This window comes from Scardinius erythrophthalmus (assembly GCF_964197995.2).
Source record: "Scardinius erythrophthalmus genome assembly, chromosome: 6".
NCBI classification, from domain to species: Eukaryota; Metazoa; Chordata; class Actinopteri; order Cypriniformes; family Leuciscidae; genus Scardinius; species Scardinius erythrophthalmus.
Window position 1 is genome coordinate 38,531,978 of NC_138226.1, and position 72,089 is coordinate 38,604,066.

At 38.4% G+C, this 72,089-nt stretch overlaps 2 protein-coding genes across 3 annotated transcripts; one reads left to right on the forward strand and one right to left on the reverse strand.

The window, feature by feature from the left end:
- Positions 1-296: 296 nt before the first annotated feature.
- itga6a (integrin, alpha 6a) lies at positions 297-30,351 on the reverse strand. Of its 2 annotated transcripts, XM_081368034.1 has the most exons (26): positions 30,077-30,351; positions 17,778-17,905; positions 17,475-17,554; positions 17,073-17,334; positions 16,342-16,473; positions 15,978-16,191; positions 12,210-12,403; positions 12,010-12,104; positions 11,542-11,669; positions 11,371-11,460; positions 11,207-11,268; positions 10,141-10,310; positions 8,588-8,731; positions 7,368-7,483; positions 6,927-7,086; positions 6,559-6,642; positions 6,404-6,483; positions 6,219-6,296; positions 4,951-5,053; positions 4,661-4,837; positions 3,607-3,708; positions 3,385-3,495; positions 3,197-3,295; positions 2,988-3,113; positions 1,312-1,427; positions 297-1,007 (listed from the first exon to the last, which is right to left on the reverse strand). In XM_081368034.1, the coding sequence occupies exons 1-25, from the start codon at positions 30,256-30,258 to the stop codon at positions 1,326-1,328; spliced, it is 3,219 nt and encodes a 1,072-aa protein (XP_081224160.1). In that variant the 5' UTR covers positions 30,259-30,351; the 3' UTR covers positions 297-1,007; positions 1,312-1,325. The 2 variants fall into 2 exon arrangements, with proteins under 2 accessions (XP_081224160.1, XP_081224159.1); XM_081368033.1 differs by lacking the exon at positions 1,312-1,427 and having other exon boundaries at positions 385-1,007; positions 30,077-30,342.
- A 34,887-nt stretch (positions 30,352-65,238) lies between these two features.
- dlx2a (distal-less homeobox 2a) lies at positions 65,239-68,893 on the forward strand. The gene is made up of 3 exons (XM_081367937.1): positions 65,239-65,734; positions 65,991-66,175; positions 66,990-68,893. Exons 1-3 carry the CDS (start codon positions 65,404-65,406, stop codon positions 67,302-67,304), a joined length of 831 nt encoding a protein of 276 aa, XP_081224063.1. The 5' UTR covers positions 65,239-65,403; the 3' UTR covers positions 67,305-68,893.
- The last annotated feature ends 3,196 nt before the right edge of the window (positions 68,894-72,089 follow it).

Below are 72,089 nucleotides of genomic sequence, written 5' to 3' on the forward strand. Positions count from 1 at the left end.
GTGTGCACTTTAGCATTTAAGCTGACTTTTGGGAAAAGTCGTCAAACAAATTTGAAAAGTAGCTAAATTTGTTGCTAGGTGATTTTTAAAAATCAGCTGATAGTCTGAAAAGTTGCTAGCAATTTTGTTAAATTTAGCAACTTTTCAGACTAAGTTGGCATCACTGCTTTCACGTTTGATGCCATCCAGCAGGGGGCAACAAAGCTAAAGCGTGCTGATTTGCAAGCAAATGGTTGGTTTTGTGAGCATTCTAGAGTTGAGAAATGACATGATAATAGTCATCATCCCATACTGATATGTTGTCATGAATTTTATTTTGTGTGTCTGCTCATATCTATAACTGCTCCAGTGGCATAACTGATACATTCGGTCATCAATATTTTTCAGTAGTAATCGTTTATTTTCCCGCTTGAGATTCATCTGACAGACCTCAAAACATTCAATCTATTTTACAGTTACCGAAAGACATGAAAAATAATCTTTGGGCAGTTCATGCACAGTAGGCATCTTAGTACAAAATTACAAGACAAAATAAATAAACTGCATTGTAAAATATTTACAAAGAAAATCAAGACAATCCATTCTTGGCATCTCATGCATCTTCCAAAAATATACAAACGCTTTTTAAGGGGTGTCATTGCAAACAATAAGCCCAGAGATATCCAGGCGTTAACAGTCAGTCTTTACCCTTTAGTTACCAGAAACACACGGATGTGTAAAGGCATCTTCATGTCAAACGTCTCACGGCTCACAGACCGTGCAGAGTTAGACTTCCTCTGAAACTTTTCACAACTGAAGACGCCTGATGGTGCAGATTGTCCACATCAGATGCAGAGACAGTCTCATGAGTAGCTCTCGTTCTCATCCCATGTGGTCATCCATTGCTTCTTCTCAAAGGGATCTAACATGACCTTTCCGTCTTTCAAGAGACGGGTCTCCTTACGAATCCTCACAGCATGATATTTCGGAACGCTGTCCTCATATTTGGAACGTTTGAAAAATCCACACTGACAGAGAAAGAAGAAAACCTCATTAAGAATTATTAAAAAAATGGGCACATTTAAAAAAAAAAATCACTCTGAGTGTGTATGCTTTGGAGAACACTGAGAGACGGGACATGCTTGACAAAACAGGACACGTAGAAGCACATCCATCGACACAATACAAAACAAAACTGAGCTTCACACGGAAAGAGCGAAGCACGCTGAGCAACATGAGTCTTTCCCTTGCTTTTGTCAGAGCAAAGGATGAGTTAGTGAGTTAGGCCACACGTCATGCAGACACCAATCTGCTGCAGCGATCGTGTTTTACCCTGGTAAGGAGAGCTAGGCCTCAGTGGACAGTTTGTCTGAGGGCTGAGTGTGAATCTCAGCTTTGTGAATTGCGGCATCGTACTCGTCCTTCTTCGCCCGCTTGAAGAAACCGCACTACAGAGGGGGCAAATTCACCGGTCATTGCAAACATGTCATGAGAAGGTTTGTACTACATTTGTACTGACGCAAATGTTCATGGAATTAATATGCAGTGGCCACAAAAAGCATTTGGGCAGTAAAACCTGAATAAAAATGTCCTAAAAGTAAAAAAAACTTGCAGATAATACAAAATTAGTTAAATAAAAGGTCACTTAAATTTGAATAATGTCAAATTAAACCTTTTACTTTAAAATAATTTTTTGTCATGGTTTAAAGAAGTACACCTATTTTGATGCGTTGACCAGTTTCAATAGAAAGGACATTAAAGTATGACAAATAACATACAACTGCCAATAGAAATGGAAAGTATATTTTAGTTTAGATGCTTGGCAGTACACTTAACCATATTTCAAAGACAGTATTATTATATAAAGATGTACTTTAAGTCTTACTTAAGTGGCTCAAAAGCACTCTAAAGTTCAGCTAACTGCATCTAATATAAATTTAAACTATAACGCATTTTGATATAATTGCAATTAACGTGTAATTAAGTGTCTAAAAACATTACATTAATTTTGTACTTAAGTATATTCTTTTAAAGTATATTATTTCTGTAATAAGTAGCCCACTCTTTTAAAAGTATGTGGTAATTCTTTTTCACAAAGGACACCTGATAAATCAACGTCACAATATGATTTATATCCATTGTTTTGTCATTTAAAACTTTATGTATCTCCTACCTACCTATCTATCTTGGAACATGACCATGGCTATATATATGTATATAGGTAGATAGATATATGGAGGCCATGAATTAAGAATTATTTATCTTGTTTTAAGTAAATATTGCACACGATACAATATGTTGTTCCCTCGATTTTATACATAATTTTTCCCCGCATGTCTTGTGTGGTGATACGTATTTTTGTGGTATCTTTCTTGAAAAAAGAAATAAAAAAAATAGATATATATTCTATTTGATTTTAGTTTTATTTAATGAAATGACATTCATTCAAGTGTACAGTGCAGGCCCGTTCGCACCAAGAACTATAACTATAGAGATAACTATATTAGCGTACAGCAGACGATATCATTGTGTTTTTCTAAGCGTGTGCTTGTCTGTCACTTTAAACGCTCGAGCTCATTACAGCAGGATGGATTCTGATTGGCTGTCAATGTTTTTATAATTCATCAGCTGGGTAACATCGTTCTGAAAGTGATTTCAACGATATCGTTTCTCTGTGCCGTTATCGTTATAGTTGTGCTGTGAACTCTGCTATTCTTTAATATTGAGAACGAATTTTAGAACTATATCTTTATCGTTCTCTTTATAGTTATCGTCCTTGGTGTGAACGGGTCTTAAGTCTCCAAATTCTTTTTAGGGCCATTCAAATAGTAAATACCAGAATAAATAACAGTATAGTATTAGAAAACAAAAACAGATTCAGAACAGAGAAGTCCACATACAATATGAGCTTTCTACCAGAAATACTCCTTAAGGAACCTCTTATCCATGTGGCTGATGCTGTTGGGTTTTTGTTAGCTTTATGTTTGGGTGTGTGAGTGTTTTGTTACCTTCCAGAGTAACAGAACTAGGAGAGCCAGCATCAGAATCCCAGCTAAAACCGCCACAAGAATGATCCACCAGGGAACTCCACCGAACGGAGTCACTGTCGTCTCTGGGAACACGGTCAGCCTCACCTGGGCATCAGACGGACAGGTGTTCAACAAATGTCTTTAATGTCACAGACTTAAATGTGTTACACTTTAGGAAACTGTGTTACCTGGGTCTCAGCATTTTTAAGGACAATGTTATTGGCGGAGACATCCAGACTTATGGAGGCTTTCACTATTATATCAAGGTAATTGTAGGACGCATAATCCTGTTGTTGAGAGGAAACAAAACAGATTGCTTTAACAACCTCAGGCATTATTTCAAGGGAACAAAATAAGCCCTCGTCATTGTCCTTACTTCAAGGAAAGTGGAATTCCACAGCCGGGATTTTAAAACGATGACTGCCGTGCTGTCCAAGCCCTGAAGGGGGCATTTCATCTCCACACATCTGGCATCGCCACTGCATGACTATGAGAGATAACAAAGTTATTGTTATTTTATAAAGTTATAAGTTGTTTTGGTCCAATCATTCCTAAAAATGAAAGTTCACTACAAATATAAATAACTAAATCTCATTACCAGAATCTTGTGCTTGCGTTTGTCAGTGAAGAGGGATATTTTACTCCCGTCAGATGGTCTCCTCTCCTCCAGCTCACGCTTTGTCCTGGTTGACGTCGACTCCTAAAAGAGTCACAGATGTGTCTACTTTTTTGTCCATGTTTTCAGCATCAATCTCAGCCAGAAGGGTTAACTCTTAAAAATGTTTTCTTGATCTAGCATTATTTTTTTATCAGGGGTCATTTTGACCCGAAACTCATTTTTTAACATTTGTTTAAAATTGAGTGTTCACCAGAGGGGTCCAAGACCTTAGGACTTTTGTCGCACTTCAACCACGAATACACACAAACAAAAAATTATTTTAAAAAAATTAATAATTGAATGGATTCGAGGAGTTTTGTGGTTGAAATTTAAAAAAGTAACAAATCCTTCCCCCCTGGGTCAATTTGACCCCCTTAGGAATGGATGGAATGGGAGGAATGCTTCTGTACACATAGAAAAAAATGCTCAAAATTCAAACTAAAAATGCTAAAACTTTACCAAAAATAATTTTATAATATCTGTATCTGAATGCATACTGAAGAAAAACTGACTTAGGACCCAGCGGGACAGCTCATTTCCTCCATATAGAGCTGTAAGGCCGTCAAGTCAAGTCATCTTCATTTATATAGCGCTTTTAACAATGTAGATTGTTCCAAAGCGGCTTTACATTAATAGTGGCAAGAGTCGTGAAATATCATGTAACATATTGTTGTTCCACAAGAGGTAGGTCGGCAAAGACAGAGGCCCAATGTAAGATATTTTGAGCTGAATTAAAAAGGTTATGCATGAACTTGTGAGTTATTTTGAATTTAAGTTGAAAGAATGTGGGGAATGTGTTTAAATTGCCATTTATTTATTATGTATTGATCAAATCTAGTAATTTAAAGGTAAAAAAAAAATAAATAAATAAAAATCTCCCAAAAAATTGCATTAAATAATAGAAAGTATGTGGAATCTATGTGTACCAGATGTGGGCCGACGTTATGTTGCTGTCTGGGTCAGATGTAAAGTAAGACAGGAATATATTTGGTACCTCACTCAGTCTGAGAGGGTTTATCTCTCTCTCAGGTGAACAGGCGACTAACTGCAGGCCCTTGGTGTTGATCTTCATCAGATACAGCAGCCATTTTCCCACAGAACTTTCTTTAGGCCACTGGATGTTTAAGGATGCAGTGCCAAAAGACTTCAGAGGCTTTCCCAAATTAATCACCTGAAAAAAAAAAAAAAAAAAAAAAAACTTAGGCTAGAAGTAGTGCTTTGCAAAAATGGCTGAAGTGATATTGATAAAGGTGTATAATTCTTTAAAGTTATTTTGGCATTTACTCTGAATTCATATTCGATCAAGCTGCCGACTTCCTCCTCTGTCTTCATGGCACTCATGCCTCTGATTCGACCTCCAAAATAGACCTGAGACGGCTTGGCAACACTGATACACAACAAACAGCAATCAGACACTGTAAAAACATATCCGCTGACACGTGACAGGATGTAACACAACTAAGACTGAAAAAGAAGGGTGCTTAATTGTGTTGAATGTGCACTTGTGTACTTGCACTTTTTAAGTATATTTAAAAAAAAACTTGCATGAAATAAAAGGACACTTAAGTGTACTTAAGAGAGTACACTTTCATGATTGTTTCTTAACAATTAAGTACACTTTTAAAAAGTGTGCTTTGTAATATTGTCAAATTCAGTGTTTTATTTTAAAGTGCATTTTAACTCATTGTTTTAATGATCTTTTGTTAAGCTTTAAAGTGCACTTATTTTGATGAGTTGACTAACAAAGCATATGTAAGGGGTACTTGATCATAATTTTAACCTTAGTGTGTTATTTTAAATGTACTAAATTGCAACTTCATCATTACAGATATACAAATATATTAAAATATGACAACTTTCAATAGAAAGGACATAAATGCTTGTCAGCCATACACTTTAACCATATTTAATACTGTATTTCACAGAAGTAATTATGAAATTACATAAATATATATTTAAGTCCAAGCACTCTAAAATACAGATAATTACAGTATATGTAATACAAATATAAACTATAATACATAATTATAATTCAGTTTGCAGTTTTCTTTTATATTCTTTTAAAGTACATTATTTCCGTAATAAGTGCGCTTTTTATCAGTATCCTAGTGTTCTTTTTCAAAGGGGAGTCATTCTACTAAGTTTATGATGGCAGAGACACTAGAAGTTATTAGCAGCTGCTTTTAACCTGGGGTTAAGTGCTTTTCTCAAGAGTACAGAACTGACTTATTGATTTCTGTATTTCTACAGCTTCATGGTAAACCCTGCTTGAGACTTTGCCTTTGTATCAGAAGCCTTGACCCTTAAACATAAGAGTCCCAGAGGCTCTGCATGTTCTGCACAAAACCTGATGTTTAATATTACTTTAAAATGCAATGGAAGTCAGAAAATATCTCCTTAATGTCTCTGCTCACTTCTGCTGCTTCTGTTACTGCTGAAAAAAGACCCTAAAAATCTTGTGTATCTCCTTTCGAGATTCAAAAGAGATCTCAAACTGTGCTTAGATTTGCAACGATCCCACATGAGATGAGAAATGAAGTGATGATACGCACCCTTGTACAGAAAGAAGAAGTTCAATCACCACTTTGGCTTTGGCCTTCACTTTGCTCAGGCCCTCCTGTGAACTCGTTCTGTGTGTGGATGTCATAAACATCATATATACATTAATCATACAATTAGTTCATATATCAAACATGCTTAAATCAAGAGTGGTTTTGATATTTTTAATATTTCATACGTTTCCAGCTGAAGGTCGATCTCAACTTCTTTGGTGTCGAGCGATATCTTGCCAGTGCTCAATATGATATAGAATTTTACCTACAAAACAAAATTTTTTATTAAAATGACTATCAATGAAATAGATTAATACGGCACCGTTGAAGTATTACTGACCTCTGAATCCCGTTTAAAAGGGTTTCCCAGCTCACAGTCTGCCAGAGAGCCATTCTGATTGGCAGCACAGATCACATGTTTATCCTATAGGATAGAAAGTATGGATCGGTGGTAACTGATTGAATTAGCATTATTATTGAAATGTAAAGTTTATGCATTTAGTCTGCTGAATCTCTGACAGAACCAACTGAACGACAATAAGAGAGATAAAGAGTTCATAGAAATATAACAGCAATATTTTTGTATCAATGGTGAAATAATGAATAAATCCTTAAAAAATAGTTAAATGAAATTCAGACGAGTGCCACAACGGAAAGGTTCAGGTCACATGACTCAGATGATAGACTTTAGACGTGTGATATACTTACAGTAGTTCTCAGAGATCTGAATCCAGAGTATGAGAGAGATTCATCAAACTGCCCCACCAATTTGGCTTCATGAGCATCATCTCCATTTCTGTTCCTCACTGTGACCTCCAGAGCAATGTCCTTCTGATCACTCAGAGAAATCACCGGCACACCATTCTCACTGAGAGACGGATTTGAGCATTTAACACACTGCACACCAACAAAGAAACCTTTTATACTGATATATGCTCTTTAAATGACAAGCAATCTATCATGCCTTGTAACAGACTTTTAATTTCACAGAGTCAGTAGTCATTTAATGTAATAAATCTATTTATATGTATTGCTATTTGATACATTAAGATTTCTCAATTTCCACTTGTGATCGGCTCATATTTATATATCGATGTAAAGAGAGCTAGTGTGTGTTGGGTTTATGTTGCATGTATTGCTGGTACACACAGAGGTAGAGGAGGGAACACATCTTGTTTGGACTCCCTGTAGCAGAACCTGTACTGCAGATGTAGGTTACTCTGACAGATGTTGTCCGTGCCACAACCCTCCTTCAGGAAGTTCACCTACAGGCCAGGAAACAAGGTTTATTATATCACTTCATTTATCAGCCTTTTACAATTTTTGCCTATGCAAAAATTATTGTTGACAATGATTATATAACATTCCATTTACTATATTGCATTATATCATATAAGTTATAAAAAGTACTGTTTTATAAGGTACTGAGGTGCAAATAATATCTGCCACTAAATGCAAATATAGTGATAGATCCGATTTACACTAAGTGAAAATAGCAGTATTTTATTTGCACTAAGTGTAAATAGTAGTTAGATGCTATTTATACTAATAGCGAATTATGCTATTTATACTAATAGCTATTCATGCAAATAGCGGCATATATATTGTATTGTTGTACATTATAAAACAGTATGCAATAATAACATATTCAGTGTCTATTAAAATAAAAAAATGGATGATTCTTTATTGGTCCCTGTGCCAAACCCTATAAACACTATTCCCTTCCACTTTTTGCAAATGTTATTTATTTTTATTTAAAATAAACACCTCTCTGAACTGATTTATGATGGGAAAAAGGAAGAAGAATGAGTTTGGAAAAAGGTGGATACGAGCTCGGTTCGGTCAGCACGTCCTGATTTTGCAGAGTTAGTTCCTGGGTCAACATATTTTGTTGATCCTAGAACAACATTCCTGTCCTAACCCTATCCTACCCCTAACCTAAACCTATCCCTAACTTATCCATAAAATCAGAGAGAAATGACAGGTGAATAACACTGATGTAGAAGCACCTAACTGTGGTTGTAAGCCTAAACTTGACATAAACTATAAACCTGTCCCTCAAACCTGATTGGTTGATTGGATTGTTCCAGGATCAACAAAGAGGCTGATCCAGGAACATATTGTACTTGTTCTGCGGTTGGTTGCGCCAAAAGCTAAGGCCACTCGCCTTACTCTTCACACCAGTGATCTGTTATCAGACGGGTTTCTTTTGTAATCTTGTCAGGCTCATCTAGACTATGCTGTGCGGAGTGAGTGTAAAAGCCTCTGCCAACAAGGCAAGTAAATAGACACTTGTTACATTTACAGTGAAGGATCTAAAGATGCATTGACTCTTCATTAGATTTCTGTGCAGTAAACTGTGAGTATACCTCAGTGATGGTCTTGTTGGGCACAGTGGAGTCCAGTATTGGCACTAGTTGTGGCAGCGAGCTCTGCCGTTTGCCTCTCTTAGCACTCTGAATGGCCACAGACACCTCGATAGGAATCGCTCTGAGCTTATCCCTGATGCCTTCCTGAAAACCAGAGCACAGCAGATCCCACAAAACATTGAGCTTAGACAGAGGCTGAATGTCATAATAAAAGTCCCTAAATCCCAAATGAGAATTATAGGAATAGTGCATCCAGAAATTAAAAGCTTTTTACAATACTTTTATGGTGTAACTTTTGAAGCTTGAAAAATCCAGTCTCACATTCATTGCACATTCAACACAGAAAAGCACAACCATTACAAAATCCGTTATAATCTCTCATTTTGTGTTCCACAGAAGAAAGAAAGTCATATGGGTTTGGAACAACATGAGGGTGAGTGACAGAATCAAAACATTTAGGCTAAATTGTTACTTTAAAGTTGGCATGAAAATTAAAATTCATCCTATCTATTTTCTAAGTGCATGTTATAACATATTGTGAATGATTAATCCGTGCATATGTTTAATTTTGTTTTGACCTTGTAATGTTCAATCAAATTGTCAGACTTCTCTCAGGTGAGGTCTGCAAAGTTAAAAAGCACAAAGCCACTCCAAAGGGAGTAATTCTGTTCAACTCCCTGAAACGTCTTGATTGTTGTCATGAGTTTTCTTCCGAGAACAAACACATCACAATATTCCCCATTTAAATAATTCCTGCCCAAGGCATACTCAAAAAAAGGGAGCGAGGCCTGGTTGAGCTAAGCCGTGAGTTAAACTGTGCATCAAATCAAGGTCAAATTTGATAGAAATAGTTACTAATCGGGTGTCGGTGAACATGTCAAACTAGCGATCAAAGACTTCAGATTTTTAGCCTAAGATCATCAGAAGAATCTTTTAGGATTCAATAAATTAGTCACAGACAGCTAAATCGTGGCCAAAATCATACAGTGTGCTTAAAACTGAGAAGTTTTTCCTTTGAGTTTTCCGCGTACAGACGACACCATTGTCAAAACGATCCCCATACGAATCTGTGAAAACAACTAAAAACGCTGTATTCTGCTGCCAGGCCATTAGATGGCGATGAAACACTATAGATTGAACACTTAATATGCATGTGCATGACATCATCGGCTTCAGAGATTCGCGTTTTTGTTGTTTACACGGAGACCGTTTTTAAAAACTTGCACTTTGAAACCCGTTTTCAAAAGTTTGCATATTCAGGAAACACGCTGTTGTCGTGTAAATGAATGGCCAAAACGCATTAAAAGTTTTACGTTTTTAGTTGAAAACGGTGTCGTGTAAACAGCCCCTTAGAAAAAGGACATAATATGGCCTCTTTAAACTCGCCCCTGCAAGCATCCAATCAACAACCGATGAACCAAGCGCCCTATACCCACATTTTTTGTTTTTCGAAAAAAATCTGTTATCAATCATCCAAATCATCCAAATCACTTGGATGTACATCACAGTATGGAGGAAAATGTCTATCACTAGGACTTCAAAGCTTTATTTACTTGTAATCTGAGTTTGGCCTTGTAACAAGCTTTTTTGTTTTGTCCTCGTAGCTCCAGAGTGCCGGTCGACTGGAAGTCCTGATCCATCTCGTTCTTCTCCAGAAACACAACTCTAGATGGGAGACCCAGCTTCCTGCGGTGCCACTCTGCCTCCAATGTACAGGAAATGGCTGGAAAACAAACAAAAACTGGTTTAGAATGTGTGAACCTTTAGACCTCAGAACAAAGAAATGCACTTATTTACTCCAGTGAGCATATCTTGTCTTCTGTAACAGCATTATAAACACAGAATACATTTGGATTAAATCCTAAAGTCCCCCTGTGGTGAAAATCCAGCTTTTAATGTTGTCTATATGTCTATGTGATGTTTTTAATGTGCTTCATAAGTCAACACCATTGCTGAGTATTTTCTCCTTAAAACTGCAGTGAACCAAAGACAGTCACAAAAACACGCTTTGAAATCGCTGGTGTTTCTGACGTCACAAACTACCTTGTAACCAATCAGATCAACGTGTGATCGTCAACGAGTGGATCTCTGAGCTGCTGTGAGTGAGTGGAGGCGGGGCTCATTTGCATATTCATAGAGCCACGTATACTAAATGAGGCAAGTGTGTAGAGTTGCATTCAAGCTATTTTAAGGCAAGGAGACTTTTTTTTTCAAGGAAAAAAACATTTAAATATGCCATTTTGGTCATCAAAGATGAGATTTAAAGGATAAAATGATTGACTACAGGGGGACTTTGAGGCACGTTCACACTACGAACAAAAACTATAAAGAAAATGATAACTATATCAGTGTCCATACCAATAGACGATAAAGTTCTGTCTATTACAGTATAAGCGCGCTCTACCGCTTTAAATGCTAGAGCTCTTCAAAGTCCCTTTGATTACTGATTGACTGTCAATGTTTTTATGGTTCATCTGCTGGAAAAAAAACTGTTGTAGACTGATTCCATCTTTATAGTTATAGTTATCATCCTTGGTGTGAACGGACCTTTAGACTAAACGATAAAAAACTGTAATAGATAATGAAAGTTTTTCATTATAAGAGCATAAACAGACTTACTGATCTTAGGGTTGTAGGTGTGAGGGTTTGCTCTATATGTGAAACAAGCTTCCACAGTCAAGCTGTGAAGAAACACAAAATTATCTTCACACAGGACAGAGTTCAAAATGTCAAGCACATCTATGAGCGATGCTTTCTAAGTTCTTGTTTTGTCAGTATCTCACCAAATACTGTTGCCACACGTTTTCTTCGTCAAGTCAATTTCCTTCGGTGTCACCTTGATGTCTTGCTTGATGCTAATAACCGCTTTGGACCTGAACACAAGACGGATGTTGTTATAGCATCTCAAAAATCTTCAGGTAACAACTTTGATATTAGAAGTGACCTATCAGCACCTGTAAATAAAAACTGTGTCAGAGAGCGACCCAACGGCGAGATCAGGGTACGAGTTCTGATCCAGGTCCATATTTCCGGCCAGAGAATAGCCAAACATCTTAATATTGTGCTGTTTGCCCTCCAGTATCTGCAAGATAATGTCGGATGTCTTAGTGTCTTAATGTCTTTATTAATTTGTTTAACAGCAAATAACACACCATGTATAGACTAAAACCATATTTTGTTTTAAAGGTCACAAAATACAGAGTTAGTACAAAGTTACATCAGAAGAATGTCAAAACCAAAGTACAATCAGATGTTAAAATATGTAAGTATAATTTTTTTTTCACCAATGTTTTATCCTGAAAATGGAAAACCTTTTAAACTGAATAACACTGGAAAATGAATCAATTTCTCACTGATGTGTTCCATTAAAATGGCAGACAGAAGAGAAAACGGAGAGAGACTGAAATTGGAGAGTGTCTAACCTGAGCTGGTTTGGTATTGATGCCGTCAGCAGACCCGTGGTAGATGTACACGCTACCAAACCCTGAGTTTGCATATGGAGCTCCTACTGCAATATCTGAGAAGCAAGCAGGAAGAATATTAAACAACCTCGAACCTGAACAAACCAAAAGAATTCAAATATTTTGCGTCCTAAACTAAAAAATCAACTCCTGCATCTGACCTTCAAATAAATCCAGATTGGTGTCTCCAATGTTCTCCACAGCCAGTCCAAACATGGAGTCTTTGGTCCCGTTCAGGCGAGTCGGAGTGACATCCTTCCACCTTCCAGCTTTATTGATGTAAACGTACACAGCTCCACCCACCTCCTCGTCTCTCTGGTAGAACTGGGGTGCACCAACCACAACATCCTGCCAACTGGAGGGACAATACACATGATTTAGCTGCCCACCCTTGTGAAAAAGTACAGAGCCCCTAAATGTCAAGTCAAGTCACCTTCATTTATATAGCGCTTTTAACAATAAAGATTGTTTTTCTAAAGCAGCTTTACAGTGATAATAGGAAATTAAAGTAACAGAGATTGTTTTGGCTTTACAGCAGCTCTAGAATAAAGTTATTGTCCAGCTAAAGTTAGTTTTTGATTGATTCACTTCCGTTGCAAAGATCATTAGTTATTAACTTAGGGGCCGCTAACACGACACCGTTTTAACTGAAAACAGAAAACCTTTAATGTGTTCTGGCCACTCAACTACTTGCTTTGAAATAAGTAATAATAAGTGGACCTTTTCAAAAATAAAAATAAATATATACAGACTTTTGTGTGTGCATGAGAAACATTCGCGAATTGTGAAAGAATCATTGTGAGGAGCATGAAGAATCATTTTCACACATGAATTGGCACCTCTGAGTCTAGACCTTAAATTCATTGAAAGTCTTTGTCTATACAAGATCAAAAAATGATGCTTGTCTTGATGGAAATAAATGTTGTGATGTTATTTCCATCAAGAGGTGCATCAATTTTTGGTCAGATCTTGTATTAACAATGCAAGAGTCCAGCACTCTGTAAAGTCTCCTCCAGCACATCCCAAAGCCTTACAATGAATTTAAGGTCTGGACTCAGAGGAGACGATTCATGTGTGAAAATGATTCTCTTTATGCTCCTCACAACCATTCTTTCACAGTTTGAGCCTGATGAATCCTGACATTGTCACCCTGGAATATGGCCATGATGTGTCTTCCTACATGATTGCTTAAGAAATGAAAAGCTACACACTCCATCAATTAGGGCTAGAAGAACTGTTGCCAAACATATTACATGCTAGAAACTTAAACTCTTAAGCACTTGCCTATTTAAATCCAAACAATTACTTTTTTTAAAAGAATATACTTAAGTGCAAACTGAATGCAATGTTTTAGACACTTAAATACATGTTGTGTACAATTAAATGAAAATGTATTATAGTTTAAATGTATATTAAATTCAATTAGCTGAACTTCAGAGTTCTTTTGAGCCACTTAAGTAGGATTTAAGTACATCTTATAGTAATTTCATTATTACTTCCGTCTTTGAAAAAAGATTAAAGTGTACTGCCAAATGTACTGAGAAGCATTTATGGTAAACTAAGATATCGTTTAAAATACATACTAATTTCTTTTGAAACCTGTAGGTCAAGTATTAAATTATGTTTTAGATGAAACATTTATAATCATGAATTTACAATTCAGCACATTTAAAATATATTAAAACACACACTAGTTAAATAACCAAGTACTTCACATTTGCTTTTGTATGTTAGTCAACACAGCAAAATAAGTGTATACTTCTTTAAAACATGACAAAAGATTGTTCAAATAAATGATTTAAAATGTACTTTAATGTAAAACTTTTAATTTTACATGGCAAGGTGCACTTAATAAGTTTGTTAGGAGACACGTCATGAAAGTGTACTCTCTTTAAGTACACTTAAGTGGCCTTTTATTTGATTAACATTATATTATCTGCAACTATATATATATATATATATATACACTGCTCAAAAAAATAAAGGGAACACTTAAACAACACAATGTAACTCCAAGTCAATCACACTTCTGTGAAATTAAACTGTCCACTTAGGAAGCAACACTGATTGACAATCAATTTCACATGCTGTTGTGCGAATGGAATAGACAACAGGTGGAAATTATAGGCAATTAGCAAGACACCCCCAATAAAGGAGTGGTTCTGCAGGTGGTGACCATAGACCACTTCTCAGTTCCTATGCTTTCTGGCTGATGTTTTGGTCACTTTTGAATGCTGGCGGTGCTTTCACTCTAGTGGTAGCATGAGACGGAGTCTACAACCCACACAAGTGGCTCAGGTAGTGCAGCTCATCCAGGATGGCACATCAATGCGAGCTGTGGCAAGAAGGTTTGCTGTGTCTGTTAGCGTAGTGTCCAGAGCATGGAGGCGCTACCCGGAGACAGGCCAGTACATCAGGAGACGTGGAGGAGGCCGTAGGAGGGCAACAACCCAGCAGCAGGACCGCTACCTCTGCCTTTGTGCAAGGAGGAGCAGGAGGAGCACTGCCAGAGCCCTGCAAAATGACCTCCAGTAGGCCACAAATGTGCATGTGTCTGCTCAAACGGTCAGAAACAGACTCCATGAGGGTGGTATGAGGGCCCGACGTCCACAGGTGGGGGTTGTGCTTACAGCCCAACACCGTGCAGGACGTTTGGCATTTGCCAGAGAACACCAAGATTGGCAAATTCGCCACTGGCGCCCTGTGCTCTTCACAGATGTTGCAGGCAGCAGAACGTTCTCCATGGCGTCTCCAGACTCTGTCACGTCTGTCACATGTGATCAGTGTGAACCTGCTTTCATCTGTGAAGAGTACAGGGCGCCAGTGGCGAATTTGCCAATCTTGGTGTTCTCTGGCAAATGCCAAACGTCCTGCACGGTGTTGGGCTGTAAGCACAACCCCCACCTGTGGACGTCGGGCCCTCATACCACCCTCATGGAGTCTGTTTCTGACCGTTTGAGCAGACACATGCACATTTGTGGCCTACTGGAGGTCATTTTGCAGGGCTCTGGCAGTGCTCCTCCTGCTCCTCCTTGCACAAAGGCGGAGGTAGCGGTCCTGCTGCTGGGTTGTTGCCCTCCTACGGCCTCCTCCACGTCTCCTGATGTACTGGCCTGTCTCCTGGTAGCGCCTCCATGCTCTGGACACTACGCTGACAGACACAGCAAACCTTCTTGCCACAGCTCGCATTGATGTGCCATCCTGGATGAGCTGCACTACCTGAGCCACTTGTGTGGGTTGTAGACTCCGTCTCATGCTACCACTAGAGTGAAAGCACCGCCAGCATTCAAAAGTGACCAAAACATCAGCCAGAAAGCATAGGAACTGAGAAGTGGTCTATGGTCACCACCTGCAGAACCACTCCTTTATTGGGGGTGTCTTGCTAATTGCCTATAATTTCCACCGGTCGTCTATTCCGTTCGCACAACAGCATGTGAAATTGATTGTCAATCAGTGTTGCTTCCTAAGTGGACAGTTTGATTTCACAGAAGTGTGATTGACTTGGAGTTACATTGTGTTGTTTAAGTGTTCCCTTTATTTTTTTGAGCAGTGTATATATATATTTATTTATTTATTTTTATACTTTTAAGATTTGAAGTACACCACAAGTGCACATTCAATACAATTATTGGTAGGATTTTATTTTATAGTCCCATTTCGCATGAACATATGTACTTATTGTAGTAATGACACTAACCGGGTAATAACTAGGTACTAACCCTATACCTACACCTAAACCTTACCCAAACCCATGTAATTACATTACATTACTCAATTCTTTCTTAGGTAAGAACACTGTAAGTACACGCACTGTAAAATAAAGTGCAACTCAATTATTGAGATTGAGCAGACTTCTTTTTCACAAGGGCACTCTCACAATCTACCCATAATAAACAACATTTATTTTCTACAGATCTTGTATCCCTCACCCATCTCCATTTAGGTCCACCACAGCAACATCATATCCAAACGAGGACGCGAGTCCTGGTCCTTCCAGAATGTGTACAGACATGAGCATGGTGGAGGCTTCCTCTTGCTTGCGCAGAAACACCACTGCACCGCTGTGATTGGCTCTCGGCGCTCCGGAAACGATGATGAGTTTCCCTTTTTCTGTGATACTGTGGCCGGAATCCAGAGAGAATCCTGTGCATATGCAAGATTCAGTGTCACAAAAAGCATTAACGTCAAAACACACATTCACATTCACACACAAACACACACATACACACACACACACACACACACACACACACACACACACACACACACACACACACACACACACACACTCACCTAAGTAACTGTTGGCTGGTACTGGCACTAGACTTGGATCAAGGCGGTTTTCATCCCCGACCTCATAAGGACCATCATCAAACAAGCCCATTTCCAGCAGAGTGTTGTTCTTCTGCTCGACGCGCACTACACCTAGAGAGCAGATGTGATGGGGTGAGTGCTAAACAACAAGATTACTGTGACACAGGAAAACAAATGATTTGAGTTCTGGTTATAAGAAACTTTTAATTGTGCAAATCCCTGCGGAAAAAAATGTGGTTCATTGTATTGAATGTGCACTTGTAATACAAATCTTGAAAGTATATATTTTTAAAAACTGTAATGTGGATAATATAATATGTATCAAATAAAAGGCCACTTCAGTTTACTGAAAAAGAGAATAGTGTCATGACTATTTCTTATCTTAGCAATTAACATGCTATTAAGTGTCCAAAAACATTACATTCAGCTTGCACTAAAGTATATTCTTTAAAAGTGTATTATTTCTGTAATAAGAACTCTTAAAAAAAAAAAAAAAGTAAGTTACACTGGAATAAAATTGTGTGAATTAAGAAAATAGTGAATGAGAAATGTTGCAATGCTCCTCCTCACCAGTGGGGGTCCCTATGCATTTAGAACATAATGCGTATAAATGCATATAAAATGTAAGTAAAGACACTGACTATTTTTATTGATAAAAATAAAACACACAAAAACACAATTTTATGAATTGCATCAAATGTCATTCCTACCTTTCCAGTTGTACGCCCCTGGCGCTCCAAAGATGACATAATGGTAGTCTTTAGTGAAGGTGGCAGCCAAGCCTTGCTGACAGGCGCCGAATCGTTCATGACCCCGAGGGCGCCCATCACAGAACTTCCAGTTCCCCCCATCCTCGTCTGATTGGCTGTCGATGCTCAGGTCTTGACTGAGCATGTAGCAGCGTCCAGTGATGTCACGCGCCTCCTGGGGTGTGTTCGGGAACAACAGGCGCTGGTAGCGATGGGCACATGTCTGACACAGAAAGAAAGATAAAGTACGTGTCATTGTGACATTGTGCGACACAAATAATAAATCTAAAATGTCAAAATGATGACATTGCAACTGGAAGTCAATTAATGGTCCATTAGCATTCAACTCTGTTCTTGACGTACCACAATCTTGCCTCCAGGCCCTTGGCTCTGAACCGTTACACCCATCCACTGGTTCTCCTTATTCTCCACAAGAACATCAACTGTGAGAGTCACCGTGAACAGAAACCAAGTCACGATTAGAGTTTCAAGATCTATCAGAAAATCCTGGCACTGCTGACTAGATGAGCATTTAAACCGATAAAACAACAAATTATATTCACGACAGCAGTCAGTAGACATCTACTGCGCCTGGATTCTCATGTGATATAGTTAAATCTCGGGGACACAGAGTTCTTGAAGCTATAAGATGATTTTTCTGCTCACCATCATTGTCAAAGTCCACTCGGGTACAGTCGTCAGGATGGGTGGTGATGTCACAGCTGTACAACCCACCTGTGATGTTTGCTCCCTGATTGGATAAAGCCCTGGCTGTGGGAGCACCAATCAACAATCTGTGCAAAGAAAGAAGGAAAGAATACATACATTATATATATTAAATTATATTGAAAAATATTGACAATACAGATAAAAATACGCTATATAATTAAAACAGACTATTTATGCTATGCATTTTTTTGCACTTGCATATTGCGTCAATAATGTAGCGCCATGCTAATACAGTATATGTCAGCTGGAATTAAGGGTGTTGCAATATACTGGTACTGACAAAAAAAAAAATTAACAGAGATTGTTAAATCTGTGATTGGAACAGAGCGTTAGATTGGTAGAAAGACAAAATACAGGAAAGACCTTGTAATTATGACATGATTATCAGTCTTTCATAAATGAGACTGGTGCTTTCTGATGAAGAGGATCTGACAGATTATTTCATCAGCGGGTGTCTTCCTGTTTCCACGGCCATCAGCCAGCTGCAGAAAATCAATTATTTACACACACACTGCTGTCATCACACCACAACTAAACACACATTCATTAGTGTAGATTTTGGGGGAAACCCTAATCATGTGTCTTTTCATAAATCAACATTGAAAGAATTGAGTACGAGACGCTGGTAAATGAAGCAATGACCTCAATATGGTTTCTGAGTCATGCCGGTGATGTTGCACTTTTAATGAAATTGTGAAGAACAAGTGCTTGTGAAATCTGAAGAGAAAAAACTGAATATACAGGAAAACAGTAACTGTCTCACTCAATGTCTTCATTGTATTACAGCACATACATAAACATTATAATAAATATGATCCATCTGCTGCGTTACCGATCCCTTTTTTCCACAATTCATTCCAGACACACCTTTCCTGAGAGAAGGAAAATTATTTCCCTGCCTATTATCACATCCATAGCAGTTTAAGTTTTTCAAAGAGTAGTCCTTAATAAAAAATGTACCAGACAGACATTAAAACGGCATGGCAGTGAGACACACAGTGGCAGTTTGCTCAAGTTCTTCACACACACACACACACACACACACACACACACACACACACACACAGCGGTTGAGAACAGCTGGCTCAGCAACTGTTATTCTGATGAAACGCTTCCAGAACATTCTTCTTGTTTGACAGGCCTTATGCATCAACAGTTCTGGGCACTTCAGTAAATGAAAAAATTAATAACTTGGTTCTGTCAGACTTACAGTCAACACAGGGAACTTATTGTAAGAAAAAAAAAATGTTGGCATCCATTTTTTTTTCCAGGCAGAGTTCTGAGCATGTGTCTGACTTTAGAGACCGTATTACGGAGCGCCGCACATGACATACGGGGGGAAAATGGCTGCGTCTGAAAGCTGTAAAACGCTTCTTCTACTGGCAGGATCCAGAGCTAGGAAGGCAACAAGGCACATCCAAATCTAATGATCGTGTCACTTCCTGTTTCCTGAGATTCCTTCATCTGAATGATTTTTGAAGGCAGCATAGATGCATCCTTCGCTGCCTTTGATTTCCCACAATCCTGTGCTTCCCATTCTGTGACAGTTGAGCTAAAAAATAAACATGGCGTCTGAAAGTTGCCTTAAAGGATTAGTTCACCTCAAAATTAAAATTTCCTGATAATTTACTCAACCCAATGCCATCCAAGATGTTCATGTCTTTCTTTCTTCAGTGGAAAAGAAAGTTTTTTGAGGAAAACATTTCAGGATTTTTCTCCACACAATGGACTTCAACAGTAACCAAATTGTTGAAGTCCAAATCAATGCAGTTTCAAAGGGCTCTGAAGTGCTTCAAAGGGCTCTGCACGATCACAGCTGAGGAATAGGGTCTTATCTAGCGAAACGATCGGTCATTTTCTAAATAAAATAAAAATGTATATACTTTTTAACCACATTTGTTCGTCTTGTGTTGGTCTGCGACGCGTCAGGCATTACGTAATCACGTTGGAAAGGTCACGCTACAATCAGTTTCTACAATCAGTGTTAGCTTCACATCACAAGTGCAGTGCTGTACCAGGTGAGCTACCAAGCAAGTTTACCATGTCAGAAAAGCTGTACATATTGAGCTGGTTATGTGATGCAAACATCAAAATGGATTAGTTTACAAATCATGCACTATGGTAAAAGTGTTTTGAGGCCATAACATGGTATTGTGCAAGGAACAGTATGAAATAAGTCTTTATTTACCGATAATCTGCCCCTGTAATCATAATTTGAGTGAAAAGGAATAAAAGCTGTTGATGTTTTACTGCTACTAGATTTCATTTCAGCTGCAAACTGCAGGAAATTGTATGTACGTTTTTGGAGTTTTGCAAAAAAATTATAATAATGTGGAGGCATGTTTTCCCACTGAACCTAGATCAATTATTTTATTAGCTTAATAGTATACTCTTGTAGTGCTTATTACAATGGTAAAACATTACAGCAAATGTTTTTTTCCCCCATTTCATTTCCACAAAGATGTGGCAGGTGGACAGAAAGGTCTAGAAAGCTCCAGCTTTCCCCTCAAACATGGTTGGGAAATTCAACACGTATCTGATGAACAACACGGGGATTTACATGCCAGAGCTGGAGTTTTTCTACATGGGAAACAGGCCAGCCATTATGGTGTTGAGAGGTTTCATCAGTGTTTCATCTGTGCACCCAGTGCCCCTTAATCTACTTTCCATGGCGAGTCCATTCAGATCAGCATGAAGGCGGACTGTGGGAACTCAGGAGACCACCAGTGGCTTGCAACTGGGACACTCCACCATAGAGATGAATCAAATGTTTCATTGTAATCACAAGATAATAGGCACTGTCACTCAATTGTCTATGAACGTCCACAACAACACATGAGTCTTTAAGAGAAACTCAATAACATCAAACAACATTTACCACAGTAAAATTGTGGTTTAACCCACTACTATCAAAAAAATGTGTCACGGCTAATGTGGACTTCGGTCTAGTGGTCTTCGCTCATGCGCATCTGTGAAGTCCACAAAGTCCCGTTTGTTATTGTAGCTTTCAAAAGTGTGCTCAATTGCAGCACCTTTGTGATCATAGACTGCACAGCAGACTATCACCCAGAACACCATGTGTCAAAAAGAGGTTAATTTTGGACATGGTCGAAGATTCTGACAGTTGTCTTACAGTCTTTACAGAAGATTCACAGATTATGATCTTACAGGATTAAAAACACTTTTGACATTCCTTCACTTTGACATGGTAATTGGGATTACCATGATTACCTTCACTTCCTTGGGATTTCGTAGAACTGTCCTTTTTGTTGTGATTGCACTATGGTTGAGAGAGTTCATGAGACCAGTGTTGCCAAATCCAAGGTTTTCCCATGGAATCGGGCTACTTTTACACTGTCGCTGCAGGTTGTTTTTTTATTCGGTGGGTTAAAGCGACCCGCCTATACACTAGGGCTGTAAAATAAAATTTAGATTTTTGAATATTCGTTGAATTTTTAAACAAAAACTGCACATTCAATCAACTAACTTTAGCACAACTAACAATAACTTTATTATAGAGCTGTTGTAAAGCCAAAACAATCTGTTACTTTAATTTCCTATTATCACTGTAAAGATTCTTTGAAACTATCTATATTGTAAGCGCTATATAAATGAAGGTGACTTGACTTGACTTGACTTGTTGTGAGTAGAAGTGGATTGTTTCTGAATGGCAGTTTTGTGTTCATGTAGTAGGCTACATGAAGTGTGTTTTCTCAGGTTACTGATGCACTTTTGTAACCTATTTTCCTTGCATGCACATTAAGGAAATTATATCGTATTTAAGAACAATTGTTTCAAAAGTTAATGTACTTACTTTAAAAAGTGAATTTCATTTCATTTCAATAAAATGTGTGATGCTTGAGTTGGTTTATTTTTGCTTATTGTGCTTGCTTGCGCCCTCTTGTGGGCATAGGAGACAATACAGTACTTTTTTCCTCTGACGTTAAATATCGCCTTTAGAATTCGAATATAATTCGAATTTTGCTAATATTTAAGAAAGATATTCGAATTTAGTTTTTCAGCCATTTTGACAGGCCTACTATACACCCTCCCCCAACAAACTCAATTTTTAACGTGATTGTGCTAGTCTAGATTTGGCTGTGATTGAGCGGGTTTTGAAGAGCAATTGGGCTGGTTTTGCTACGCAAACCTGTCAACACTGGCCAGCATGCTATTGTTTTGGCTATTGTCTTTGGGTTTTTGCCTCTTAGTCACAGAAAGCGTAGAGGAGACTGGCCTTGGGTCATTATTGGACAGAGCGACTAATGACTGAGACAAATCATTAAAGATGAATGTGGAGAATGCGCCCAGTCAACCTGACACTCCCCATTTCCAACCAATATAAGGAAGGACAAAAGATCTCATTAGAGATATGATGGGAAAACAGCATTTGACTTAAAAAGCCAAAGAATGTTGCTCTGTCTTATTTTCAGGCATGAAAGGCAATTCATTGTTCTGAGAAAGATTTGAGTTTGATTAGTCTAAGCATGCCACAGTAATCAGGGTCGTCAAGTTTTAGTCTGATTGAGCACAATTCCCTCAAACAAACAATGGACATTAAACATAGCTTTCTCGAAGTCAGAATGTGCATCTATGATTATCTTTACTCAATCAACTAAACAGGTTTATTTTTTATAGAAAAGGTAAATAGTAATTCTAAATCTACATTGTCAATTCATGCAGTTGTTATACACTAAAATGAAATATTATGCACAAAACAAAAGCATTATTTTTCCTTATTTTATTTTCAGATGTTATTTGGCTTAACTTCTATGTGTGTGTGTGTGTGTGTGTGTGTGTGTGTGTAGCTGTGTCCTCGTGGCAGCTGGCTGCAATCTGTCACACCGTAAAATTGCTTCACCTCTGCTAGAAAAATGTTTTTACTACTAAACTATTTAACAATTTACAATAAAAATGACTCCAGTATAATGATGTACAGTTTGACTAAATTCTTATATCACGGTATGAATAAAGTATGAATAAATGATACATCACATTAATGTTATTTATCACTTTTTTTTTTTTTGCAGGAAATTTAACCCCAAATTCTTATATATTACATAACTGTAAAGTAATGTTCATTTTTCAATAATATAGTGATTGAATTACCTAAATTATTACAGGGTACTGCAGTCTACTACCACCACCACTACTAATACCAGTACAGTGATACTACGTTCACAATGTAAATATATTCATCCTGTCAGTCCACACAAGTCCAATGACTGAGCTAATACCGCTTTCAGATTTCTGCTTCATCACTGAACAGGGAAAATGACCAGACTCAGCTGTTTCTGTTCGTCACTTTAGTCATGCAAAAGTTTCCATCTTTCCATTAGAAAATAAAGCACAGCCTTAACCTTTCACTAATTCTCAAAGTGTTACACAGTCCAAAAGCATCCGTGCCAAAGCTGCAGCAGCTGCGGTGTGTTGCAAACTCTGCTCAGCGTGAGTTCATAATCATGAGCAACTGTTTTAGAAGTTTATCTCTGTTCATAATGAATCTGCAGAGCAATCACTCCAGTTGTCTGAGATGATACACACTGACAAAGCTTTATTGTGCCGGACGTCTTGTGTTGGGTATTGCACTGTGGTGTGATGTGTGCATTGGGGTACGATGGGTGTGTTGGGTTAAATTGGATTGCAATGCGTTTGCTTCGGGGTTGTGTATTAGGTTTGGGTTATGCTCAAGTGTAATGCTGGTGTGCTGTATTGTGTTGGGGTTGGGGGTGTGATGTGTTTGTTTTCGGTAGGGATGTGTCACAATACTCAATTAAAGGCAGGTGATTTGTTCCAGAAACATTTTTTGTTAGAATGGTTAAAAGTCTCTTCACATCCTGATAGCAATCACTGTTAGTTAATGGTCTAAATGTATTTACAGTCAAACCTAAATTTATTCAGGCACCTTGAACATTTCTCACATTATCACAGTTTACTCACTGTAGTTTAGAAAATGGTAATAAAATATGACAAGAACTCAGAGTTATCAAATCAGTTGATATTTCACTGGTTTTGGACATCTTTCTGTTAGACTGTCACACTAATAATAATACCAATTAATACCAATAATACCAATAATACCGATAATACCAATTTAGGTCAACCAACTACCAAGCGATGCTTAATTTTGTTCAGTCTGTGGTGTAAAAAGGTCGCATTAGCAATTAAAGAAAAAAACACTTCAGCAAATCATGGTGAGGTCAAAGTGTCTGAATCATTTTTGGTCCCACATTTTTATAAGTTTTACTGGTAGTCCACTATATGGATTTTTGGGTATAATATGTCGCAGTTTACTTTATTTTGCTATCCTCACTTACATAAATGAACTAAAGTGTCCTGCACCCACTAGTAAAAAAATATATAAAAAATGATATCTGGTGTCTGAATAATTTTTGGTTTGACTGTATATGTCGTCTGAGGAAGGCATGGAACCATAAAATGTTAGTCCAATCATTCGGTCTGAATCCAATGATACGATGTCCTCCCTGCCCCAGCGTATGTATTTCCACACCTCCACACACCGGCTCTCGCAGACATCACACGTAATCAGAGTTAGACAGACGTCAGTCACCGAGAGCCACAAACGAAACCGCAGCCGTCTTTTACAGTTCCTCCTGAACCAAACAACCAGCTTATGCTGAGTTCACACCATAACTACTGTAATCTGGAGGAGATGGAAACCCCTGATGTTAAACTCGGAGCGGTTTGTGACTCAAATTTATGTGTTTCAATGGCAACACTATCAACACGGAAATGAATCTACAGCAGTCAGGTGGTACAAAGCTTTTAAGTTGTTTATGCTCATTATTATTGTAATGTTATGTGCTTTGAGACATGAGGTAGATTAACACCGTCTCTCGTGACGCTTTTGTTTGCTCCTGCTGTACGTGTTCATGTGTTTTAAAGGCGTGGCTTTGGAGACACTCTGAAGGGAGGGTGCTATCTTATGCTTTCAAAGCAAGCTCGCTAAATTGCTAGCCTCTCTGAAAATTGCCTACCCTACATTTAACTAGCTTTAGGCGTCCAACAACCATTTACATTACATTTACATTTATTCATTTAGCAGACGCTATTATCCAAAGAGACTTACTAATGAGGAGAGCAAAGCAATTAAACTAACAATAGGACAACAACATGCGAATCCTGAGACCCTTCCCAGTAGGGCTGTCACTTTACGTTCGAAAATCGATTGCACAATCGATCGGACCAACCAACGCAAGTTTCGAAAACGAAAATAGAGAATCGATTTTAACGGTCTTTTCTCGGAGCGCGTCCAGCTCGTCACGATACGCCCGCAGCGAACGCGCGTCACACAGCAACTACAGGCTCTGACAAACACGCATAACAGCAAAGCATAATGTGTCTCCTTTTACAACAAAACTGGGAATTCTGCCGGTATGCAGACAGTCTCATGCATACAGATACAGATTCGGGCTACAATCGCCTACTTAGGCGAAATTTGTTTGACGTTTCTAATAGTAAACACAGCCATATTGAAGACTGCAGTAATGTTTTTCATTGATGTTATGGCAGTCCGAAAACGAAATTTGGATTTATTGTTTTTCGAGAATGTTGCACTCCTGTTTGTTATTGTGCATGAAACTTCACGCCAATAAATCATGAGGAAAATTTGCTGACTTGTGCGCGTCTCAAGCGCCCTCTTTACGTTCGCCCTAATGCCTGTTAGTTGTCCGTGGATTTGCCCATATTTGGCGTTTAAAATAGAAACGTCTTCAGACATGGAAAATCGATTTTACAATCGATTCAATGAACACTTATGTCTCAAAAATCGAACAGGATTTTTTCACAAAAGTGACAGCCCTACTTCCCAGTTTAGTCTAACGCAGTATATGCATTTTTTTTTTTACCAACTAGTTGAATAGTGAAATCAATTCGATTAAAACAGTTATTTGCATATTTTGCTTTAGTGTGCCAGTCAGAAATCAGGTAACATTTCCATACATCAATTTTGCCATTAATTGTAAAGATCTAGTGAGATTTTTGTGAGTCCGGCACCAGATGGTATGATCCATCATCGAGTTAGTCAAGGATTACATGAAGAAACAGACAGAAGAGACTGAGACTGCGGCTAAATGTATAAGAACTGTGGTAAGGTCTCTTTAAGCTGTTTGGAGAAACATACCTTAAAAACCTTTATCTCGTCTGATATAGCACACATTTACCATTAATGAGACAAGTGTAATTGTTCTAATCTAACGCATGTGCAATCCTGACGGTTTCTGTAAAGGCTACGGGAAGAATATTACCATCAAAATTTAAACGTGTTTGCAAGTTGGATAGCCGACTGACTGATTCCTATTCTCGAACAGATATGCAAGTGCTTAGATGCACTTGTCGGCCCCATGCATACAGACAGTGAGACTAACCAACATCCCTTCAAATATAAGCAAAAGATGTGTTTATTGTATGCAAAAAATTCGCTATTTTGGATATAACAGCATATAGTTTCCGTTTCAGCCACAAATAAAAAGCAGGCCTCATACATTACTCAAAAGAGTGTTGTAAACCATATAAACACATTGTCTACTGTGTTAGAAATCACAAAATAGGGCTAAAAATATACCCACACCTGAGGAGACCAACACAAACACACAACTAGGAGCCACCATTCCCACAAAAAGAAAGGAAAAGGGGCCTATAGTGATCCATCTCTCATGTTACATGAGCACAGATGGCCGGTGTACATATTCCCTGATTTCTCCTATTCCAGTGTAAACAAATGCCAACCGATGCTCTAGATACTCACAGATCTCCTTATACAATAGAGGAGTCGATGAGAAACCACAGGAAACTGTGTGAATGACAGGAAGGAAACCTTTTGTGTGGCATTAAAGAGTAGCTACTAAGTCTAATTGTTTCTGCTAGGAGTTCCATAGATACAGGAAGACAAACACAACCACATAGAGAACAGTTATACATCTGTGCAACTGTGCATGTCTTTAACTTTTAACACATTTCTCATTTACCTATGTGCATGAAAACTCTATGTGCATGAATACTGAGTTACAGAGCTGAACTGAGGGAAATGCGGTCATGCAGCACGAATAGGCTTTCAACACCAGAGCCCACTGCGATCTTACCACCAGAGTTGAGCTCCACAACTCAAACTCTGTGTACATGTCAGTATTAAAATGACAAAATTGTTCTAATGCATTCTCATATTAAATATGGGTTCATCATAAGTGAAGCAGTAAGAAAGATCCTCATTAGGCTCTCTGTAATATATTCCCTCGAGTCCTGTCCTTGGTAAACTCCTCTGTGTACCTAACCTTAACCCCACAGAACTGATCCTCTTTTCGGGGTAAACTGAGAAAATACCGGCAAACTGCTGAGGAATTCAGCCGATGCGCTGATCAAAACAGACAAATCTATAATAGCAAAAAGAAGTTTCGAAACGCTCAGCCCAAGTCAAATGTAACCCGCAATTTATTTAAAAAACAAACATATCGGGAAAAGCTTTGTGAGTTGTTTTGGTACAACATTAGGTCTGCTCTGCACAATTTTTTTTTTTTTTTTTAATTAAAAAACATTATTGATTTTTTTGGATCTGATTGTTAAGAAGAGAGAATAAATATGTTTACATGCACTAAGTTTCATAAACCTGAATGAATCCAATTCGATTCTGAACCTTAAACTTTGCAATCCAATTCACATTTTCATTGAGCCTACATAAGCTAACAAATACATCAGAAGAGCTTCTACATATTTATTATCTTCCACTGACCAGTTTGTAAGCCATAAACATCATGCATGTTCGTAAGAAATAAAATGTACGTAAACAGAGGTCATATAATAAGAGGGCTCTGGTGAACAACATACGCATCACACACGCACTGGACGTGAGTGCAAGGTATTTTTAGATCCGATTGAGAAAACAGTCATATTTAAGCGTTTACATGCTTAGTTTTTGTCTTATTGATCAGATTATTTCAGGTCTACACCATCCCTTTCAATCCGATTGAAATTTCAAGCTCAATTGGATTGACTAAGGTGTTTATATGAAGGCTTTTCAATCTGATTGATTCATCAATCTGATTACTAACTGATTATTTGTGTGCGTGTATTGATGAAAAGACACATTACTACCTACACTCAATCGCACACGAGTAGTGATTTGAGGAGAACGTTGTAGGAAGTGTATCAGATACCACTTTCACCCTGTGTGAGCCATTGTGCTGATAGCAGCAGCCTGGCAAACACCCAGAGATTGAGCACCATTCACATACATTATTCAACCAACCCCACAAGAATCAACGAAATCCATATCACACTGGAAATAAATATGAAAAGCCTTACAGACAAACACATCAACAGAGGGAAAACAGGTGCGGGACATTTTCATGGATGCTGTAAACAGGTGTCTTCCACCACACACAAGAAAACTCACACGTGTTCGTTTGACACAACTGTTTAAACACCCTGTCAAACAAACAAACAAACACACACACAAAATCCCTGTGTGTCCTATTTAGCCAGTGACCCCCTCACACTCAGACTCTAAGTAAATCATTCAGCCTTTTCGTTAATCGCAAACTCTTTTCAGTCTTACTGGTCTCTGCAAAGCAACACTTTTCTTTCCATCTTACCTCTAGACTGAATTAACAACTGGACTTTAAGGAGGTTGTTTTTTGACGTTAAACATAAGAAAAAAACAATTTTACAAGATACCAATTTTGTCAGAATTTGTATGATGTGATTAGTACAGAAACATGCGATTTTATGGTAAAAGGGCCACACCTAAACGGACACCTAAACGGAAGCATATGAATGACATTTATATGAATTAGCCACCAATTTGCCAAAACATAAAATAGTTGCCATGAGGGTGTGTTGGCCTGTCCTTACATTTCAAACTAGTCCAAAAAGGAGCCCTGTTAGTGCCCCATCATGACAGATGTTTTACAGCCTTAGACAATAGCATCCCATCTTTAATTGTACCAGGCAGAATACAGATCTGAGAGAAAGCTTTAAAGAACACGGGTAACACTTTACTTTACAGTGTCCTTGTTACACGTTACATCTTAGTAATAACGATGCATATGATGCATAATTACATGCAACTAACACTAAACCAACCCCTAATCCTAACCCTGTAGAAAGTATATGTAGTTAATTATTAGTAATCAGTACTTAAATGTATAATTACACTGTAACACGGACACCTTAAAATAAAGGGTTACACTGTACTGATAAGTACTGATTAATATTAATTAACTACATGTACTTAGAGTTAAAGTTAGGGATAGGGTTTGATTTAGGGTGTTACTTGTAATTATGCATAATTTACTGTTATTACTAGTAAGTACATGTAGTAAAGTGTAACTATATGTCACCTTAAAATAAAGTGTTACCAAATAAAGTGTAACCGAACACAGGAAAAAGCTGAAGTGACCAACCTGACTTGAAAACTATAAGCAAAGTTAAACTTGTATGCATAATACATGCATTTATGATAAAAGTCTTCCAGCACATACTACGTATATTTGTATCTGTTCAGTACAGATTTCCTTCAAGGCTGTGGTTTAGACAAAACAGCATCAACTACAATGTTCAAGATAAGGCTCATACAGTGATTTAGAGATCAGACACCAGATGATCTGAAGAACCTTATGGTTATTACTGTTGTAATAAAACATCAAGAACTTTTCAATCTCAGAATAACTACATAATCAACTCAAGAATCTTTAAAATAATCCTTAGCCTAATTGGGTTCTTTGCTGAGTCTAAAGTGCTAAAAAAGAACCAGTGAAGAACCTTTACTTTTAAGAGTGGACTTTGTGGTCTTGCTCTTTGAATTCTTTCAGTGTGAAAGCCATTGTCCTTTGGTGACTTGTCGCATCACGTTGGGCATTGTTAACTTGTGTGTAAGAAAAGCACCAGTCTCTTCAAGCACAAGCCTCCCCCCCAACACACACACACACACACACACACACACACACACACATCTCTGCGTGCTGGACGCTTACTGGAGAATAACCCTTCGGACATACACTTGCTAAAAAGGGGTGTTTATTTCTTTATGAACTATTTGACAATTTAATGCATCTGTTCATGATTTTACAGAGGAGATATAAGTAACAACTGTTAATAAATGAACGCGGCACAGGTGCAGGATGAACGGAACGGAATATATGAAGGGGTCCGGAGCGCATTAATAAGCGGAGACTCACGATCTCGAATAATCGCACCGATCCTAAAGAATTAATTCTACTCACATTGTTTTATCCGAGGGCTGGAGCTGCCGGTGCAAGGCGAGGGAGAATCCGAAGAGGCTTCCCGGGTGACCATTCTTCCTGAGGACGTTTTGCGTGTCCAGGTTAAATGCACTTGTAGAAGTCCATATGAGCAATGAAAAGATGCACAGGTTCAGAGAGAGCCCCTCCTCAAAGAGCTCCATTACCTGCAATTAATGTGCTCCTATGAATATAGCCCTTGTTTGCTGTAGTTCCCGCTGCACTGAGAGGACAGAGTCTGTAATCCGCACTGCACTGCGCTCAATGAGAGAGAGAGAGAGAGAGAGAGAGAGAGAGAGAGACCCATGGCCCCTCCTCTCACTACTGTCCCCTCAGAGCCCTACGTCACTATTGAGCGATGGACGCGTCTCAGCCGGACTCTCCACATCTTCTACACGCTTGATGTTTTTATTTTTATTTATTTATTTTATAAGGGAAAGTTAATATTCAGAAGCGAAATTTGTGCACTTAGCTCCAACATTCTTGTTTCAATTCAGCCTACATCTATAAATATCACGAAATTAATTTACGAAATTAAAAATATAATAATAGCCTACATATTAATGCAATGTGTTCCCTAACCCTCATGCATGAAGCATGAACATCTGTCTTGATGTGTCTGATCACAGATCATTACAGTGCATAAAAAGTCTACACACCCCTGTTAAAACAGCTGGTTTTTGTAATGTAAAAAAACGAAACATAAATCATATCAGAACTTCTGCATGCTTGATGTAAAAATTGCAAATGCCACTGAGTCAGAAATGGCTTGTGTCTTGTCACCCTGCCCCATAGCCCGTAGATGGACAATATCAAAGATGCAAAAATTCTGATATGATTTAATTATTTATTTGTTTTTACATCACAAAAAAACTACTGTTTTAATAGAGACGTGTAGACTTTTTATATCTAATGTCATTCAAGTTTGAACTTGAATGAGGAGCACCACGTCTAAGGGTGCCATTTTTGACAGGGCCAGTTTATTAGGCTATATTAGTAGGCTGCACTGTAAAATCATCTCGTAGTATCATTTTTCATGACTTAAATCTGTAAAATCTGCACTTTTTCAAAGGTTACGTCATAATTCTTATAAAAATAAGAGAAGAATCTACTCCTGATGCGACAAAAACGCCTTGATTAAATTCAACGAATCCGCTTACTGCGGTTTATGGCTACAACAAGTCTAGTCGATTAGGCTAATGAGAGCATTCTCGATTTGTGCATCTTATCATCCGCTTAAATAATGCAGAGCTGTGTTAGTCTCCCACATCTGCCTGGTTTTTAGATTTAAGGAAAGATCGGACCACACTGATCCTGAAATAAGATGCTCTTGAGTCCGCCTGAGAGAAGCATCGATCCCGCTGTGTCCATATGACGCTCGGTCGATGAAGTGTGAAGCAAATAATGTGATCCTGATCAACCAGCGCACGGCTGAACATCAACAAACTGTGGCATTAGTTACACTGGACAGTTCAAACATAGGCTATTTTGTGTTAAAATAATGTAAAAGGCAACGTTAATTTACTATATCCTATAGCCTATTGCATTAAATTATAAAATAGCTAAATAAATAAGAAATATCTACAGGCTACAGGCTATATGGAAAATATGTATTTTAAACAAGAAATAGTTGATTATTCCAGGCGCCCAAGACTTTTTATCCAAAATCTTATTTAGTGGTGGAGACCATTCAGTACATAATTGCAAAAAAAATCCATAACACTTCCAAAATCGCTTTATATTTGTAAACATATTGGCAGAGAGTAGCCTACATAATAACTTAATTATAGTTTGAAGGTATTTGCTCTTCCACCACTAAAACCCCATTAGTGTGTGATGATGCACTTAACCTGTGTAGATTAGAACATTTTGATTTGGAAAAACTCTTCCTAGTAATGAAACAACATGAGATCACGCACACACACACACACACACACACACACACACACACCGCACATTGTGTTTTTATTATGGGTACTTTCCATAGATATAATGATTTTATGCTGTACAAACTGTATATTCCATCCCCTAACCCCAAGCCTACAGAAAACTTTCTGCATTTTTACATTTTCAAAAAGCATTAGGCCTAGTATGACTGATAAACTGATTCCTCTAATGGGGAACAAAAAATGTCCCAACAAGGACAAGGATTTCGGATATTGCCATCTTTGTGGGGACATTTTGTCCTCATGTGTCCTCATTTGGGTTTTATCAGGACATACACACACACACACACACACACACACACACACATACACACACACACACACGCGCGCGCGTGCACACACACACACGCACACACACACACACACACACACACACACACACACACACACACACACACACACACACACACACACACACACACATACAGTCATCAGTTCTCATCCAGGCTGATGCATAAAGTGCATCATCATCATCATTTCACCACAGAGAGTATTACTGTAATGGTCTCTTTCAGGAAATTAATAAACGTCATCCATCACAGGAAAACAATGGCTATACCTCTACTGATCAATACCATAGAATCCTCCTGCGGTTAGGACATGGTTTGCTGGATGATGGAAGACTCCAAGTGTTCCCTGTGTGATCCTCTTTAACTAGTATAATGACAACGATATCAATCCACTATCTTACTTGGGATGCAGCCTGGAATAATATTCATATATTATGGTTAATTTGGCCAGAGGAGTTTCTCTCAAGGGGTTTTTCTCCATTCTGTCATGAAGTTTGGGTTCCTTGCCTTTGGCTTGCTTAGTTGGGGACACTTAATATTCAGCAATAATATTGATCTGACTGATCTGACACTATTTGACAAGAACTGAATTGAGTGGGAGGACGACATCACTGTTTTTTTCCAGAGATGCTTTATAGATTCATTGAACTAATTTCATAATTAATGAGCTTTACACAGTTATTGTTATGAACTGAATTAACACTGAGCTGACTTCAGCTGAATAATGACTGTTTACAACTGTCTTTTTAGAGCAGAACTGAAGTCTGTTTGCATTACTGAATCATTATTTTCCTGTTTATCACTGTAAAGCTGCGTCCAAACAATCTATTGCATAAAGCACTATTAAAGGTGACTTGACAATCTCCAGGATGCAAGAATACTGAACTGTAAAATCCGTACATAATAAAAGATAAATATTTCTTAACCATTAGAAATGTTTAAAAAATGATCAGGCCAAAAAAAAAAAAAAAAAAAAAAACAACAACAGTACAGTACAGCACAGTACAGAGAAAGTGTGAATTATGATCTGTCCTGCAGGGATGACGTAATAACCAGGAAGTCTAATTCGCCGCTGGATGCTTCCAGATTTTCCTATGGGGTTTTATAATGGGGTTTTTCGTTTTACGTGTAAAATAAAGCCTGTATACATAGCCTAATGACTATACTGTGATGTTTTGTTCTACAACATAAATTACACACACCCATAGCGAAAACTCAAATTTTTAAAGTTATGTAAATTTTTGAAAATGTACGTTTTTAATAAGTAACTATAGCCCTTTGGTGCTCTTTGGTCATTTTGACCCAAAAATATGTTTTTTTTTTTTTGTTTTTTTTTTTTTACTTGTTTTTGAATGGTACGAAACTTGTAAATGTTTTGGCACTTGCTATGTGAACACAAAATAAAATCATGGACATGATTCGAAAAGTTTAAAAGGTCCTGAAAAGAATTGTCACACACTTGTGCTCCTCGCAGTCAAAAATGAGCGTATTCTAAATGAATGGGAAGCAAATTTCATCTAGTGGAAAATATTGGTAGGCGGAGACCGGGGACAGTTGCAACACTTTTTGCATTTCTCTCAGTTACTCAGAGACTATTTGGAGTAGACCAACCAAATTTGTATATATTAAACTTGCATCTGTCTGCTAATTACCCATACCATTTAAAGATGATTATATATGACATATCGTTCACAGTATTTATTTGAATGGAAGAAGTCAGATGTTGCAACTGACCCTGACCCAGGGGACGGTTGCAACACAACCCAGGGACGGTTGCAACACGTTAAAAATACCTTAAATTTCTCTAATTAATTTGAGCTTTTTGTCTAAATGAGCATAGAATTCTGAAAATATTAACTGTTTTAGGCCTACTATAATATTATAGTATTATGTATTTCAATAATATTATTGTAGCCTATAATTTATTTATTTAGTCATATTTATCAAATAACAGTTATTGAGTTTTGTTTGTGTATGTGTAAAACATAGGCCTACATAGATTCAGTGTGCAGGAATTACAGATGATATTCAATCTCTCCATATTTCAGTGTCAGACATGAAGAATTGAACAATTTGCAATGCAACAAACCTTTATTAAACATGCAATTTATAACTTGTTGCAACCGTCCCCAACCCTATCAGCCATGACAGAACATCATATTCCTGCTAGACACACTGACTTTGACACATGCTAACCATGTCACTTAGAAGTCAACAAAACAATAATTCAAACTAAGTTTTGATTCATTCATACAAAATGTCTGGACAGTATGACAAAAATACATCTCATGAAAAAAATTACTTTCATACCTCCAAAACAAGTTTTGTTCAATAAATGCAGAAGCAGATGTTGAATATGTCTACTGTCTTCTTAGTGGGGGGAGGGTCTAACTGTGCATGTTCAGTATGAGTGTCATCACTCTAGCTTGTTTCTGATTGGAGAAAAATGACATGTTGCAACCATCCCCTGTTGCAACTGTCCCCGGTCTCCCCCTACTGCGGCCAAACAAAAACTTACTGAAACCTCATTTATTGAGATATCAAGCTCAAATGTGGAACTCAACTTGTGTAGATTTATGACTTTGATTTTCTTGCAGTTTTAGAGTAAAACATGTTTTTGAAAATATATATTTCACATAAAAATTGAAAATAGTTTTTTTGTGCATTTTTCATAACAATACACAAAAAAATTCTGTTAAGTTCACTTTTTAAAACCTTTTTCACTTCAGCAATAATCTACCAAGTGTGGTCTTTAGAGATCTAAATAGATCAAACTTAAGTCTGTGCTTTAAAGCATTCAAGATTTACGACAGTTTAATTCAGAAATTTGGAAAAGTGAATAAATTGAATATTACTACAGCGTAAATATAATCTAGCACCATAAAATCCCCTAAAAATACAAAATATTACATAAAAAACAATATCGAACTAAAATATAGTACATTCATTTCATTGAAATAAAAATAAAAAATATAGATAGACAGCTTGTGCGGATGTGCACCCAGAAGTTGTAGAACAAAACGTCCAAGTAGAAAGTTAAAGTTATGTCTACCACAGGCTGTATTTTACAAAACCCCATTATAAAACCCCATAGGGAAATCTGGAAGGAACCAGTGGGAAATTAGACTTCCGGGTCCTGACGTCATCCCTGCATCACTCTTTGAAGGGTGGAAGGATTTTGCATCCTTCCTGTTCTCAGATCACGACATTCGTGTGCCTTTAAAGTGGAAAAACAATTTGTTGCCAGCCCGTATTTCTCTGAAACACACTGCATTAAGGAATGCCAAATTATCCAATGCAACATGAATTTCACAGAAAGTCATGAAAAGTCTTCGGACTAACTACTATGTAAATACTTTTCAATCCTTTGATACAATGCATATATTGTATAAATACATGTCTTTACATTGTACTTATATTTAAAAAATACATTACATCTGTAACTACATCTAATTACACTGCTGACCTTCCCTTACCCATTAACCCATCCTTAAACTTACCCATAATCCAAACCTGTCCTAATCTTACACATGTCCCACCTCAATAGCAGCACAAGTAATCTGCAATACAACATCAACACAATAAGTGCATTGCACATTACTATTTTTTTTTTTTTTTTTGGCTTAAGTAGGCCTGCATAGTAGTGACAGACACCTAATATGAAGTGTGACCGAGTCTTCCGAGCCTTGAATGGCGGGACACGTGTGCGTTGGGTGACTCCTGTCTGAAAGCACAGGAAGCAGGAGGAATGTGAATGACACTGTTGTGAGATCACTGCTGATTCACTGTGTGGGCACTCACAATCGCTCAACATGACAAAAGACTGGAGACCACCAATGTGACCTATGCCGGGAATTTGAGGTCATCATTGTGTTGTGCATGATGAACAGTCATTGAAAGCAAACATACTGCATTCACACAGTCAATGTAATTTCTTTATACAAGAACAAATACCAATTGTTTACTATATATAAATTGATAATATCAAATCATGCTCAATGCCAAAGAACTGTTGCATGTGAACTCAAAGTTTCCATAATCATTACTGGGTGACGCTATAGAATACTGTTCCTTCATTAATGAACAACCACACAGGAACAAATGAGTAACGCACTATTAACAGTCTAACTACTATTAGCTAACAAGAAACTCTGATTAACAAATTAGTAATTAAAAGCGAGTTCACTATTAGCTAATCAGTAACTACTACTTTTCATACCTCACTGAAGACTAAGAACTACTATACAGGTTCATAATTAATATTAATAATGCATAATGTATGTAAAAAAAAAAAAAAAAAAAATTAAAAACACATACCAGTTGGTTTGTTGCCCAACACTGTTTGACGCATTTGGGTTCACAGTTATAAATCAATGGTTGTGTTTATTTATTTCTTTTATGGGAGTGTGAAGTTTAATGTCAGGCACAAAAAATATAGCAAAAGAGGCATATACAGGTATTTCTGTCTCTACAGAAACTGATGAATGGTAACATGATGACAAGTCAGTCACTGCTGTCTTTAAAACCCCCACAATTACACCTGTCATCGACCAGGTGTCAGCTGTTGACAGTTAAACACTCACTTTGGGGGTTTCTGAACCAAAAGTGAATCAGCACCAGTGTCTGTGAGCTGCACGTATAGAAATGACACATTGTCACTTTGAGGAACGGTTAAAGCAATCAAACAGCCCACCAAAAAAGTTTCTTGAATAAGTGTTTCTGTAACACCAGTTTATCCATCAGGGACAAGAACGAACATTTGAAATGCCTTTAGATGTTATGGATTGCGCGACTGAAGAGCATTTAAATAACTATACTGCACTCTCTCGTTCTTTCCCTCGTTCACTTAGACTAGTCTTTTACGCTAATAAGGAATGAGTCAGCAGAGTCTGTGTGGAAATTAAGGTTTAATCTCCATTAGCATCCATCAAAATGAATGCAGTCACCAAACAGACTGATTTCATCAATGTGTCCTTGAGTCTTGAGTCATTTCCATGTGTATCAGATCAGGACGAGGAAACAGAGAATCCTCTGACAGAATAACAAAAGCTGTCACCAGATACCTCCGCTCTGGTCTGACTTCAAGAAAGACTTCTTTAACACAGCCAACTCACTGCAATGGTGTTTCACCTGCTGGTTTTAAAAATAGCTACATTTAAAACTAGGTGCTGATGGGTCATTTGCAAATTTTATATAGCCTATCACATAATTTACATATGTGGTTTCAACAACCAGATGCATTTACATTTGTCCAGTTTCGTCTTGAATGCGTCCCAGACTGCCTCCGGAAGTGATTTGAGTAATCGGATATAAATAGCTATCCGATCAGGGAAAATGTATGATTGACCAGGTGTAAACAGGCCCTGTGTGTTCACATTTACATGTTTCACTTAGACAAATAAACATTTATAAACATCAGTAAAAACCCTTTAGTTGTGCTCAGAGCAGTGTGTAAAAGAATAGTTTGTGGGAAATATAACAGACTTTAAACTAACTGGGCCTGAAGGGTGAAATGCAACCTCAGACTTAAAGTGTTAGTTTACCCCAAAATGAAAATTCTGTCATCATTTACTCAGCCGTATTCCTCATTTACTCAGCCGTATTCCTCATTTACTCACCCGTATTCCTCATTTACTCAGCCGTATTCCTCATTTACTCACCCTTATTCCTCATTTACTCAGCCGTATTCCTCATTTACTCACCCTTATTCCTCATTTACTCACCCTTATTCCTCATTTACTCAGCCGTATTCCTCATTTACTCACCCTTATTCCTCATTTACTCACCCTTATTCCTCATTTACTCACCCTTATTCCTCATTTACTCACCCTTATTCCTCATTTATTCAGCCGTATTCCTCATTTACTCACCCTTATTCCTCATTTACTCACCCTTATTCCTCATTTACTCAGCCGTATTCCTCGTTTACTCAGCCGTATTCCTCATTTACTCAGCCGTATTCCTCATTTACTCACCCGTATTCCTCATTTACTCAGCCGTATTCCTCATTTACTCACCCTTATTCCTCATTTACTCACCCTTATTCCTCATTTACTCACCCGTATTCCTCATTTACTCACCCTTATTCCTCATTTACTCACCCTTATTCCTCATTTATTCAGCCGTATTCCTCATTTACTCACCCTTATTCCTCATTTACTCACCCTTATTCCTCATTTACTCAGCCGTATTCCTCATTTACTCACCCTTATTCCTCATTTACTCACCCTTATTCCTCATTTACTCACCCTTATTCCTCATTTACTCACCCTTATTCCTCATTTACTCAGCCGTATTCCTCATTTACTCACCCTTATTCCTCATTTACTCAGCCGTATTCCTCATTTACTCACCCGTATTCCTCATTTACTCACCCTTATTCCTCATTTACTCACCCTTATTCCTCATTTACTCACCCTTATTCCTCATTTACTCACCCTTATTCCTCATTTACTCAGCCGTATTCCTCATTTACTCACCCTTATTCCTCATTTACTCAGCCGTATTCCTCATTTACTCACCCTTATTCCTCATTTACTCAGCCGTATTCCTCATTTACTCACCCTTATTCCTCATTTACTCAGCCTTATTCCTCATTTACTCACCCGTATTCCTCATTTACTCAGCCGTATTCCTCATTTACTCACCCTTATTCCTCATTTACTCACCCTTATTCCTCATTTACTCACCCTTATTCCTCATTTACTCACCCTTATTCCTCATTTACTCACCCTTATTCCTCATTTAATCACCCTTATTCCTCATTTACTCAGCCGTATTCCTCATTTAATCACCCTTATTCCTCATTTACTCACCCTTATTCCTCATTTACTCAGCCGTATTCCTCATTTACTCACCCTTATTCCTCATTTACTCAGCCGTATTCCTCATTTACTCACCCTTATTCCTCATTTACTCAGCCGTATTCCTCATTTACTCACCCTTATTCCTCATTTACTCAGCCGTATTCCTCATTTACTCACCCTTATTCCTCATAACTCAGCCTTATTCCTCATTTACTCAGCCGTATTCCTCATTTACTCAGCCGTATTCCTCATTTACTCACCCTTATTCCTCATTACTCAGCCGTATTCCTCATTTACTCACCCTTATTCCTCATTTACTCACCCTTATTCCTCATTTACTCACCCTTATTCCTCATTTACTCAGCCGTATTCCTCATTTACTCACCCTTATTCCTCATTACTCAGCCGTATTCCTCATTTACTCACCCTTATTCCTCATTTACTCAGCCGTATTCCTCATTTACTCACCCTTATTCCTCATTTACTCAGCCGTATTCCGCATTTACTCACCCTTATTCCTCATTTACTCACCCTTATTCCTCATTTACTCACCCTTATTCCTCATTTACTCACCCTTATTCCTCATTTACTCACCCTTATTCCTCATTTACTCACCCTTATTCCTCATTTACTCACCCTTATTCCTCATTTACTCACCCTTATTCCTCATTTACTCAGCCGTATTCCTCATTTACTCACCCTTATTCCTCATTTACTCAGCCGTATTCCTCATTTACTCACCCTTATTCCTCATTTACTCAGCCGTATTCCTCATTTACTCACCCTTATTCCTCATAACTCAGCCTTATTCCTCATTTACTCAGCCGTATTCCTCATTTACTCAGCCGTATTCCTCATTTACTCACCCTTATTCCTCATTACTCAGCCGTATTCCTCATTTACTCACCCTTATTCCTCATTTACTCAGCCGTATTCCTCATTTACTCACCCTTATTCCTCATTTACTCAGCCGTATTCCTCATTTACTCACCCTTATTCCTCATTTACTCACCCTTATTCCTCATTTACTCACCCTTATTCCTCATTTACTCACCCTTATTCCTCATTTACTCACCCTTATTCCTCATTTACTCACCCTTATTCCTCATTTAATCACCCTTATTCCTCATTTACTCAGCCGTATTCCTCATTTAATCACCCTTATTCCTCATTTACTCACCCTTATTCCTCATTTACTCACCCTTATTCCTCATTTACTCAGCCGTATTCCTCATTTACTCACCCTTATTCCTCATTTACTCAGCCGTATTCCTCATTTACTCACCCTTATTCCTCATTTACTCAGCCGTATTCCTCATTTACTCACCCTTATTCCTCATTTACTCAGCCGTATTCCTCATTTACTCACCCTTATTCCTCATAACTCAGCCTTATTCCTCATTTACTCAGCCGTATTCCTCATTTACTCAGCCGTATTCCTCATTTACTCACCCTTATTCCTCATTACTCAGCCGTATTCCTCATTTACTCACCCTTATTCCTCATTTACTCACCCGTATTCCTCATTTACTCACCCTTATTCCTCATTTACTCAGCCGTATTCCTCATTTACTTACCCTTATTCCTCATTTACTCAGCCGTATTCCTCATTTACTCACCCTTATTCCTCATTACTCAGCCGTATTCCTCATTTACTCACCCTTATTCCTCATTTACTCACCCGTATTCCTCATTTACTCACCCTTATTCCTCATTTACTCAGCCGTATTCCTCATTTAATCACCCTTATTCCTCATTTACTCAGCCGTATTCCTCGTTTACTCAGCCGTATTCCTCATTTACTCACCCTTATTCCTCATTACTCAGCCGTATTCCTCATTTAATCACCCGTATTCCTCATTTACTCACCCGTATTCCTCATTTACTCAGCCGTATTCCTCATTTACTCAGCCGTATTCCTCATTTACTCACCCTTATTCCTCATTTACTCACCCTTATTCCTCATTTACTCACCCTTATTCCTCATTTACTCAGCCGTATTCCTCATTTAATCACCCTTATTCCTCATTTACTCACCCTTATTCCTCATTTACTCAGCCGTATTCCTCATTTACTCAGCCGTATTCCTCATTTACTCACCCTTATTCCTCATTTACTCACCCTTATTCCTCATTTACTCACCCTTATTCCTCATTTACTCACCCTTATTCCTCATTTACTCAGCCGTATTCCTCATTTACTCACCCTTATTCCTCATTTACTCACCCTTATTCCTCATTTACTCAGCCGTATTCCTCATTTACTCAGCCGTATTCCTCATTTTCTCACCCTTATTCCTCATTTACTCACCCTTATTCCTCATTTACTCACCCTTATTCCTCATTTACTCACCCTTATTCCTCATTTACTCACCCTTATTCCTCATTTACTCAGCCGTATTCCTCATTTACTCACCCTTATTCCTCATTTACTCACCCTTATTCCTCATTTACTCACCCTTATTCCTCATTTATTCACCCTTATTCCTCATTTACTCACCCTTATTCCTCATTTATTCAGCCGTATTCCTCATTTACTCACCCTTATTCCTCATTTACTCACCCTTATTCCTCATTTACTCAGCCGTATTCCTCATTTACTCAGCCGTATTCCTCATTTAATCACCCTTATTCCTCACTTACTCACCCTTATTCCTCATTTATTCACCCTTATTCCTCATTTACTCACCCTTATTCCTCATTTATTCAGCCGTATTCCTCATTTACTCACCCTTATTCCTCATTTACTCACCCTTATTCCTCATTTACTCACCCTTATTCCTCATTTACTCAGCCGTATTCCTCATTTACTCAGCCGTATTCCTCATTTACTCAGCCGTATTCCTCATTTAATCACCCTTATTCCTCATTTACTCAGCCGTATTCCTCATTTACTCACCCGTATTCCTCATTTACTCACCCTTATTCCTCATTTACTCACCCTTATTCCTCATTCATTCAGCCGTATTCCTCATTTACTCACCCTTATTCCTCATTTACTCACCCTTATTCCTCATTTACTCAGCCGTATTCCTCATTTACTCACCCTTATTCCTCATTTACTCAGCCTAATATGTTGTGAAGAAGTTTTCAACTATTTTTGTCCATTCAATAAAAGTCAGTGGGGTCCAAAACTACACTGGAGCCCATGTGTGGACATATTTTTCATTTTTCACAATATTGTTTAGTGTGCTGCAGAATACAGAAAGTCGATTTGAATGACATAAGTGTGAGTAAATGATGACAATTCGATTTTCGATCCCGCTACAGCGAGCTTTTGACTCAACACAAGTGAGCTGAATTCATTTACAAGACAGAGAGAAATGAAAGCTAAATGTGTCATATACTGCTGCCAACAATGTGTGAAGTTTTTAAAATAATTTATTTTTGCTATGTTTGTGGTTCAATGAACAAACCTATGGTTAGTTGAAAAGGCTTGTTTGCAGCCTGGCAATTGAATGCATCTTGGAAACAAAACACTTTAGGCTTTTCTCACAATCGGGTACCGACATAAACCAGACACAGCAAAATACAGCCATGATAACACAGAAATAAATAAAACAGCAGGTCACAGTGCCAATAAAAGCTTGAAAACAGCAAAGGCAGAATCAACATTAGAAACTGGAATTAGCTAAAAATAGTGTAAAATGTCAGCAACATTAATGCAACACTACTGACTAACACTTTAACACACTAGCACTGTGCAGACACGTCCATAAACCATGTGGCCTGTGATATAAGCCCAGCGAAACGACTGAGTCTGCCCGTTTTCCTTGCGTCAGTGGCTTGGTAAAGTGCTGAGTTTAATCTCAGAGAGAGCTCATGATCGGCCAGTGTTGTGACAGAGTGCAGGCTCTTTTGTGAAGCATGCATCGCTGTAAATCTACCAACTCCCGCAGCACAAAAGCTCAGCCTTGGATTACAAGTGATGGGGGTGGGGGTTCAGAACAATGAGGATGTCAGAACATCGGGACATCACTGCATTCTTTCTCAGGCCGCTCCTGCCTGTGACGCAGGGAATTGTGGGGCATCCCCTTTTGTTGCTGTTGCAGGGTGGTAAAATGCGGTCTCTCTTGAGGTCAAACTGTCCTTGAGTCAAAAGGAAAGCAGCAAATATCTGTGTGCAGGCACTGAAATGTGTTCTTCATAAGACATGCAATGAACACTGGAAGAACGATTATCACATGTGATCATGGGCTTCTTATCTGCCTCTGTTCCCAAGATTCCACGCATACTCAAAGCCTGATGAAGGATCATGTGTTAAAGGAATGTTCTGAGATTAATATAGGCGAAGCTCTATTGAATGCCTGACATATTGTTGATTACCACAGAAAATAATTTTGACCTGTCTCTTAATAAAAATGTGGGTCTAAAAACAGAAATGTGTTCATTAAAGTATACAAATTCCTCCATAAAATTGGATAATATATAACTTGATATGCATGATTAATTGTTAAATCATCATTTTTGCATTGAAACTACTGTTCTAGACATATGAAATTCCAAGTTATTTTCTTGTATCCTTGTGCTACTGTGGAAGTTACCTCAATGTTTGTTGAGCCAAAATGAGGCATGAGAAAGAGATTTCATTTTCTCTTGTAGTCAGTGCTAGGTCACAAGTAATGTCTGGATGCTGCATCCAAGAATGAAGAAGAATTTTGAGGTTTGCGTTGGATAATGCTCCTGTAAAACAGGTGGGAACCCTCAGGAATCTTGCCCTGCAGTGAGAGATTAAATAAAAAAAAAGGGGGTCCAAACATAAAGGCTTGTCCCGGGGCCTGCAGTACTTTTCAATGTCTTTGCTATTGATGTTTGGAAGTAAGGGAATTCTCTCTGACATACTTTTAAGTATGCATAACTGGTGCATTAATATTGTTGTCACTGGTGAACAGGGCTTGCCATTAACTTTTTTGCTCACCAGTCACTGTGGCTATAGTGGTTTTCCAAAGATACTAGCACTCAGCATTTTCACTGGCCACAATTTAGACATCGATACCATGAGGAAACAGCCATAGATGTTGTTAATGTGTTTACATCAATACTCGCAAAGACCGGCATTTTGACATTATTTTGTGTGCATTTGACTGTTTAAGCGCAATAAGCAGCGGAAAAGAGGGGCATTGGTTAAGTTGTGTCAAAAGGGAGGCCCACTGTCTTAGACTTTGAAAACCCCTGGACTAAAGGTTAGGTATATGTGTGAATGGTTTCGTGACCCTCAAGTTCCACTTTTAGTGTAGAAAAAATTAAAGAAAAAACAAACAAAAAAACTGCAAGCTTGCTCGATCCTTTCTCTCCTCAGAGTCAACATTAGCAGTTGTGTCTATGTGAGCTGTAAACAGAGGCAAAACGGCATCCTTTGCAAACACAAGATTTCTCTCCCAGATTTCCTCAACAGTAAGTGGGATCAACAAACATTAACTAGCTGTGTACTTTCTAATTTGTCCCGCTCCACACATGGGCACCATGTTTGAGTGACCTGGAGGGATTTAACTGCGGCCTTTGACGCTCAGGGCAGGTTACCATGGAGATGAATAGCTCAGCGAGATCTGGTGCTCTCTGCAGGACAGATGAATGTGCGCTCTGAAAGTAATGAAATTACATTTAAATATGCATCTGTCACGATACAGAGGGAAGCAGACAAGGAAGTGATTTGTAAACAGTTTATTGAGCAGTGGCAGAGATCTGAACAGGTATGGTGAGATTGTGGCAGAGAGACAGAATGGATGAAAGACTTAGCTGGATGATAATACGGGTCTGAGTCTTGAAGATGAACGGAGAGAGAGCAGCAGGCTGTAGGCGGATGACTGAAGACGGAGTTCGGGTAAGGAATCCTTGAAGCAGGTTAGTACAGGTAGGTATCAGGATAGAGTCTGTATGCGTTCGTAGGGACAAGACCAGACAAGAGAGTGAAGGAGAAGAGAGTCTATATCGGGGTTCCTCAAACTCGGTCCTGGAGGGCCGCTGTCCTGCACAGTTTAGCTCCAACACTGATCAAACACACCTGAGCAAGCTAATCAATGTCTTCAGGATCACTAGAAACTCACAGCCAGTTGTGTTTGATCAGGGTTGGAGCTAAACTGTGCAGGACAGTGGCCCTCCAGGACCGAGTTTGAGGAACCCTGGTCTATATAGTGTGCGCTGATGATGATGATGTGCAGGAATCAGAGTTCTGGGGAGAGTGAACAAGTGGGTGGAGCGAGCTGATCTGACTCCGTTACAACATCAGTGCATTATTTTATGTTCATTATTTTCTGATGCATCTACATGATGTAAAAAACAAGAAGAAGAACAGTTAAGTCCCTCTGAGCATATCCACTAGACAATGTGGAAGCTTGTTCCTGACACGGAATAAAAAATATAAAAAAGGTTATAGCAACTTTTTTTTTCACATTTCTGACTTTTTCCCCTTGCAGTTTCATGTTTATATCTTACAATGCTGACTCTTTTTATATCAGACTTTATAACTCGAAGTTGCGAGAAAACATTGAGAGTGCATTGTATCTAACCATTTTTATTATTTGTTATTATTCTAACACTTTACAAAACGGGTTTTATGTATTATACACCTGTCGGGTCAGAGGTCACTCTTCCGCCGACTCTTGATCATGGGATGATTTTCATCTTTGAGTGAACTAACTCTTTAATAATTAGTTAAAAGTCATGTGCCTCAACAAGTAAAGTCATAACATAATGATATTCTTTCAGATCATTAACTAATTGGTGTATTGGTGTATAAGAAAAAAAATGCTTATGATTATAATTATTCTTTTGTGGTTGTTTTTATGATTAATTTCAAACATATTATTATTTTATTAATCCATTTATGCTTTTTGTCTATTGCATCTTTTAACATCATAGACTCATAGTCTATAATCATATTTAGATCAGACATTTAGTTCACCTCCACACTGAAAATGTGCATGTCTATTATGGCTATACTTCTCCAAAAAGCTGAGACATGCTATTTTATTATCTTTTGCAAGTCTTCTATCCTGTGTAATATGTGTGTAGATGACAATACTTATTTGGCTCTTTCTGCTTCTTAGGTGATAAAACTACAATGCTTTAGCTTAATTTGCATAATTACTGTAATACCAAAAGAGCAAGGCCGAATCTTATAAAATATATTTCTAACCTTGAACCTATGTATAAATGTTTGCAGAGTTCTTACATCTCTCTTGCATTTCGCAATATTCTACTCAAGAGATTTGGTTAAGACTTCTTTATTGTTTCTTTGTTACTTACTCTTAAAAGCTGATTATTACCTACAAATGTATCTAAATATTCGTTGTTTTATTATTTTTATTATTCATTTTATTCTTTACTTGTAGCTATATACAATTATTTTGATTAATCACTTCTCCTTCTGACTGGATCTCAGTGCATCACTTAATTAAAGCAACTGGTAGTTAAAATGTATGGAGTTGACCCATTGTGGTAATCAACACATTAAATTACACTATTAGTTAATACTATATATTAAGGAATTAATACATGATATAGGCCTATATAATAGCAATTCATATATTACTTAGGGGCTGTTTACATGACACCGTTTTCAACTAAATATGTAAAACTTTTTATACGTTTTGGCCCTCCGTTTTGGGTGCCTGAAAACGCAAAGTTTTGAAAATGGGTTTCAAGTTTTTGAAAACGGTCTCCATTAAAGGAGGGGTGAAATGCTCATTTTCACTCAATCTCCTGTTAATCTTGAGTACCTATAGAGTAGTATTGCATCCTTCATATCTCCAAAAAGTCTTTAGTTTTATTATATTTATAAAAGAAAAATAGGCTGTACCGAGTCTTTCCAGAAAAAAACCGAGCGGCTGGAGGCGGGCCGTGTGGGCGGAGCTAAAGCTGTGCTAACGCGCCGAGCTAACAACACACAGAGACATTAAAGCAGTTTTACTCACCGCCCGGTTCCAACGCACGACCGCGAACCTTTATCATTGTGACTGCTCGATCCTTAAGCATTAGACGATCTGCAAATCCGTCGATCTGGGCTATGTTTATAAAACAAAAAATGAAATGCAGGGAACAAACAGTCTTGCACAACCTCCGTTGATGCTCTGAAAAAACAAACTCCATCCACTGCTCCCTTAACACCGGGTTCTTTGGGAATCTGTGCAGGGTTGTCTTGCCCTGGCAAACAAAAACCCACTTCTTTGGTGACATTGACTTCCTTAAAGCCGAGCATAGCGCTTTGATGGGCGTACTGCTTTCGCTCTCTCGCTCTGGTCTATGGTTGCGCGCGCCCGCGTCCTTTCGGAGAAGTGCCCTTAGGACCCGTATAAGGAAATTCCGCTGCATCTGACGTCACACATGCCCATACTCGAAAAAAACTTTCCGAAACTTGTGACAAACCGGAAGGAGCATTTTTGGAACAGAAATACTCCTTCAAACGTACAATTTAATTTTTGAAACTTTGTCCATGTTTAGCATGGGAATCCAACTCTTTAATAGTGTAAAAAACTCAGTATGCATGAAATAGCATTTCACCCCCCTTTAAGGTCTTTGCACAATGAGTCCGAAATTTTCGTATTCGTCATTCGGTGGCTCTGAATTGTCAAAACACCATTCAAAAATCAATCACGATCCAAATTTTTTATGACGGACGAAAGTTTTGGAGGCAGTGTGTAAAGCATGATTGACAACACATGAGGTCGTATTTATTTTTAAAAGTGCGAAAATTTCGGACGCGAATTTCCGATTCAAGGTCCTTGACTAACACTAGGGCCCTGTCCCAAATGGCACACTCCGGACTTGTGGACTTCCTCAGAGTCCACACTTTGGTGACGTAATGTAGTGCAGACCTATAGGGCCCTTGGCAGATACATCATGCTTATTTAAAAGATGTATACAGTTGTAGCTAGCTACATAATAATACATAATGTTCCATTGGAACTAAGATTACAATTTTAACACATAATGAAAATGTGCATGAGTTTCAGATGAATTTACAGGTTTCAATATTCATACTATGTTTACATATGACTCAGTAAAGCCCCGACATTCGGTTCTATTTATTTAATGAATTATAATGTGATCGTATTATTCAACACACTATTATTATGTTTGAGACATCAACCACTGCTCGATGACCATAATGTTTGTATAAACTGTAGGTAACAACTAGTAAAATATACATCTAGGTAATAAAAACCGTAATATTTTCTTCTCAGCCATGTCAACAATTATCCGTGAGTGAAATCTCCTCCCATCCGTTGTCTGATTGGCCTTTCGCAAGGATTCCTGGGTAGTTAAAGTGCGTGGAGCCTGCATCTATGCGGGCTTCGCGGAAGACCGCTTCAAGGGTACAAAGGGGGCGCTGCTGAGCACACTTCAGAGCGTTAAAATGCTGAATGGGACATCTACGGACTCGTAGACTCGGCGAGCACGCGCAATTCAAGTCCACGAGACCAAAAGTCCACATGAAGTGCGCGATTTGGGACAGGGCCTATAGTGATATACTGAACATGTAATACGCATGTGCATGACGTCACCGTCAGAGATTCGCGTTTTTGTTGTTTGAGGGCCTTGTACACTGAAGGTCCTTGCACATTGAGTCCGAAATTCGCATCCGAAATTTTCGCACGTTAATAATTAAATACGACCTCACGTTATGTCAATCACGCTTGCACACTGCCTCCAAAACTTTTGTCCGTCAAAAAAAAATTCGGATCAGGGTCGATTTTCAGCGTTTTTCGCATCCGTAGCAAATATTTTGAATGGTGTTTTGGCAATTTAAAGCCACCGAATCACGAATATTCACGAATACGAAAAAACGCATTCGAAAATTTCTGACTCAGTGTGCAAGGACCTTGAGTCTGAAATTTTTGCATGCGTTTTTTCGTATTCGTGATTCGGTGGCTGTGAATTGCCAAAACACCATTCAAAATGTTTGCCACGGATGCGAAAAACGCAGAAAATCGAACCTGATCCGAATTTTTTTTGGACGGACGAAAGTTTTGGAGGCAGTGTGCAAGCGTGATTGACAAAACATGAGGTCGTATTTATTTTTTAACGTGCGGAAATTTCGGATGCGAATTTCGGACTCAGTGTTCAAGGGCCTTAAACAACAAAAACGCGAATCTCTGACGATGACGTCATGCACATGCGTATTACATGTTCAGTCTATAGTGTTTCATCGCCATCTAATGGCCTGGCAGCAGAATACAACGTTTTTAGTCGTTTTCGCGGATCAGTGTGAATGCGGATCGTTTTGACAATGATGTCGTCAGTACGCAGAAAACTCAAAGGAGAAATTTCTCTGTTATAAACATAACAATTTTTGCTAAATCGTACATATTTTTACGAGTTTCCCAATTCGTATGAATTCATACGACTGACCTACCCCTGACCCCACCCCTAAACCTACCCATCACTGGGGTTTAGACAAATCGTACGAATTCGTACGAGTGAGTGTCATCATTTGTTTTTGTCCTGCAAATCCATTTTTTCTTTTTTTACACACAGACACTTACAACTTTTACAGTCAGCTCATGAAGATGTTGGTCATGTATGATTGTGATTTCACCCTTCTCATTGGTTAAATTGACAACCTATTCTTCCCTATCTTGTAAATCAGTCTTAAATGTGCTTGTGAAACGTTATTCACAGAAAATGATGCATGGAAAATCATGTCATAAGTAGAGACTGCATGCTGTGTGATATGCTAAGCTTTCTAGGCCCCATCAATAGTGTGGTGTTTGAATTGAGTGTTGGTCTGCAGGAGGGACCGGGGGCCCACAGACAGGTCACAGAAGTCATATCCTACACTTTCACCCCCTGCATCCTTCACACAAGAGACATCGTTCAGCATCTGCTCATTTCAACTGTGCATCTTCACATAGACAGGTGTATAGAAATAGCCTGTAAGTCAGTCCAAGAAATAAAAGTAACAAGAGGAACAAATACTCAGCTATAATATACTCAGATTGTTCTTCAACATAAATCTTAAATGTAAGCCTTATTGTAATAATTTTTTAACAGATACTGAGATTCTGTTAACACATTTGACCATCAGCAAGATCATCATTGGCAAAATGTGTAATTGTGCTTTAAATGTCGTTGTGCATCTGCTAATGCATGTTCATTTAAAGAGGCAGTAAGCGATTTTTGAAAAACGCCGTTGAACAGTGTATCGGACCCAAACACCAAAACACACTTGTAGCCAATCAGCAATAAGGGGCGTGTCCACTCATGATGGGGAGGAGAGAGAGCTCAGTGCAAAAGACAGACATTAACGACTTCAGAAAGAGAGAGATGGTAGAGAAAATACAAAAGAGGAAAAAGACAGGGGAATATGACTTTATAAGGAAGGGTTACGATCAGGCGAGAGTGAGACCCATATTAATATCGGAAAAGCTTTCCAGAGCTGGAGAGCCCTTGAGCAGCGGGAAGGCCTGAAAATGGACGTCGAGGATGCTTTATTTCTACTCGACCTGTGTGTGATGTTGGTTTTGCTGTGTTTATGCTTGAATCATGCTGTCTTTTGCTTGAATATACTTGTGTGTCATCTTTGCTTGTTTGTTTATTTGGATTATTATTATAAGCCTGGAATGTCTAAACCTCATCTGCCACCTGTTTCAAGCATCGGCTCCCAAAGTGTGTCCGAAAAGTGAGATAACATACTTTTAATATGTTTTTTCTTTTGGTTCCCTTTTAGAGATCACTGTAACCCCGTAATCTTGTCACGTTTTTAATATATTAGTTACTTTAATATATTAGTTATTATCGTGTTATGTAGGGAGCTGTTCATGAAAACAGTATTGTCTTTGGGATGGAAGGGGTGACTTTGCCATTGAAGAAGTAGAGGAGCTAAAATAACAATTAGACATTTCACATGAATTATCATAGTAACACAAATTGCTTTCACTTATTGATGACATCATACCCTCAGGTGGCAGGCACAGCAGATGTCGTTGTTTCCTGTGTTGCATAGTGTGTACGTGCATCAAGATAGGGGTGTGATCCTTTTGGGTAGGGGCGTGTTTATCAAACATCAACAGTTTCTATCAGAAATCACTTACTGCGCCTTTAACTATGCAAAACAGGAGGAGGAACAGGGCAGTGCTGGACTTGATTTATCTGTCACAGGAAAATATTGAATGCTCTGCTTTGTGGATCCATTAATATAACCCAGAGCTGGATTTCACTTGGCAGAATCTTGCACCTCCCCCACTTGCTAAATCAATCCAAGGATATTTAGGCTTGGCGTTCCAATAATGGGCAAAAAGGAGAAATCCTCTATAGTTCTAGAAAATAGAGCATGCTGGGAAGTCTGTAAGGTTATCCCACAGATAGAAGACAAATCACAATGGCTTGTAGAGTCTCTTTGTGGTTTTGTGCCCTCACTGTTCTGCTTTATTTGCTGCCTGTGATTGATGATGCTTATAAGAGTGGTATTCACCTTTGACCTCTCAGTACAGTACAGCCTCAACACCGATTTTCCCCCAGTGACTTATGAATACGTAACTTTAAATGCTTCTTAATGTTCATTAAGCATTTATTACTACATGCCACACAGAACCACATAAGTCCTCTTTAATCATTTGCGTGGTTATACATATCAATGTGCTTTAGAGTCCAGTGTAGCTCAAATTTGGCTAGTTTTAAACCCACAGAAACCTGTATGAGCTAAAATTCAGAGCTGTCATTTCATCAGAAGAGAAGGAGCAGTGGAAAACAGCTAAACCAAATGAAGACCAGCATATAACTGCTGGTGAACTTTTAAAATGTTTTGCTTGTAAGCGGCTTAACAGGAAATAACCGTTATGGTTTCTTACGTAACCCTGGTTCCCTGAGATAACGGTAACGAGCATTGGTGGATAAAACTCAGTTTTCTCTGAATCCTGAAGTCTGATTGGTTCACATATGTGCAACTGCACAGACAAATGGCATTTCAGCCCGCCGAAAGGGGCAAGGTTGGCTGCCTATATAAGCCATGCAGAAATGCCCATTAGTCAGAATCTTTCGACTGAGCAGCGGCTAGCATTACTTGCTGTGTAGCATAGCACGGCAAGCTACGCAATATTCATTCCCGGTTATCTCAGGGAACCAGGGATATGTGAGTAACCATACATTTTCCCTTTCGATACGGTTCACTCGTATTGTGTCAGTTTGCTGACGCTGATGGGGGAACTCAATCGAACTGAAGCCGCTCTGCGAGCCGACAGCTTGTGGGTGCTCGTTTGAGGGCGCTCGTTTGAGGGCCCCATGATCAGCTGAATAATGAGAGTCTCAGACTGTGGTCAGAACCTGACTACATAGTACACAAGCATTTAGACTGACAACACCCGTGCTTATAGAGCAGGAATGTCTAGGTTGTAAAATCTGATAAAAGTGGATGGCGAAGACCAGTAGGCCACTGCACAGATATCTGTGATAGAGTTTCCGCTGACCATGCCCAAGAGGAGGCATTACCTCTAGTGGAGTGGGCCCTAACCCCTATGGGGCACATCAAGTCTACGGACTTGTAAGCCAGTGCTATCACGTCCACAATCCATCTGAAAATCCTTTGCTTTTGGACCGACAGCCCTTGAGTGTGGCCTCCGAAGCTGACAAACAGCTCAATATACACTCTAAGGGCCCTGACAGGACAGAATGAATGAGGTGCCTGCTTGTTCTCCGTAAGCAGAAGAACTGACAGTGCTATAATCTGTGTTCTTTCGGCACCTAGCCTATTCTCGGCCTGAGGGCCACTTTACAGTCGTTAGGAACGAACTCAAGGCAGTAAGGTTCCATAGACAGAGCCTGCAGATCTCCGACTCGCTTTACTGACTCTGAAGCCAGCTAGAAGGCAGTCTTATGTGAGAGAGGCCGAAGGTCAGTTGTCTCGAGCAGCTCAAAGGGAGGGTCCCTAAGGAGAGGTCCCATGGAGAGGTCCCATGATGGGACCGAACACGGGCAGGGAGGATTCAACCTCCTAGCTCCCCTGAGAAACTTAATGACCAGGTCGTGTTTCCCAATTGATTGGCTGGCCATCGCGGCAAATCACGTCCACGTATTCTTTGAGCGTAGAGGGTGTGCACCCAGCGTCCAGCATCTCCTGCAGAAACGTGAGAACTCACACAGTTTCGCATTTGGCGGGGTCTATTTTCTGAGCTAAGCACCAGCTTGAGAAAAAAGACAATTTCTGAGCGTAAAGGCGCCTTCGGGAAGGGGCCCTCGCTTTCGAGATCGTTCTCATCACTTGTAGGGGTATGGTCCACGGAGCTGCTGACAGTAGTAGCTGGACCAATTCTGGGAACCAAGGCTGGTGGTACCATGAAAATAACTGCACATGCTTCTTCCCGGATTCGACTGATGACTTCTGAAAACAGGACTAAAGGAGGGAAGGCATGAGGGAACAGATGAGGCCATTTCTGGGCCAGCACGTCCATTTCCTTCCAGAAGAATACCTGTCAGTGGGAATTCTCTTTTGCCATGAAGAGATCCACGTCCGCCTGACCGAAGATGCCCCATATCGTGTTAACTGCCTGGGGGTGGAGTCTCCATTCCCCCGGTGGCGTCACAGCACATCTGCTCCTTCGTACGAGGAGCCTGTCATGTGAACTTAGTGGAGGTTCATCTTTGCCCATAGGAGGAGACGGTTCGCCAGTCTGTCCACAGAGTGAGACCTGAGACTTTCTTGGTGGTTTATAAAGGCCACCACTGTCCTGTTGTCCGAATGGACCAGGACATGTTAACCCTTGAGTTCCGGCTGGTACTCTTTGAAGGCCAAAATCCCAGCCATCATTTATTGGCGGTTGATGTGCCAACTGGCCATAGGGGTCGCCCATGAGCCGAAGGCCATTCTCCCGTCTTGGAAGCATCTGTCACAACCACACTTCTACTGAAAACTGAGCCCAGAGTTACCCCGTCCTGGTAAAAGTAGGGTGATTTCCAAGGGAAGGCTTTGGCGCAGCCGTGGGACACCTTGAGAGTGTGTCGGCCTGTGTGCCATGCATGGGCTGGGACAAGGCCTTTCAACCAGAGCTGGAGGTGTTGCATGTGGAGCAGGCCCAGCAGAACGACCAAGGAAGCTGCCGCCATGAGACCCAGCAGCTTCTGAAACCTCTTGAGGAGGTGAAAAGACCCCACTTTGATTAAGGCCACCATGCTCCTGATTTTTAAGGTGTACTCCTGTAAGAGCCAAGTCTGCATTTGGACTGAGTCGAAGACCGCCCTCAGGAATGAGATTTGTTGGCTGGGGAGCAGGGAGCTCTTGCCAAAGTTTGTTATTGTTTGTATTATTATTGTTAGTGGCAATGGTGTATAAGTGTATTGTTATTTATTATAATTTTAATAATTATTATTATTTACATCAATCAGAGAGGGGCACAATACATTTTGAGACAAAAGGGGCAAGGGCTTAAGCCCCTCGTCGGATGGCACCAGGGGAGATTGCTGGATCAGCTTGTTTGCAGAGTGTCAGCTTGTTTGCAGAGCATCGTTGTTCCGCTGCGAGGCTCGTTCAATGTCGAGAAGATTCAAGGACAGCGAGAAGAGGCTTCAGTCTTCTTCGGAGCAGCGAGAGATGTTCTTTGTGCTGAAGGAGAAAGATTCTGACGAATTTGCATTTCTGCATGGGTTATATAGGCAGCCAACCGCCCTTCCGGCGAGCTGAAATGCCATTTGTCTGTGCAATGAACCAATCAGGATTCTGAGAAAAAGGTTTTCGGAGTTTTTTTCCATCAGCATCAGCAAACTGACAGTATGCGAGTGAACCGTATCAAAAGGGAACAATAGTTTTCAACCAATTAATACATTAGATTTATTTTCCTGTTATTGACAATCTTAAGCTTTGCTCTGTTCTATTAGAATTGTTTTCAAATCTTTGCATGGGACAGCCCGTAGTTATTCGTCTGAAGGTTTATTCTGAAATTGTTTTTGCAGATGTTTTAAATTTGTGGTTATTAATTTTCGTAATACTTTTATTATTATGTTGTTTTATTATGTGCTTTATAAATAAATTGGAATTAGAATGTAACCACCCAAACAGACACTATGAGAGGGGTCAGTATGATTTAAAAATTTGTTTGAATTGTTTGAATTTGCCAGGTGCCTAAAATTCCATTGTCCACATCATCAGGAATAGCACTTCTGTGACAGTTTGTTGCTCATTTTGTTTGGGCAAGTTTTATAAAAAAAGAAAAGCAAATAATTAAGTAATATGTTTGCCCTCATAGTAGTAGTAGTTTTGATGTCAATGGTGTTTTCAGTGTAAAAAAAATATATATATATATAGATTTTTACGTTGAAGCGCTTCACTAGACTGAAAAGATATTTTATTTATTTTTAAATTTAAATTTTAACTTGGTTTGCATGTGTAATTTCATTGTTTAATGTTTGTGTTAATCATTAGTATTTGTATTTATGTATTTAGAGTTTAGTCTAGTCACTGGTGTTACAAATTTTGCTTTATTTTGTGACATTAAATAATAAAATAAAGTAAAAGAAAGAGAAATATAAACTGAAGTCAAACCTTTCACAATGCTGTAAAAACAAAGCCAACATTATTGATTTGAGAATGACCCAGTTGGTATGAGACAAGATTTTATGGCAATGGAACTGGAATCTGTTTTTATTACAGAGTCCAAAAAACACTGAGGGAGAAAAGAAAAGAGGGTATAATGTTTTCAAAACGGTATTAGCAATTCCTGCAAATGTTTTAGGTGCCAGCACTCCTTTTAGTCCAAAAGAGAGTAATGTAATGATTGCAATGCTATGTGTGTCTCAAGAGAGGTGTGATAGAGAACAAGGTCACTATTCCTTGTTGTGGCGACAGTGCAGTCCAATCTAATCCTTATCAGTCTCTTCTGTCTTTTCAAACTAATTCACTAAAAGACACATCAGAGTCTGAGAAATTGCCTAAGCAAACGAATGAGAGCCATTGTAAAATGTGCTAAATAATAAATGAGCTTTTTATGATTGATAAAACATTCATGATGAAGTCGGTCCCTTTACAGGATTTCCAAACAGATGAAACTGAAGTTGTGACCACCTTGGAGTCCAGATGAAGTGACCGCCACCATCATTTGCCATCATTAGTCATACTTTTCATTTGTGGCTCCTGTTTGTTTCTCTGAGTCCTCTCTCATTAAACTAAGATTAAATATTGGGCCCCACTTTATAATAACTGTATTTAACTACTATGTACTAACATTTAAATTAATAATTTGATACAATTTACATTGTACTGATATAAAAATGCATGAACTGCATGAACTAAGACCACAATGCAACACAGAGAGGTTGATTTTATGATGACATCATGATTTAAACGATTATACTCTGTTAACTCAACCATAAATATGCACACAGCTCCAGAGCATTGACATGAGCCGGTGTGCCACCTGCTCCCAGTCGCATCTCGTTATTTGCATCTGATCGAACAATGTGTCAGCTGGCTTGCACTGCCTCGTGCAGCAGATCTCAGAACTCTTGTACGACAACATCACATACACACGGACTGATTTTAAAAACATTATGAGTGAGTAAATCTCATGAAGTGGTGTCTAGAAAGATAGCATAAAATATAGCTGCAAGCAGCAATTAATGGGGTTCAAGCACATGGGTAAAAAAAGTTTTTTAGCAAGCCTGTAACCACCTAGATCATAGATGGAAAGGAACATTTACAGCCAAAACAGACAATTTGCTAAGGAAATTTATGTTTTAAAGCTTTTTATCAGTTATCGAGGTTGAGATAAAAACTAGTTCGCAAAAGTGGGTCATTGAAATAATCTCTGATACTTAACGAATGATTCGATTGACAACGGTGGTCCTAGAGACAGTTGCTCAGAATGAGGAGTTCTGCCAAATGGTGTGAAAGTCGTTTGCATGTGTGAAAAATCGCGTAATAGACAATCCTACAGTATATGAACGTGAAACGTGAAGGCGCTCACTGGTGGCTGCTTTCTTTTGCATTTCTCACAGGCCTCTATAGGGCTGTGAGTGAATTGTAAAAAGTGATCGGTTAACTTAAAACTTAACTCAAAAAAACTGAGGAAACCTGTTGCCTTAAAATTATTAAGTAGCCTAAATAAACTTCATGCTTAATCGAAAAAATTAAGCAATGTGGAATTGTCAAGTTCACATAACTTAATTTTTTCTATTAAGCATTAAGTTTATTTATTTACAACGGGTTTAAGTCAAGTCAAGTCACCTTCATTTATATAGTGCTGCTTCATTTATATTTAGGGGCCGCTAACACAACACCGTTCTAACAGAAAACCCTTAAGTTCTCTCTGCGCAAACTTTAAAAATGCAAACCTGTGAAAACACTGATGGCGTGCGCATGCGTATTACGTGTTTAGTCTATAGGTATGCGCGTTAGAATATATATATGCACAGGCGTGTAGTCCTTCTTTACAAACCAACTCTCAACAAACTACTTGTCTGGCCTTAAAATTTATAATACAGAATTTGTTATCGCTTCCGCGTATCCATGCGAGCTGGAATTATCCCGACATCGTTTTATCTGTACCGAGGTAAAGGGAAGGGAAGGGAAGGGAAGGAGGCCTTCACAGGGGAGAGACTAGTTGACACTTCAGGATTGCGTTATCATCGTGTCCAGGCGCAGGTCCTTCATCAGAACAAAACATTTTTAAGTAAGTGAACTGAACACTCTTTATAGTGAGGCCCACCGAGTTTTGTTCCGATCGGCCTCTGTTAACCTTGTCTGACAGCCGCTCAAACTTCACTGGCTGTCGGCGAACGTGTTTTTCGAGATACACAAATGTCCTTGTTGACAATCGCGGTACCTTGGACAAAGACACCGTATGCTTTTTTTCAAGTCAATCGGACTGTTGCGTAGCTATAGCCATTTTTTTTTATATAGCTCCACAAAGTGGCCAGTCACCACATCCTTTTTCATCAGACCGAGCCAATACATATATAGGCTATTATATAGCCGTTTTAGTAAAGGTGGCCAGTCCACTTCGAACGTTTTGGCATCCCATCGTGGATGTAAATCATACATTTCTTTTGATAGTTATTGACAAACAGACTCCCGAGAATCTTTCTGCACTGCTTTGGTTCCTATCGGGCGAAAAACCTAGGACTAGTTTGCAAAAAGTAGGTTTTTCGAAAAAAGCCAAAATACCAAGCCAAGGTGACGATCGAATTCGAGACGTGCATTTTGTTCGTCTTAGGATTCCAATGATTTAAGCCACATTATGAGCCATTATGTACTTTTGATCGCTGTAGCGCCACCATCAGGCCGATTGGTGCAAGTCTTGGTGACGTTATAGATGGGGTGGGTACTACCATCCCTCAAAGTTTCAAGTCTTGGCAAATTACGGTTTGGTCTGCCCGATCACTTTCAGGGGAGAATGCTGATCTTTGGAAATTAGAACAATTCCAATAGTGTTTCAGCGCTATGTGCTTGAACCCCTAAAAATGCTGTTATACATAAATCTTAAGGTGGTATCAATGTCAAAGACATGTGATTGACTCTGAAGGTACACATCAAGTATTAAAGGTATTTTTGTCTTTGTCTGTCGACAATAGCATATACAGTACATATGGCAGGCACTTTTATCTATACTTTACAGCACATTCTTATGACGGATGAGTATGCATGCTACCAATGAACTGTATTACTAGCCTCACGCTCTACCACTTAGTTGCAGGAAATCATAAGTGTCTGCCAAATATATTTTTTTTCATGTAAATTATGTATGTAACTTCATGGCTCTTCAACTGCATGTGAAAACCCTTCCTGGGTGTATATGAAAGACCCATCTCATAAGCCTCTGTTTGAACATTTGCTCATCACACACAACACATAACACATGTCCTCTGAGTCTCTTGGTTAATGGTTTGTTCTCATTCTGCAACTTGTTAAACTTCCTAAACATTTGTTAAGAAACCACAAACACTTAAATTCTCACCTGGAAATCATCAACCACAAGTGATCTTGTGAAAACACTATGAAACCAAGTTACTGTTGCACATTTGCTTTACATATATATCAATGACGACAATTCAGCTGCTGTGAGTTTGATAGCAGCTGAGTATTTGATGACTATTTAATGCTGGGAAATATGTTGACAACTGTAAACCAGTCTTCAAATGTGCTTCATTTGCACATCTCTGTTAAAACTCTATCTTCATAATTGTAATGTTTGTAGAAACAACTGTAAAAATGCTGTAAATTGATTAAATGTAAGTTACATTACCATATAGGATAAATGGTTTAATATCACATTATTTTACTGTAAGATACAGTCAATGTTGTTGTTTTTTGCAAGTAAAACCTATGAATTACCATAGAATTTGTGCTGAAAAACAATAAAATTACATTCCACTACGTCCCTGCAAAACTCATCTGATCATATTTTATGTAGATAGATTTGCTTCTTTTTATTTATCAGTAATGTACATTATGGTGTTTTGTGTTATGTTGTCTATTTATTGTCACGCGTCGCATTTTGCCTTTGCTTTGATTTCGTTTTCATACTGGACTTTCAGTTACCAGTTTCCTGTGTTCCTTTGTTCCTGTCATTAGTTGCCATGGACACTCATTTAACGATCACACCTGTTGGTCATTGAGTTAATCATCATTGTGTATTTAAGTTCCTCATTTCATTCAATTCATGGGTTGGTATTGTCATATGTGACACACTGTTGTGTTGCCTTCATTCCTGTGGATGACCTGGGTTTGTTTTATTTATTAAATACTTCTACTTTGAAACTTGATCATCGTAGTCAGACCTAGAACATTACAAATTGTGTTATCCCGATGGTGTTTTGTCTTTGTGTGTTTGACCCTGTGCACTGTTTACACCGATTATTGGCCATGTTTTATGGACAAACCACTTATCAACTCTGTTGCTTTCTATTTTACCACCTGTATTGTCATGGTGGTTATCTACACCGTAAAAAATAAAAACGTAAAATGTGCTAGTAATATTCTGCCAGGACGTTATCCAGTAATTTTGCAAAAAATTCTGTTAACCATAAAACACAACACAATGCAATGCGTAATTCAAAATACAGGTAAAAGACCAGTTAAAAACAACCGGAAAATCCCCTCATATTTATACAGTAGGCTACATATTGCCGTATTTTTACCGACTTTTTTTTTTTTTTTTTTTTTTTGGCAATGGAAAAAAATATTTCAATACTTTAGTGTTTCCTTGCAAAACTCTTGCATTCCCTTGTGAAACTTTGCATTCCCTCTCAAAACTGTTCCAATCAAGAAGCTTTGGGGTCGCTTACAAAACTCTTGTGATGGAAATAATGTGAGGTGCTTTTGTGAGCGAATGTGAAGTTTCTCTGGGGAACATAATACATTTGCGAGAGAACACAAAAGCACTGAAATATAATTTCTCCTCCCATCTCATATTTTTGTCCATCACCATGTCCATTGTCCACTTGTAGTTATCAGTATGCTAATGCATCTACTTTAAAAATGGAATCCCCTATACCAATGATGAGATTTCTGGATTTTCTTCATTACAAGCAAGCAAACAAATGACTGTGATATCCATCCATATTGGGAAAGTCAAAAGACAGCACAATGACTCTGCCATGCTGGAATCACCTTGTGAGAAGGCGCATCAAACCACTGGCTCATTTCCAACTTTTATTATTGCTGATACATGCTGACCTCAGTTTTCAGAAAGGAACACTCTCAGATATGAGTCAACAGTGACACCACAGACAATTTTAGGCTGACAGATAACTAATAATGTCCTTGCTAAGACAGCGAGATATATCAGCAGACTGGATTAGACTGGAAAAACATGCTTGTTCTTTAGCAGAATGTGACCTCAATTCATCTGTATAAGCAAATATGCAACACTTAAAGGAGTATTCTGGGTTTCATAGATACTTTCAATCGACAGCATTTTGGCACAGTGATTACAAAAAAAAAACATTTTGACTCATCCCTGGTTTTCTTTAAAAAAAGACAAAAATTGAGGTTACGGTGAGACATTTACAATGAAAGCAAATGGGGCCATTTTTTAAGGGTTTAATGTGAATCCTTTTTTACAAGATTACAGGGTTTACGTTGTAATAGCAACAAAGTTTGCAAAGACCGATACCTATACAGAGAAAATTATAGGTTATTCATTTTTTTTTTCACAGTAAAAATCATATGAACAAAGTTCTATAAATAAGGTGACTTGACCTAATTTTTATTAATTTAAGAAGACTGATTATATTCGTATTCTTGCATAATATATGGACTAGTCATATCTAATATTTGCATTATAGGCTACTTAACCTACAGCACGGTCACCCTCAAGGGAACTTCAAACCTTCACTTTTAATACTAACCTATTAATACACAAAACAATAAACTCAACGAATAGGCTACGCCTATCAAACTAATTGCAGTATAAAATGTACTAATACTATGCATATTTGGCCATGTAGAGCTATAGCATGTTTTTATACAGATAGAAAGTAAGGCAAGGCACTGTTGGTTTTCATTGCGCGGAGAGCAGCGCCACCTGTTGGCTCTGCGCAGTAACTGCTGCATATTGAATATGCTATTCAATATGCCCTATTGAAAGGGCTTTTCATATTTTTAAAAAATATATAAAAATTAAAATAAAATAAAAATAATTTATAAATAAAATAACGTCGAGTAGGCCTATTAGCTACAACTGCAACGTATTAAACCTGCATAGTTAAACTATTTTTTATTTGATTAGAGTATTTTGTGCAGACACAAACGATTATATGTAGCTACAATGCTTCGTTTAATGTTTAATTTATATTTTCAGAGATTCATATGTGGGTCGAAGCGCACGCTTCCAGGGTCAGCGGAGGCACGGCGATTACCCAGTCTAGGTCTTGAGTGATCCAGCAAATAACGAGGATATTTAGAGGGCCAATAAAGGTTCGCCGTGTTGCCAGCAGAGAGCACAATAACACAGAGAGGTGAAGCTGCGCGTCAGGGACATTCACAGATCAAGCGCTCCCTCACTGCCCTGTTCTTTCCTTCTTAAAGAGATTACGGTGCCTGTGGTGCTGGAGAGAGGCAGAGAGGAAGAAGAGAATGAAGATGGTGTGGGAGACGACTTGACAAGCCAATACTTCCAAATATATTTTCCCATGCTATTGTTTATATAGCCTATAGGCCTATAATATATTTGATCAGAAGCACATTAACATTAGGCATTCTATTGCATCACATTTCTTTTATACAGTTTCTGCAACAATCAACAACCACAATTTAATATCTTCGTGGTTTTGCTGCTTTTTTATTGTATTCACAAACCAAATTAGTTAATTAATTAATAATAATTTAATAATTTAGTTCATTAATAGTTCATTTAGGCCTGGTTTCACAGACAAGTCTTAGATTAAGCCAGGATTATGCCTTTGTTCAATATGGGCATTTATAGTTAAAACAGCTCAAACATGCATTTTAGTCTGGGACTAGGCTTGTGAAACCGGGTTAATAATTTAACAGATAAGCCGCTGAAGGTTTTTTTTTTTTTTTTTTTTTTTTTGCGCTTGTCTTAACTGACTGTCTCTTTACGACGCATTTCGGTAAACTCACGTAGGCTATTACTACTGACGGACACATTTGACACATTTGAATTTGACTTTGCTTCTAGGCCTAGGCTATAGGCCCTATGAGCTAGACACGTTATTTAGCCAAATACTCTCAATCAATGTTGAACCCATTTGTCTAAAATGATAAAAGGTAATGTTTAGAATACGGTTTAATCAGTGGCGTGGCGTATAGGGGAGGGGGCCATGGGGGTATGGCTTGAAAACTGATTGGCCCCCCCAATGTGCCCCCGCCTTTCTACTTATATGCATTTGAATAGGCTAATTAACGGTTCCGCGATGCTTCTCAACAACCGGACTAAGAATAGCGAGCTTCTGTTTAAATAATAATAATAATAATAATAATAATAATAATAATACATATGGGTAAATTGAGCTAATTTATTGCTTCTTTTTTTTTTTTATTAGCGAGTTGTTGCAGCGTTAGACTTTGGTCTTCCAGTCTTCCAGTGTTAGGAAAGACCAGGTTCAATGTCATTACAATGCTCTGTGGCTGAATTAATAAGACAATCAGTTTTCCTGTGTTGTGATTTTTCGGCCGATACGCAAGTGATATTGCAAGCCAGATGCCGAAGCAAATCGTATGATGTTTATTTCACGTTCCACACGTTAAAAGCTGCCAGACAGCAACACAGTGTCGGCCCAGATCCGGCCCACATCTGGGCCGTGTGGAATCCGTGTGTAGGCCTACCAGATGTGGGCCGGATCTGGGCCGCCGTGACTGCCCGCGAATTTAATGATTTCTAATAAATGAAGAAAATTACTTAACTTTGACTTGAGAACGAATACTCTAAATTAAATAAGTATAAGATAATTTATAAGAATTGTAATTAAACTTTAAAAAATCCATAAAAAATGATTGCGAAATTAGCTAATAGCCTATATACAAACTGCGGCGCCGGCGCCTCTGATCGAGCACAACACAATACAGGACAGAGTAGAGGACAATCTACGAATATTGTTTGTTTTTATTTAAACACTTCGAAATGGACCATATTCATAAAAAGAATTTTGGTGTATGCACAATTTGCAACCCGGACATGGTAGCCTATATTACTGTCTCTTATGGATAATTTCCAGTTATGGAAAACATTCTCAAATAAAAAACAAAAATATAAATAGCAACGTAAACAAAATATTACTAAAATGTATATTAACCTATATATAAATAAATAATACTAAAATAACACTGGACTAATTAAGCTATTTTAAACTGTTTTTTTTATAAGATTCATATAATTTACATGTAGTTAAACTAAAGGTACCCTTTTGAAAAAGTAGCTATCTAACAGTAAGTATGGATATATAATGCACACGGCTAATTAGCCTTGGCATATTTAGATTTTGTATATTCATCAATGCAAATTTACTGCAAACGCTGCTATGCAAATAGGATGTGGATATAAATTATTATTACTGTATTTAATTAATAAACTTATATTCATTAATTCATTAATGTATTTATTATTTAAATTATATACTTCTGCATTTGTATAAATAAGGCAGTTCTATTTATTTATGTTTGCCCATGTATAAGGTTGTGAGGATTTGTGTGAAGTTTATATAACCTAATGTTGAGTTTCATTATTTTTGTGAATTGTACTCTATTCACAGATGGGATTATTTTATTTATTACAGTTTTTCACTTCTGAAAAGTGAAAAGTTAATTAAATTGAATTTGACTGTTCTTATTTACAGCAGTGAATAAATGCCATTAAAAGAAAATAAGGTATCACTGTTTATTGCTGAACTTTATAGCTTACTGACCTTTAAATGATTTTGGATATCTACAGTTGTACATATAAACACAACGTAAGAGTGGCCCCTCTGTATTAATTCTGGCCCCTCTTGTGCCCCCCAGTTGAAAAACTCCTAGAATCGCCCCTGGGTTTAATAGGATGACATCAGTGCCCTAACCGCATGCAGACACATGTGCTGTTTTGTGTTCACCGACAGGTGTCGCAGCAGGTCAGGGTGCCATGCATGCCATGCCGAAAAGAGCGGCTCCTTGGTGTTGTTTAAGAGCTAAAGAAATCTGTAGTGAAAGGTCTAACTGCTAGGTTGAAATCACCTCCGTTTTAAGAAGAACCATTATAAAATGAGCACTTCCATGGTAGCCTAACTGCTTTTCAGGCATATGCTATTGCTGGTTTTGCGCGTTAAAGCTATCTACAAAAGTTCCTGAAGCGCAGCACATCGTGCCACCGTGTTAGTTGAACCTTTTATTAATAAATAAACAAACATTATAGGTTATACTGATTTACAGAAGAAGCCCATGTATTCCGAATAAGGACCTGCGTGCGTAAAATATAGGTTTCATTTTCATTTGATCACGCGCGCCAATGATTGGTAAAGCGTTACATAGGCAATAAAAAATGTTGTCAATGTTTTTTAAGAAGGTCATAGCAAAATGTGTTTTCATGTAGTACAAAGTGTTGCAGTTGACCATCACCACACAGGATGCACACATTTCATGCACATGTGAGCTGTGTGTATCCCGCATTGATTGGCTGCTCCGCGCGCACTGGTTCATCCTCCCCCATGACGCGCGATAAATGTCCGTCCTCCCGCATCTCTGCTGACACACAATCACAGTCCTGCTTTGCCTATCGGCGTCTGCGTTTGTTTTCTTCCAGAGGGGAATGTAACTTAACTCAGAAAACCTTTTAAGTTTTGTGCGCCTTTAAAAGAGTTTTTTTTATGGGTTTGTTCTTTCGTTGGACGTGCGTTTAAGTATTTTTTTGCGTTATGAAAAACATAACCGGAGTTTTTGACAGCCTCAGTACAGATATGCATTCAAACCAGATTACCTCCAGCAATTACCACAGTCTGCACAAATCCCAGGAATCCCCGACTCTCCCGGTCTCCACCGCTACCGACAGCAGCTACTATAATAACAACCAGCAGGCCGGACAGTGCGCGGGCTCTCCGTACGACCAGATCAGCTCGTACCAGTACCAGAACACCAGCATGAACAGCGTCCAGTACAACACCAAATCATATGAACTGGGCTTCGGCAACGCGTTTGGCCCCTACGGCGCGTACGGCCCCTGCTCCTCTCCAACTCCTGCAGATGCTGGTAAATATCTCTCTCTTGTGAGCGTTGAAACGTTAAAATGGAAATCTTACTATTTGTTTACAGAGTATCAGTGAAGGAAAAAAACGTTTATTGATAAATAAATCATGATTTTGTAGAGCTGCTTTTAATTGCGCGTGCATGTAATTAATGCTAATAATATTTGAAACATAAAACGTTTTTGTTATTGCATTGCATGAATGTTTTATTTAGAATTCAGATCCTTAAGACGTGTTGTATTGTTCGTTTTCCCTCCTAGAAAAAGAAGAAAGTGAACCTGAAATTCGAATGGTTAATGGAAAGCCAAAGAAAATCCGAAAACCGCGAACTATTTACTCGAGTTTCCAGCTGGCGGCCCTGCAGAGGAGGTTTCAGAAGACTCAGTATCTGGCTCTGCCGGAGAGAGCCGAGCTCGCAGCATCACTGGGACTCACGCAAACACAGGTACACACACAGGCTTTCCACATCGAAATAAAACACCAGCCAGCAAAAACGCTTTAATTAGGATTGTGTTTAATATAATAAATGCTCATTAATCTCTGACAAAATTGGGATTCAATAATAATAACAACACTAAAAACAACTTTTAATTCCTAATAACACTCCTTAATTCAACATCATTTAACATTAAAGCGAACATTGTGTGTGTGAGTGATTATTTCAAGGGTTAAGGTTGAAATGTGAAATTATCATCCAATACACATGGCAGCCTAATAATGAAAACAATTGGTAATACTTTACAATAAGGTTCATTAGTTAACATACGTTAATTAACTAACATGAACTAACCATGAACAATACATTTGTTATTTGTTAATCTTTGTTAATGTAAATACAAATACAGCTAGGCTATTCATTGTTTGTTCATGTTAGTTCACAGTGCAATAACTAATGTTAGCAAGATTTTAATAAAGTATTAGTATGTGGAAATTAACATTAACAAAGATTAATAAATGCTGTATAAGTGCAGTTCATTATTAGTTTATGTTAACTAATAATGAACCTTATTGTAAAGTGTTACCAAACAATTTTATATATAGGTATATATGCAGCATATGTGTTGTCAAATCGATTTATCGCGATTAATCGCATCTAACATAAAAGTTTATGTCTATGATAAAAGTTTGTGTTTATATAATATATGTGTGCATGTCTCTGTATATATAGAACATGATTCAGCAGAACTTTAAATAAAGGTGACTTGACTTGATATGGTTTAATGCTAGTCTAGATACTGAATAGTTTGCTTGTTTTCCAGGTAAAAATCTGGTTCCAAAACCGTCGTTCGAAGTTCAAGAAGTTGTGGAAAAGTGGAGAAATCCCAGCCGACCAGCACGTGGCATCCAGTGAGTCTCCACCTCTTCACTCACCTCCACTCAACACGGCCTGGGACTTCGCACAGAGCCAGAGAATGAACCCGCTGAACACGGGGGGTTTGTCCCAGAGCAACAGCCCCCCGAACACTGCCAGCCCTTCCTTTCTGACGAACTACTGGTACTCATCCACGAACTCTGCGGCCCATCTACAGCCACAACACCACAACACAACTCTCAGCGCAGGGACCATATTTTGACTCCACTGACTGGGGAAAATTCATTTTGTGAACTTGCAACAAATGACTTTCAGGCCTGTTTCCCCCCCACATGGCGAGACCTCTTCACCTTTGCCACGTTGATCATTGCCAGTGCGTTTTGGGGCGTAACACTGTTTCTCTTCATGCAATGTCGTCAACAAGCAGACACTAAAGAATCAAACATATACAATTATTTTTGTATTTATTTATTTTGTTCTATGGGTGGTACATCGATGGATTAAAACCAGTTGTTCAGTGAACTACTATTATCCAAAGCCTAGAGAACTCACGCGGACATTATTGGAGTGAATATTAATGCAGCAGGGTGTAAGAGCACATGTAGCACAACCTGAAGCTGTTCTGGTGCCTTTTGAAAATAACTTAACTGTCCTTTCCCACCGTAAATGTGTTTCATGCGCCTGTCTCTAATTTCAGACTTTTGTTCGATTTATATTTAGTACGTAAGGTAAGTTTCGGTGTCTGTACGTGTGTTCCACCGCTGTTGTCATTCCTATAGATTATCATAGAGGGTTCTCACTGTTTTTAATAACACAAAAGGACAAAACACTAATGAAAAAACACTCGAAAGCTACTGATTGTCCTAAAGCCATGTTCACATGTAAAAGGATATTTTTCTCTGGAGTACTTTGTTTTATTTATTTTGAAATCCGAATTTTCTGCCACTATAATGATTCAGACTTATTTAAATAAAATGTTTCATGTGAACGCATTGTATTTGTATCAATTCATTTGGGATTTCGAATGTTTTCTCTTTAGTTCACTGTTGGCCTGTTTTTTTTTTTTTTTCCTTTCTTTTTTTTTCGTAGATCTGTCCACGCCTCCCTCTTTTTGCTTCGGCGCCAGTTGAGTCTCTAGTCTTTAATAAGTCTGGCTGGAGACGCTATGCAACGTCTTGTAAAAGTTTCACACAGAACCCACAAATTCACCTTTTGTTGACTAACGTGACAGGTGTGTCTAGCTTGCTCCGTAAGCAGGTCAAGTGAGTTTATGCAACTTTTCCGGGTTCAAAAATAACAGGAGCACTAAAGGCAACTGGTCTGACGTTCCCTAAATGTTCGGAGACATAAAACTTGAAGACAAAGGCTCTGGGAGCTCGACAGAAGCGAGGCGCGCTACAGAGCCTCGGGCTGGGAATGAGCGCGCAAACACGCAAACACGCCCCGGCATGAAGGCGTTCGGCTGGGTTCAGACTCTCTGGAGTCACAGCTCTGCGCTCCAGACTTTTTATGAAGTCAGTGCGGCCAAAAAGAAGAAGAAGAAAAAAAAAAGCAGGCTCACAAATGCCCCGAGCTAAACAACATGGAAACATTTCTCACAACTTCCACCACGCACAATACAAGGCCTTTGTAAAAAGGTATCGGCAGCGTGTAGACCATTAATTTCCCATGCCATGTAACAAAGGACAACTTGTTGATTTGTTTAAAAGCTTCATAGAAAATAAAATGCCGAATACGTTCAGTAGAATCTGTGTAATGCAACATGCTCAAACTGGCACTGCAATGATGCGTGCGCATTTAATGCAACTCACTCAAATCGAAAGGTTTGATTGCTCAAATAAAATTGTAAGTAAAATCAACGTTGCTGCCTTAATTTTTTTAAGTGCAATCAACATGGATGTTTAAGTCATGTCAACTTAAATTACATTAAACTGACTTAAAAATGAGTTGATCTTTGCATAGGCTAACTTATACAAATATTGAAAATTGCTTAACTTATTTTGATGAGTTAAAGCAATGTAAAAACACGTTGCCATAACTTATCGATCATATACGTTTTACATTGCAGCGGTAAATTCATTCTCATTTGTAAATACAAGAGCATGCTGTTTTAGACGCTGTTAAAACCACGAATGAAGTTATTACAGAGTCCTGTTATTAATTATGTATGACAAGTGTCACAGCTACACTGTAAAAAATATTGTTGGTTTAATTGAAATTTTAAAATGAGGAGATGAAGGACAATGAAGGAGATTGGTTTAATCAACAGAAACTCAAAATATTAAGTTATCTAAACCACATACATTATCTAAGTTGATTCGACAAAAGAAAAAATGTAAAAACAAATCATGAAAATATTTCGTTTACTTTTCAAATGCAAAGATAAATGTTTGAACCACTTTTTTTGAATTATATTGCGGGTTGCTTTTCGCGTTACATTCATTTGTTTATTTTGAGGGTTGCAAAGCTGTAAAGCAGACCTGATGTAATGAGGATGTATCCTGTCAGTGATTGCCGCATTACAAGATATTTCGGTGTCGCCCCGGGCTAAAACTACGCCCGTGCTGAAATGCGTCCCGCAGAGATCCACAAGATCCGTTCAGCAGAATAAACACTACAGGACACGGGAATATGCCATGTTTAACTAAGAGCGGTAAAGGCCTAAGACGCAGCTCAGTGTTAATGCAGAACAGTTTACGCGCGCCGTCCCTTGAGGCACGCTTAACCCGATCAAGAACAATGAAATAGCACATCAATTCATGCGAACTCTTATTCCAAACGTAAAAGAAGCCAGACTCTTAAACACATGCACCAACGGTGTTTTCACCTCTTTCTGTCAGCCTGTATTTTTGCTGTCTCGGTATATATCTGGCAAAAATAGCCAGAGTCCGTGTTAACATTGATTAGGTCTCTCGGAATGGACAAGTGTCACACCTTGCAAATGCAAACGAACGCAAACTTGTATTGGATCTGTCTGCAACACACGCTCTGTCTGCATGCCTTTCTCTCTGAAAGATTAGCAATGATGTGGGTTTAGACACTTCCGGAATCCTGTAGACAACTTGAAAAATGCCATACCCCATCCCTAATTTATACTCTGATCTGTAATTTTATCCACAATTGCTCCAGTTGAGCATTCTGGCTCCCAGATCTGAAAGCCTGCAATTACTATATAATTCTTCGCAATTTTAGATGTCCTAATATGGACTGTAATTTTTGCGCAAGACAATTTCCAGCTATTTCAAGCATCAACATTGTCAAAGTTGTATGTACATAATAAATGGTAATATCAATGCATAGTTTTTAGCATAACATCTTGACTCGCGCGATAATTATATCCGTTTGGAGCCTACGCAAAATTAGCCTGAATTGCATGGTAACTGCTGCTTTAAATTTTTAAAAATTACTCATAATTTTCCCAAAGATTACCAAGATCTCGAGTGCACAATGTCATCAGCGTAATGAGGAGTAAACATTTATGCTAATAATCAGCAATTTTTTCCATCAGCTATAAAGAGGGAAAATAAAGCAGGATTTTTCATTCCTGCTCGGAGAGCGTCTGTCAGCTCAGAGCCCCGCTAGAGGAGCAGATTCTGGGACGCAAAGAGCCGGAGCCCGCGCCATGACTTCTGGATGCTCTTTTCACGTTCTTCCCTGTCTCTCAAGAGCGAGATTAGACATCTTATAGACGATGTTCTCCTTTAATATGCGTTAAGGTAAGAAGGATGCGCATGCATTTAATATATAGAGGCTACATTTAATTTGCTTATTTGGGGGGGATTTTCATGCATTATTATGTGAGGTGTTATGATAAGAGAAACAAAGTGGTCTGAAATTAAGATTTGTCGTACTTTTGCATGCATTTAAGACTTTTGATTTCTATAAACAGTAACATTAATATAAAACGATGTCACTATGAGCGAATTTGTTGCTGGCTGAAAGATCTTTTTCGGGTGTCTAGAGAAAACAATATAAAGCTTCACCATTTGCTGCTTTGAATCACGCTAACTTTAATAAAGTCTGTCTGAAATTGCGAGATGGTTTGTCGATAGAATCCAGTCGAAAATAAAGCAGCCCTTGTTCTATAATCTCACCTCTGCCTTCATCACTCCGACATTGTGCTTTTGCTCATTTTGATCCCTCTTCCCATTGACAAATCTCTCGGTATACACCTGCAAGCAATTTGCCAGCCTTACTTATAACTACCGCTGCGCACCTATTTCACTCTCTCGGTTTTTTTTTTTCCTTTTCTTTTTTTCTCCCCCCATCGCACAGCAAATTTTCTTTCAGTACGCTATCTCTTTTGTTAACAAAAGATTCCACGTGCGAAAAAAAATTGCTCATAATTATCCCGTAGATGGGAAGCTGCATTAGAATAAGTAAGGAGGGAATGACTGTAATTATGTCTGGTTTGATGGGCCCGGCGCGTAATCAAGAGGAGAATAGAGTGAAATAACGCTGACCCTCTCTGCTCCACAGCTGCATGTCGGAGAAAGAGACAGAACAGCACGGCTTCTTCTTTTATTCCTTCACAACAGTTCTGTTTTTGGATATGTTTAGAAAAAATAAGACATATTTTAAATTTGTATTTTTTAATATACAAGTTTTTTTTTTTTTGTGCAATGATTCATATCAGTGTTAGCCAATCATTAACACATCTTCATCTAGAAGGTTAGGCAGGTTATTTATCTGTATTATGAAAATTTAGCGAGGCAGGAAATCCCCGAGAGAACGCATTGGGAAGAAAAAAAGGTTACACTTTATTTTAACGCGTCTTTTTTGCACTGCATTACACATTTAAGTACTGAGTAATATTAATTAACTACATGTACTTACTATAGGGTTAGTTTGGTTAGTTACATGTAAATATGCATAATTTATAGTTATTGCTAACTACAATTACACTGTAAAATAAAGTGTTACCGAAAAAAATAGATGTGATTTAGTTTGGAAACATATAGACACTCCATCAAAAACATAATACTAATTAATAAACATTATGAACCATGATTCCACTGCAGAGACTGTAAATAATAATGGTAACGCT

Coding starts and splice junctions, on each gene's coding strand:
- itga6a (XM_081368033.1), bottom strand. CDS start 30,258: ATGGAGCTCTTTGAGGAGGGGCTCTCTCTGAACCTGTGCATCTTTTCA. Junction 11,461..11,541: donor GACACAGTTTTTATTTACAG/GTGCTGATAGGT, acceptor TCTTGTGTTCAG/GTCCAAAGCGGTTATTAGCA. Junction 4,838..4,950: donor TGATCGAATATGAATTCAGA/GTAAATGCCAAA, acceptor TTTTTTTTTCAG/GTGATTAATTTGGGAAAGCC.
- dlx2a (XM_081367937.1), top strand. CDS start 65,404: ATGAAAAACATAACCGGAGTTTTTGACAGCCTCAGTACAGATATGCAT. Junction 65,735..65,990: donor TCCAACTCCTGCAGATGCTG/GTAAATATCTCT, acceptor TTTCCCTCCTAG/AAAAAGAAGAAAGTGAACCT. Junction 66,176..66,989: donor TGGGACTCACGCAAACACAG/GTACACACACAG, acceptor CTTGTTTTCCAG/GTAAAAATCTGGTTCCAAAA.